Raw genomic sequence first — 72,089 nt, forward strand, 5'->3', positions numbered from 1 at the left:
TTTTTGTTTGTGTAGAAATATAAAACTGTGGAATACAGAGGCAATTAAAGCACACATTATAGAGTTCACTGTGCCTTAACCCATAAGAACCCAGACCCCTTTCTCCTTCAGGGAAAATGATGGGGGAATAACACAGACTAAATAGATGCCAAATAACACATTTATAAGACAAACTAAGATGCACATCACATTTCTCACAGAGGGTGGTGGTTGCATTGATTTTGCAGAATTTGCAACGACCACACTTCACAGGCCAGTGTGCAACCTGGTCCACATGAACATCATCTGGAACTCCAACATGAACTTTCTTGGGAGGTGGTGGTGGAGTTGGTGTTGAGTGACAGGCGGCCCCTTTGTGAATGCAGGAGAATAAGGCTAGTTGCAACCTCAGCCTGGAAGCTCCTTTGTTTCAGTGGCTTGTGGACACCAAGTAGTTTACAGTCACGGCGGGAGATCAGCCATGCATTGACATAGGCAAGCATTATGGTTTGCCAGAATAGGTAGAGGAACCACCTCCGTGACCTCATGTGGTACTTGTACCTTGTGACGCATGCATCTTGGAGGTCAACCCCCCCCCCCAACCCCATGAATGTGTTGTACTCCTTCACAATGCCTGTTAACAAATTATTATTATGAATGTGTTAATAAATTATTATAATAAATAATAATGACAAATAATAATAAATTGATAATAAATGTAACAATAATGTAAAAATATTAATTAAATATCACTGAATCAGCTAAATTAAATGAGCAATCTTAAAAGTTAAAAAAAAAAAAGCCAACTAATGTGTCATATATGTCACATCAGTTTTTCTGTGACAATTTTAATGTTAAAGGGCCGTTGTGACATATATGAATTTGTATAATATACTGATTTGTTTTATATGAAATTGTTCAAGAAATGTGTTCACATCAGGTTAAGTGTAATAAAGGACATGTTATGTAAGCATTAGAATTCTTAAATGGTCAAATCTTACCTTTTAGCTAGAAGAAAGAACCTTTTTAAAATGAGCTAGTACCATCACATTTGTTAGCCTGGCATGCAGACATCTGGGAAATGTTGTTGTGGGAACACAAAATCACATGACCTATCACATGACCCACCAGGATGTTCAGTAGGTGTCACTTTAAGACTTCATGAGTTAAAATCAAGGATAAAGCTATAAAAGGAACTTCCCAGGACATTTAAAGGGCTTGTGACACCTTTGTCACCGTGGGTTGTAAAGGGGAACATTCTGGATTATGGCATGAGATATACCAGACTGACCACTTTAAAAAACAGAAATGGCACAGGATGGTTTTGTTGGTGTAATTAGTGCCAGATATAAAGAGTTAAACAGCATTAAAACAAGATGCAATGGTACATGAACCTGAATGACCTTATAAATCAGCTTTCATCCTCTGGAAAAAAATCATATCAATCTCTACATATCTGTTGACTCTTAAACTCTTCCAGTAATCAGTTCTGCTGTTTGTAACACCTCAGATTATGGACAGACTGAGATGGACAGACAGATACCATAAGCACAGACACAGCTCACACAGCTTATTTTATATGTCATCATTAGCTCTTAAAAGACTTGTCTCATTTGTTTTAAACTGGATTTGAGTGGGCTTGCTGTTTTTATTTTTTTGCCATAAATATGAAATGACATGATTAGAAATATTACCTTTGTGTGCTATTTAAATAAAACTGCAATTTAAACAATTTAATCCAAGCTGCTGCTGCTGGACCCTTGTGCAAAGCCCTTTACCCCTTAACTGCTCAGCTGTGGAAATGTGAGTTGCTCTGGATAAGAGAGTCTGATAAATCTTGTAAATGTAGATGGTACTGTTTGTTTGTACGCTGATAAAAATATCCAGACTGATCTAATTTAAACAATGAAGGTAACTTTTTGCATCAGATTATTATGTAGATTAAGACTAGTCTTTGTATTTATTACTTAATTTTCTCTATGCAAGAAATACTTTTTGCTAGTAAAGTCTACTTAATTTAAGCATTTCCTTAGTCATTGTTTTGTGTTTTCTCTACTAAACTTTGCGAGTCCCTTCTACAGAGGGACCATTGAGAGCGTCCTGAGCAGCTGCATCACTGCCTGGTTTGGGAACTGCACCGTCTCGGACCTCAAGACCCTTCAGCGGATAGTGAGGACAGCTGAGAAGATCATCGGAGTCTCTCTTCCCTCTATCACAGACATTTACTCCACACACTGCATCTGCAAAGCTAACAGCATTGTGAATGATCCCACACACCCCTCACACACACTCTTCACCCTTCTGCCATCCGGAAAGAGGTACCGAAGCATTCGGACCCGCACAACCAGACTGTTGAACAGTTTCTTCCCTCAGGCAATCAGGTATCTCAACAGAGAATTCAGCTGAACTGGACAATGATTAATTGTCAACAGTCATTAATTAATGACTGCAATAACTGCATCACTGTATACACTGTTCTTTCATTGTCTAACATTATCTTGGTCTTTGCACAAAGTCAGCCTATATGTTGTTTGTCTTGTCTTGTCTGGTCTTCCTGTGCACTTCTGTTGTATGTCTTAAAGATTGCACCTTAAGTATAGTTTAAGTATAGTTTAATTTTTTTAGTTTAATTTTAATTTTTAAATTATAGTTTAATTTTTTATCTCTATGTTTAGTACTATGTTTGTCTGCATCACTGTACTTTGTGTTATGTGTAGCACCTCTGGTCTAGGAGGAACGTTGTTTCACTTCACTGTGTACTGCATCTGCTATATATGGTTGAAGTGACAATAAACCTTCTTTGACTTTGACTTTGACTTGAAGTGGATTTTTAATTGAAATATACACACCTGATCCTGGTAGTCAGCAGCAGGTAGAGCAATGATAGTTGGAAATCAAGAAGGGCAGTGGTCTTTGAGGACCAGGATTGAGAACCCCCTGTCTCAGCACCTGGACCTTAATTTATAGCTAAAACCAACATTATAAAATAGAGCACAACCTGAGAAAGTGCAGTATAAAACCAACAACTGCCAAGAGCTAGCTCATTATAATCGTCTACCATCAATGGCATCTGTATAGCTTTTAGACATGCAAGATCACCTTGAGATCACATTTCTTGGAGGACATTTTTGGTCCACTTCCTCATGCTGGCAGTTGGACCTTACTTCTCATTGCACAACAAAATATTGCAAATATCAACATTACACAAACACATCATGAACCACGTCTAACATCCATGTTTCTAGCAAATTCGAGAAAGGAAAGCAGGTCAGAAAGGTCAATCGGGACTAATCATAACATCTGAACTTTTATAACATGAAAGTAAGGTTAATAAAATAACTTAGAGAACAAAATTTTCAGTTTTAATCAAATTAGGGTGATGCAAAAATGAGTACACCCCACTGAAAGTCTCTGGAGCAAAGCTAAATTTTAGACTACAAATGTCTAATATTTTTTGTTATATTTTTGTATATTTTTTGTTATATTTTTGTACCCTTAAATTGGGGTATTTTAGTATTTTATGTTATATTCCTTCTTATTTTATTTATTACCTGTGCTTGTAGATACTGCTGGTGCCAGATTCCACAGCATACTTCAAAGCTCTTGTAGACTCCAAGCTTTGAAAGGTCTGAGCTGTTTTTGTATCGATAGGGCCTTACACAGTATTAGGCAAGTGGTTTTAATGTTATGGCTGATCGGTGTACATCATATCATCTGAGACAGTTATTTGTCATCATGCCCAAACTTAGCAATACATTAAACACCACAAATTGGATGGCAAAATAGACACATCCAATATGCGACCCTATGTCAATGCTTGTATGCGTTATTCTAAGATGCGGTCCCTTATGCAGAATAACGTGTGAGGTCCTTTGTGACTTCTCATTTGCTTTGGGTACGATCAGTCTTGAAGTGAGTTGGCACCATTCTCCAGTCCCTCATCTGGCCAAAAGTGTTACCTTTTGTTAAGGGAATGCAGCTGATGTCTTGCCCAAACTGGAGTATAAGAAAATAAATATAAAGTATATTAGAGCTTCCAGATACAGTGAAATGGCAATAAGTACACAAAGATTCTGCAAAAAATGTGAAAATTTACAATCTATATAATGTTTAATTTATATCTTATATCTATTATATCTTGTGTTTAATACTCAAAATGTGAATAACCTGCAGGATGCTGCGCTACTCCCAAAAGATGACTGGAAATTGTGGATAGTTTCCTGCAGTATCTGTCTTTCTCTTCCCTGAAATTCATATGATATTATAACAAAACCGTCTATAAACATGGGACCAGATTAGACAACGCTGACTAGCAGTTTTTAAAAAAAACACACCTTTCCAGCATTAAGTTCAGAAATGGCTGCCAGAATCTGTTGTCTGGGCCCGTCTGTTTTAATCCCCAGCTCCTGCAGATCTCCATCAGTCAGAGTCAAAAAGGCCTCCATGTCTACCTGTAAATAAAACAATACAGGTAATTTACAGAGATGAAAAAATCACATATGATTTGTGCACAATTTACTGAGTACAGCTCTAAGTCTACTTTGACAAGACTCTACAGGCTACAGGTGTAACTGCCATCTTCATGTTGCTTCACTGAAGTCCTATGTGGTCTGGGATTTGGTTGGGCCATTTAAGGACATTTAGAAAGTTGTTCCAAAGCCACTCCAGGGTTGTCTTGGATATATTCATGTTGTCGTGCTGAAAGGTTAAACCTTGTCTTAAAATCTGAGGCTGTGTCCACTGTGGAGCAAGTTTTCTTTAAGAACCTCTCTGTATTTCGGCTGCATTCATCCTTCCCTTAATTCTGACCCGTCTTTCCCCTCCTGCCACTGAGAAGTACTCCTGCCAACACCATGCTTCACAATAACAGTGGTATGGCCCAAATATTGAGCAGTGCTTATATTCAGCAGCAGTTTTCATTTAGCTATTCCAACATAAAGCTCTTACTGATGGAGAACTTCTGAGATGGCTGTACTTCCAGCAAGTTCTCCCTTTTCTGCAGAGGACTTCTAAAGCTGTTAAAGTTGTCAGTGGGCTTTTGTTTTCTCTCTGATCAAAGCCATTCTAACCTGGTTACTGAGTTTGGCTGCATATCCTGTTGATTCCAAACATTTTTCCACAATGATAGAACCCACTGTGCTCCTTGGAACATTCAACACCTTAGATATGGTTTATACCTTTACCCTGCTCTATGTCTTGACACAATTTGCTCAGGGTGGTCTATGTATTTTGTAGATAGATGTGTTCATTTCTGAATACCGTGTCTACGTTCATGGTCCACAACCATGTTGGCTTTTGTATGTTAGAGACTGGTAAACTGCAATAGTGTGAATGAGAGTACATTCCTACACACCATAAAGTCTGATCATCTTTATTTGCACTGACCTTCATCAGTGATGCTGCCACTGCTGGAGCCACCACTACTTTTAGAACATGGTTGGGAAGAAGCAGAAGAGAGGGTTTCACCAATTAGAGGCTTAGGAGTTGGGGATGGCGATGGAGTCAGGGTAGGGGATGTACTCTTAGATGTGGAGGAATTCCCAGACTGAGGTCTCTTTTTCAGATCAACCTTCTGTGGAGATTGTAGGCTAGTGTTAGGTTAGATTGATGGAAATGAACAATACTCATAAAACACACTGACTTGGTACAGTTAATATATAGTAGTTTCTATCAGAGATACACACTCGCTCACTTATTAAGACTATTTGTACAGTCCCCTCTGAAAATACTCAAATGTTTTTTTTATACTTTGAAGACAATTTGGCTTTAAGTTCCAAAAAAGTATATAAGGCTAAAGACCAGAATTCTCACATTTCATTTCCAGATATTTACATCTAGATGTGTAAACAACAACCGTTAAAGATAAATACAAACCTACTAAAATAAAGGTTAAACAAAGTTATTAAAATACAAAGGTAAATCCCACACTGAAAAAAACATGAAAAAACAAAAAACCTGACGCAGTAATTTGTTTGTAATCCGCTTCTGTGCCACACTGTAATTATGCGAATACATTTGACTTGAATGACACGTCATTAGCGCGCACGATCCATCGATTGTTGTGGGCGGGCCATTGTTGCGATTAGCGGAGAACGATAAAATTGTGAGAGATTCGATTGGCTCGCTATGGGCGATTGTCTGTCCATCTTTTCAGCGCAGGGATTGGAGAAGAAAGATGTAACGGGCCGATGTGATTGGGCGAGAAAGATTTCCCGGGTGAGCTGTGATTGGCCGGCTGACCCAGACTATCGTTCTTCAGGTAGCACCACTGGCCCATGGGAGCCTTAGGGGGAGCCTACAAATAAATAAGTGATGACAAATCAGTTATGTAACGTTTTGCGCAGTGAATCGAAATGAACACAACACCAACATGCTGCTGGCTGCAATCGGGGATCGTTTTTGGTTTCTGTTGAGGAAGCGTTCCCGGCTGTTATTAACTGAGCGATTTGGTGAACTCCTTGCCAGCTCTGCAATCCAATAAAGTCACGTTCCCATACCGGGAGTCGAACCCGGGCCACCTGTGTGAAAACCAGGAATCCTGACCGCTGGACCATAGGGGAGGGCAATTCGGCAGCTGGAGTTTGGGGCACACCTCTGGGCTCTTAAAAGGCAGCCGAGCCAGCCAGGAGTTGAACATAGAATCTTCTGATCCGTAGTCAGATGCGTTATCCATTGCGCCACTGGCCCACGTGGGCCTTAATGGGAGCGGGGTCCTACCTGCTTATGCTTTTCAAGTGAAAAACGGCCAGAGGTCAACAGGCGTGCCTAGCGTTCAACAGTGATGTGGAAAAGCCAATGCCGTGACCCGGATTCGAACCGGGGTTGCTGCGGCCACAACGCAGAGTACTAACCACTATACGATCACGGCACCCCACGCACCTGGGCCAGCGGGTAAAAGGAGCTGCTACATGTTGTGATATGTGTTCTGGCGCCCCCTCTGGCCTGGTGCAGTGGCTTTTGATTTAGACATGATTGGAATAGTTGTAGTCTTTTTTGACACTATATCAAGAGACGATCTGATTCATACCCAAATGATACCTTCTGTGCTTTTTAAATAAAAAAACAAACAAACAAATAAATGAAAAAATCCTGCAACCCGGATACACTACATGATTAGTTCTACTGACACTGGGACTGACACTCACAGACACCGAGAGAGAAAATAAGCCAAAAGAGAGTTCTCCTCAGTTCATCAAGAAGCTTAAGAATGATTTAAGTTGAAGAGTTCAATGGTATTGTAGCTTTGGTTATATAGAGAAATATATAACTTTAAATATATAACTTTAAATATATAACTTAAATATATAACTTTCTGTTATATACAGAAACACAGATGAGGCTTTGCACCCACACATAAACCTGATTAACATGTTTTAATGGTTTTCTTTTGTTTTATTTAAATTGTTGTTTTTAACTTATATAATAGTAAATACACTAGCTGTTCACTTTTGTATCTGTAAAAAGCTATAAGCTACTCCGAGAGACTTACATATTGGATCCAATTCCACAAAACCCTCCAGCAGAGTTCTGCTCATGAATGATGTACTGGGGGTTTCCAAAAAGCCAAGCTGTTGAACAAAATTGAGATAAGTGATTAAAAACCATGAACATTTTAATGCACATAAAACATTTGCACCTCAGTTCTGTTTAGGGTGTTAGTAGAATGCAAAAGTAATTTCCTACTGTATCTTACCTGCCGCACCAAGGACTGCATAGCCAGTCACAGCCGCAATGAATATAATGCAGCACAAGACATCAGTAAATGCCCTAAAAGAAAAAAAAGAATAAATTACATTTCCTGAAGAAAATGTGAGTGGTGCTTGCCCTGGCAAAACTCGTCCCCAAGCAGACAGACAGCATCCCAATACTTTTGGAGGTGGGTGGTCAGACAGGGCACCAAAAATGTTGTATACGAGGGGGTAGATAGGGTGCCTATACTTTTGGAGGCATGTGTACAGAGAGGGTGCCAATATTTTTGAAGGCAAATGGATAAGTGCAAGTGATGTCTTCAAAATGCACATCATGGAGTTCTGCTACACCGATCAGCCATAACATTATGACCACCTGCCTAATATAGTCCCCCTTTTGCTATCACAGGGTGGCAGTTTAAAATAAAATATTATTATTTACTTGAAAGACTACAAACACATAAAATGACCTTCTCTCTAACAATGAATGTTGAATGGAATGTTGGAAGTAATTCAGTAAAATAAAGAAAATGACAAAAATAAAATGTCTGTCCTTTGCAAATTTGTTGAGATACCGAGCCTGTAGAAAAGTCTGATTATAGACTGAAATTCTAACACCATTTTACATGGAGTAGTGGATTCATCTCCATGGAATAGTAATGACAAATGCAGAAAATCCATCATCATAATAAAATATCATCATGTCACGTCACAACACCAGGATACACGCCATGCACTTCCCTTCATTGCACTGAATGTTTTGATATGTCACATGTGTATGTTGCAGAAATTTTGTGATTCTGCATAATTTTGTGGTTGGCACGCACGTGACATCACGTGTTGTCATCAGTGTACATGTAACCTTGTTCACCTTATTGTGCTGAGCGTTTGGAAATATCACATGTCTATATTGCAGATAGATGTTAATGTGTATAGATAGATAGATAGATAGATAGATAGATAGATAGATAGATAGATAGATAGATAGATAGATAGATAGATAGATAGATAGATAGATAGAGGTAAGCTGAGTGTATACACTGGGTACATGTCACATGCCTTACTGTTAGAAGTGTTAGAACAGCAGAGCTGTTAGTGTCAGTCTGATTGGTCAAACTGTACAGATGATTAAAGTGATTTCTATTGTTTTAACTTAACATTTCTACACAGGTCTAATAGATCCTGTGTCTCACTCCAAACAACTGGACTGATGGATTTCATTTTCTTTCATTTCATTAAACAGGCAGGGGCCTTTCTGTGTGGCGTTTGCATGTTTACTCAGGGTTCTCCAGTTTCCTCCCACAGTCCAAAAACATGGTTGTTTGGTAATTCTAAATTGCCTGTGTGTGTGTGGTTGTCTGTCTATATGTGATGGACTGGTGACATGTCCAGGGTGTACCCCTGCCTTTTGCCCAATGTGTGCTGGGATAGGCTCCAGCAGATCCCTGTGACCCTAATTAGTTCCTAATAATTAAAGTACTAACAAGGCATATACAAAATACAGAAAAAAGTATTTTTGTCCAGATTTTGAGACAACTGACCGTCACATCCACATCCGTTTGATGAACATCCTATTACAGATTTAGTCTCACTCTGACTCCTATGATTGGATGACACAGATAATCTTTTAGCCCTCTGAGCATTTCATTGCAGTTAAAATTCAGATTTTTTTTTTATTGCTCTGTAAATTTAACATTCTGTTTGGGATAGATAGATAGATAGATAGATAGATAGATAGATAGATAGATAGATAGATAGATAGATAGATAGATAGATAGATAATTATTATTATAACTGGAATATATCCAAATTTTGCCTGTTACACACACATATATATATATATATACACACACACACATACATACACAATCAGCCATAACATTACGACCACCTGCCTAATATTGGGTTGGTCCCCCTTTTGCTATTACAGAGTGGCAGTTTAAAATAAAATATTATTATTATTTACTTGAAAGCCTACAAACTCACATAAAATGACCTTCTCACTAACAAACATAAAAAAATCGGTTTTGAAAGTTGGAAGTAATTCAGTAAAATAAAGAAAATGAGAAAAATAAAATGTCTGTCCCTTGCAAATTTGTTGAGAGACCAGGCCTGTAGAAAGGCTGACCATGTAAGTCCAAAACGATTTCCCATTGAAGACTTAAGGTCATTAACTTCACTGGAAAGTGACTGAAACTAGAATAAAAGTTTTAGGTAACAATTTTATCACGTACTTGAAATGGGTGGAGTGGACGTGAAGGACACTGGCAAATTGAGGTTATTGTTATTGAAGGAGGGTGTACTTTCTTTCCCCTCCATGTTTGTATACATAAATATTGTTTTGTGTAAGTACATTAAGGCAGGTTTATAACACATCCAGGTGTGTTGGTGTAGAGGTGTGGTTTCCCAGCTGGTTGTGAGCAGTGCAGTAGTACAGTCCACTGTGCTGGGAGCTGATGTAGCTGATGCTGTAATTCTGGCCTGTTCTGGCCTCAGCAGTGTGTCTGCAGCTGGACTCTGCTTAAACCAGGAGTAGGTGAGAACAGGAGGGTTTGTGTGGTGAAATGGAGTTCACTGTATATATATATATGTATACACACACCGATCAGCCATAACATTATGACCACCTGCCTAATATTGTGTTGGTCCCCCTTTTGCTGCCAAAACAGCCCTGACCCATCAAGGCATGGACTCCACTAAATCCCTGAAGGTGTGCTGTGGTATCTGGCACCAAGATGTTAGCAGCAGTTCCTTTAAGTCCTGTAAGCTCCATGGATCAGACTTGTTTGTCCAGCACATCCCACAGATGCTCGAGTGGATTGAGATTTGGGGAATTTGGAGGTCAAGTCAACATCTCAAACTGGTTGTTGTGGTCATCAAACCATTCCTGAACCATTACTGCTTTGTGTCACAGTGCATTATCCTGCTGAAAGAGGCCACAGACATCAGGAAATACTGTTACCATGAAAGAGTGTACATGGTCTGCAACAATGCTTAGGTAGGGGGTACGTTTCAAAGTAACATCCACATGGATGGCAGGACCCAAGGTTTCCCAGCAGTACACTGCCCAAAGCATGACACTGCCTTCTCCGGCTTGCCTTCTTCCCATAGTGCATCCTGGTTCCATGTATTCCTCAGGTAAGCAACACACACACACACACACACACACACACACACACACACCCAGCCATCCACATGATGTAAAAGAAAACGTGATTCATCAGATCAGGCCAACTTCTTCCATTGCTCCCTGGTCCAGTTCTGATGCCCACGTGCTCATTGTTGGCGCTTTTGGCAGTGCACAGAGGTCAGCAAGGACAAAATGTTCACTAACAGGTGCCATGATGAGGAGATAATCAGTCTTATTCACGTCACCTGTCAGTGTTCATAATGTTATGGCTGACTGGTGTATATAAAACTCTTTACTTTGTATGAATCTTCCTTCCATCCATTTTCTGAACTGTTTATCCTACACAGGGTCAATGGGAGCCTGATCCTATCCAAGGGGACCAGGGGACACCCTAAACAGGGTGCCAACCCAACACAGGGAACAGTCACACACTCACACACACATGCACACACTTTGGACAATTTATAGATGCCAATCAACCTACCACACATCACTGGACTGTGAGAGATAATCAGAATACTAAGAGGAAAACTCCACACACATGAACACTAAAAAAATGTAGATTTAGTTTAAATATCTAATAAAAGCTTAAATATCTAATAAAAGTTAAAATATCTAATAGCAAATAATAGATTTGTGTCCTGATCACTCTTTAAGACAAATGGGATAGAGAAGTGTGCGTGTGTGTGTTAAAGGGGTGTGAATGTTGCTCAGACTCTCTCTATGGTCTTCATCATCTCCTGTACACGCTGCTTCACGATGCTCAGCACTGCAGAGGCTAAAGCTGCTGGATCTCTGTAAAGCTCCAGAGGCTGATAGAAAAGGTCCTCAAGCAGCACTGTCAGCATATTCTGTACAAACACAAACACACACACATTTCCAGCATGATACTGAAGAGATTGATCAGAGAATTTAAAGCAGGTTCTTTAGAACGTGTCTCATGGCATTAGAAAAAGTTCCTCCCTTACAGAAAGCCTTAAAAAGAGCCGCTCTGCCTCAGGCTCCCTGATGTCCACGTCCCACTGGCTGATGGCTAGAAACAGAGGCTGCAAAAATCCATGTACAACTTGGTACACACTTAGAGCTCATTGACCTGAACAACTTTCACACTGCATGTCATTAAGTCTAATCCACAGGAAGTCAGTTATTTTGAGTTGTTTGCAAAACGCACCCAATAGATTTTGATATACTCCTCCTAGAGAATTGATACAACCGCCACCAAACCCAGGCTAATATGATCTCAAGACATTGATACAACCGCCACCAAACCCAGGCTAATATGATCTCAAGACATTGATACAACCGCCACCAAACCCAGGCTAATATGATCTCAAGACATTGATACAACCGCCACCAAACCCAGGCTAATATGATCTCAAGACATTGATACAACCGCCACCAAACCCAGGCTAATATGATCTCAAGACATTGATACAACCGCCACCAAACCCAGGCTAATATGATCTCAAGACATTGATAATGCAAAGTTAATGAGTGATTTTTGATCTCAAACGGTTCAGCCGTGAGAAGCCCTTAAACTTATGGAGAATAAAACAAAACAGGAAGTGGCTAATAACTTCTGTGTACATTAAGTGATCTACATGAAACATTAGGATTATGTTAAGCATAGAAAGCTGATCACAGAGATATGACAACTGTGAGTCTCGGTCATAGCGCCACCAACTGGCAGCAGGAAGTGTGTCACTTTTTGAAATCTCTAATATTTTCTCCCTTACTTTCACCTGATTTGGTTCAAAATCAGTCAGAATAATGACAAGACATGGCTGATGTGAAACTGTGAAAGAATTTTTGATACCTTGAATCGTGTTACTATGACGACGATTTACATAAGAACATACAGTAGGACTTTTTACACTATGTTTTTGTTACACAATGTTCATTGTTAAAAGCGCTATACAAATAAAAATGAATTGAATTGAATAGAATATGAATGGAGTGGTTTGTACCACTCAAACGACACATTCATGAAGATTATGAAGAAGGGAAGCATCTTCCCTTCTAGCTGGTCACCAGATTTCCATGTAAGCCAGTCGTTTGCATGCAATATTTTGACTTTGGCTCCCAGACAGTGTGGTGTAAATATATCATGGCCTTTTTTCTAGTCAAATAAGGATGTGGAGACACACTGGTGGATCAGAGAAATATAATATCTGCATTGTATTATTTATTTATTTGATCTGATTTGAAGTAGTATTATAACAAGTGATTAATTATAGAGCCATTATTTGAAATAATTATTCATCCGTTACTTGTGAATCAAGCATGTGACTTAAATACACAAACCTAAACAAAGCACAGGAGACACCTATTAGACATAATGACAGAGACTGGACACCAACAAAAAGGCAGTGGGGGCCTCTAGTGACCAGAAAACAGTCCCCAACCCTGACAGGAAACCAGTAGATATCAGTTTATATCTTGCTCTGTTCATGTTACAATTAGTTGCATATCTTACCTGTATATTTCAGTCTAGTTGTGTTGATATTTAACATGATCAGAAAATGACAGATGATTTTCAAAGTCTTTTCCTGTTTCATCATAAAATGGACATAATAAAGCATCCAAGAGTCAGAATGGACAAACCCATGTGTATAAATCACACCAAAATATGGATTTGAATTAAAACACTTAAGAGAAACATTATTTCAGACTTTTGGATAACAGCTTGATAGACTTTTATTTGATAATTATGTGCAGTATTGAGATTAAAATTTATACTTGATTTGGATTGGTCAGAAGGTGTTCAGCATGGACCTGATAGCAGTTCAGGTTTCAAATCAAATCTCTCTTTTTTAAAGAATGTCCTCTTTCTGATTATCGTCTACTAAAAACAGTTAAATCAAAGTATATGGCAAACTCCAATCATTTTAGCCTCACCTTAAACATTTTAAATGCAGTGATGTAATATAATGTAATGTAATGTAATGTTTAAATGCAGTGATGTAATGTAATGTAATGTAATGTAATGTAATGTTTAAATGCAGTGATGTAAAGAAATACTGAATCTATAGAACTACTGTAATGCTGAAGCTTTCTGTAAGGAGAATGTTTACCATATAGGGAGGGAGACTCCAATAACACTATGAAACTTTCATTTATTTCAGTCATTTTCATTCTTTCTTTCTTTTTTGCTTAATCTGTTCATTGAACTTTTATAATAATAAAAGGATAAAGATAGAGGAGAATAGAAACGACATTTTTTCCCCACACTCAGAGTTATACAAACCAAAAAAAAACCTCAGTACATAATTATAAAGTGCGTCAATTATGTACAGAAGAAAGTTTGAATCAGAGTTTAGAAACTAACTAACTAACTAACTAACTAACTAACTAACTAACTAACTAACTAACATCACAATCGTTTATATCAGCAAACAAAACATTAATATAAATTATGTATACACAGTGCACATACTTGTAGTCAATACACTTTTGATCAAGATCAAGCCACAATTATAAGGACATCCTAATGATTAGACTGACCAACTATAGAAGAAGAATTCACATAATCAGAAAAAAATAATAATTAATGGATCCAGGGGGATATAGGACTACAATTAATAGATGAAACCAGTGGCAAACTTTGGAGGCTAAAATGGTTTCGAAACTGGGAGCAAATTTGTAATAATTGGACAATCAGACAATGGAATTACTTTTAGGAAAACGTGAGACGGCAGTAAGAGGACCACACAGTAGTGTAGAGTTAGAGAGTGGAAAGGAAACAGTACTGCAAGTGGAACTGTGCACAGATTAAAAGAGAGAAAAGGTGGAAATAGGAAACTGTAAGTGATGACATCATGAATTATGATCTGTCTACCAAGAAAGTTTTAATGATGATTTAATATTTTATATAATTATTATAAGTGCCCACTTCTTTCAGATTAGGTTGTAGGGAGTTGGAGGTTCATATTCATACGGTAACTACATGGAGCATCAAATGGGCTGAGAATAAACAAGTCTTCATTCCAAACAAGTACTACATTACCAGAGATTATTGTTTACTTTATCCTCTCTGGTGCGCTCATCAATAAATCCAGACTATGAATTTTTTTGGTTTGAAAGTAAATCTACTTCCTGTTGGACATCCATACCATCCCTAAGCACAACACATAAAGAACATTATTGCCAGAAGTGAACTATGAATTTATCCTTTGAAGACTGCATGTCCTTTTTTTATCAGTTTAATTTTAAGCTATTTGTAGCGTATTAAAGATCATTTAAAAAGTATGTAAAAAAAATATAAAGACAAATATCTTGACATAATCTTTGATGCGTGTTGGAACCCAGAGCCCCTCTCCGGGTGGATACTTCAGGGTGGTTCTAGAGCCACCAATATTATCAAAAAGTCTTATAGTCCAGATCAAAAATGCATGACAGAAACAAAGAAATAAAGTACTCCTCCAGGCTTGGATGAGTACCGGTTTTAGTACTTGGACCGGTTTTATTAAAAAATATCACCGGAAATGGCACTCAAATACACAGATTCATGAACCGATGCAGTCAAGCACACTGCCCTTCACAAATCCCCCATTATATATACTTTCTAGCCCATCTGCCTAAACTTGCTGGGCTCTACTTTTCTATGGATTGTTTTGACATTCACTAATTTTTCCCCTGAAAAACAGCCCCACCTTTCTGTGGCCTTCATACAGCTTATGAGTCACAAGTTTTTTAAGTAATTTTAATACGTATTAGTTGTTGATCTGTCTAAACTTCAGAACTTATTTAGACCAAAACCACATTTATTTCATTACCCCTATAATTTATCACTTATACTTTAACCTACATAACCCACATGTTCCATATGTTTGTGTACTTGTTTGTTGTTCCTGTGTGGTTCATGGTGACTGCCTGGCAATTACTTAGAATCCTGAGGATTTTTATTTAAGGATTATTATTATTTAAGGAATAAATACTTCAGTTTTCACTCATTGCCTATGTAGTAGTAAAGGTAAAAGGGGTAAAATGGCTCTGTGATGTTAGTCTAGTTTTTTAACTTAGGTTAACTAACCTAGTTTACATTTAAATTATGTATTTAGTCATTTACTTTATTTTATTTTATTATTTATGTATTTAGGCTAGGATTCCAGTTTATTTTAATCTAGTTTAATTTAATTCTCTAAATCTTCCATTGCTTCATGTTTTTAAGTCTGTATATTTCCATTACACCTATTTTCTCCCTATGTTTACATTAACATCAGCCACTACAATACACAGCCAACTCCATGATATGGTACGATGTGCTAGCCTATGTCCTTGTGATGTTTACACCAAAGCCAGAAAGTTCGAGAATAATAACCCACTAACGATGATTCAGCCAGTTTTGCTCATCTCTATTTTTGTGATTTTATATATATATTTTTGTCCTCTATAACGAACCAACTGGTACCCTACTCAGATTCTATGTCTACATTTGTGCTAATTTTTATCTATTTATCATAAGCTTACCTGTTGACTAATGATTATGGCAGGTGCTTAATAGTGAAAGAATTATTAGATGACCAAGTAATCAAATAATTATGGTTATTATCAAATAATCAATAAATTAAAGACGCTAATTAGATAGGCAACATGTCAGTGATTAACAATGAGAGTAAGTACTGATTACCAAAATGAAAATCATCATATGATTAAACATAACTGAATGAATCTAATGATTAACCAATTAATCCTTAATCATTATTATGATTAAACGATTTATCTAGTCTCTTTGTTCATGTCTTAACGATTAAACCTGACTCGGATCTATCTTAAGGATTAAACGAAAGTATTCAAAGTTATTAGAATTAGAATTAGAATTAGCATTAACCTTCCCTTACTGATTAAAATCAAATGTATTTAATGATTAGGTGCATGGAAAGCAAATGTTTCAAAAAATTTTCCCACAAACTCCACTGATCAAAATGTTTGCCTCCAGTTCCCTTTTAGTCCTACTGCCAACACCATTTTTCCATTTTCAGACAGATCACATTTATCTATGACAAGAAGCAAGATATGCCACAAATGATCTAAAACCGCACCATCAGACTGAGCTTTGTCCAGCAACTTCCATGTACATTAGTGTCTTAAAAATCAATTTCAGCCACAGCAGTATGTCAGAGCTTGAGATGCATTTCCTCAAAACACCTGGAATCAGTTATAAATGTTGCCTGCACAGACAAAACAAGGACATTTTAAGACACATTGAGGCCATTTCTGTCATAAATGAACACACTTAAATTAATACACTAGCCTTCAAAATAAGGAATGTACAAAACAGAAAAGAAATATATAAAAGCTGGACACTTTATAGCCTTGCAAAGGCCATAATAAAATATATAGTGGGGTCCAAATGTCTGAGACCACTAGTAAAAATGCTTCTTTTTGGCATTTTTTTCTAATTTAATACATTAATTTGTTATAGAGATTATATTATTTGACAACAACTTGAAGTAAAATCTTTGAAATGTATGCAAGATGCCTTTCTGAGCTTCTAGCATTTAGCATGTTGCCTTTTTTGCTTTAAATGAGTGTGTGCATTTGAGCTGCATGGACACCACAAGTTTATGTAAAACCTTACAAGCCATTTTAGATCAAATGCATCAGTGTGTCACTTGAACACATGCTTCAGTAAAAAAGATCAGACATGAGGAAAATCTGACCTTTAAATAGACACCTAGAAAGAGTACAGAATCTTAAATGAACTATTGTTTACTTTCTATATTTTAAATAGGAAAAAATGCAGTTGAAGAAAAATCCCTGATTATTAATGTGGTCACAGAATTTTGGACTTTTTTTCAGTGGACATAATCAATACATTTATCACATTACAATTATTTATGTGAGTAATAAACCATATAAACATACTGTGATAACACTTTACATTAAGGCTCTGTTAACTTACTTTATTTACTGCATTAGTTAACATTAAAGAAATGCTTATATGAAAGCTGATACCTTCTTTATAACAGATCACCTTAGACCCTGAATCTCTTCTTGGAGCTGGATTTGATTTGTATTGTGAAATGTGAACTGACAGAAACTTCTTAACAATTACTGGTATACTTATGAAGAACAATTTACTTTAAAATAAATAACAGAACTGTAGGATGGGAATAATGAGGATTTAAGTGTTTTAAACCTAAGTGCCAGAATCTCTTCACAGAGCTTTAACTATGTGGTATTTCAAGATAATCACAGCCACATACAGTGTGATGAGATGAAATAACAATTCTCTTGGACTCAAGGTCTAAGACACATGTATGACATTCACAGTGCTGACGAGACTAAGCATGCAGGGAGGGGCTATGGGTAACAGTGGGGGTAAGTACACACATGGGTAGAGTGTAAGTATAAGAGTATAGGGTATAAATACTGAAATCACAAAAAAGTACATTCAAAATGAAAATTATACATTATAGAAAACACAGGGTCCAAAACTTTAAAGTGCAGTAATGCTTCTAAAAGTAACCTGAGATGAATGAAATTTAAAGTGACACAGTGTGTAGTAAGGTGTTAAGTCAGTAGCCTGTGTTATTCCTGCTGCCACCTCTGTATGATGGCCTTCTGCCTCTTTAAACAGCTGAGCACACAGACCGTCAGCCAAATATGGCAATTCTGTAAACTTTTACATTCATCCTGAAGGAAATTTCAGAGTGCTTTAAGTGAAGGAAAGTGCAGGGACAGGCCTTGTTTTCTTTCCACATCCTCCAGCTGAAATTAATCACCAGACCTAACTTATAAACACTGATTCAGATGTCTGAAACTGAAGTGTTTAACAAAGAAAAGAAAAGAAAAGAAAAGCTATTTATTATATCAAGAAGTACAAGTATAAAAACAAATTTCATTCAAGTCATTTAATTCATTTATTATTTTTATTTCATTAAGTGGTTACAGGCTGGTCTTCTTGTGAAAGTATATAAAGAGACTTAATGCATTACTTCTATACTCTGTGGTACCTGATAGTAAGTCTCCTGTATTAGGTCAATTCTCAATCTCACCACAGGATGGCAGTATCGGATACAGCTTATATAAAACAAGGCGAAACCTAGAACTACCTCATCATCATTAGATTACATATCCAACAGTGAGATTGATTTGTTGTGAGAAAGCCTAGTGCGTAAATTGATTGAAATAATAAGTTGCTGAATTTTCTCAGGAACAGTCATCTAGTTCAATTCAGTGAATGTCAGATGATGTTTGTGTGTTGCCAGGTGTGTGGTTTTTAGACCAAACAATTATTTCAGGTCTTGTGTGTGGCACATGTTCCATAATACTTCGTGCCAAGTAAGAATGTCACTTTTGAGAGATACAAATTTTTCTCTGCTGACCAAACACAAGGAGTGAGTTTTGACCAGTACCTTGCGGAACTGCACACACTAAGTAAGACTTGTGAATTTGAAGATTTTAGAGACTCAATAGTGAGGGACAAAATAGTCTGTGGGATTCCTGATAATGGTCTCAGGGAAAAACCCTGACCCTGACACTGGAGAAATCAGTCAATATGTGTAGACCTGCTGAAATAACTTGTGCACAAGCCAAGGAACTACATAGAGAAGATGCTGCAGTGCAGGCCATTAAAAAAGAGGAGCAAAACACATTTTGCAAAGCAAAAGCAGCAAAGAATGAAAACCCCAAAAAGTAAATGTTGAAGATGTGGAAGCGAAATCTGCAAAAATAATGTCTCTCCTGCGATGTCTTGCAGACCAAGATGACCTGTTAGACCTCCTGAAAGGCTTATTGAAATTTGTTAAATATTTCAAGGACTGGGGTAATTGAAAAAGAAAAAGGTTGATTGTAATATCTCACAGTTAAACTGCAACTATTGTGTTACTGTTAGATAAAAGAAAAAAAAGGTTGTTTTTTGCATAAAAGTTAGTAATAGAAGTAAAGAATCCCAAAGATAGTGCTTTAAAAGTAAAGTGGGGAAGATGTGATGTTATGAATGATTACATGTGATTTTGGTTCCGGGTGTGTGTGTGTGTGCGTCTGGACAGTTTAGAGGGGAACCGCAAGTTGTGCTATAAGAAATGTTGTGCAAAATGCTAAGTAAAGTGAAGTGGCTAAAAAGACATTGCAGCTCTCCAGCATGTTGATTAAAACATAAAAGAGGGCATCACATTTAGTGCTACATCACATACACACATATGGTCCACAGTGTCAGTGTGAAATGCCACAGAAATCACATTGTTTGTTTCTGGAATTAGCCTGAATTAGCATATTTATGTTTACATTTTTTATATATATATAAAAATATATAAAAATAAAAGTCCTCACAAATCACCATTAACCAGTGTACGGTATACAGTGAGGGAAAAAATTATTTGATCCCCTGCTGATTTTGTACATTTGCTCCCTGACAAAGAAATGATCAGTCTGTAATTTTAATGGTAGGTTTATCTGAACAGTGAGAGACAGAATAACAAGAAAAAAAATCCAGAAAAACACATTTCAAAAAAAGTTATACATTGATTTGAATTTTATTGAGTGAAATAAGTATTTGACCCCTTTGCAAAACATGACTTAGTACTTGGTGGCAAATCCTTGTTGGCAATCACAGACATCAGACATTTCTTGTAGTTGGCCACCAGGTTTGCACACATCTCAAGGAATTTGCGCCCACTCCTCTTTGCATCCACGACCCATTTTTAATGCCCTGGCTGAGGGAAGGAGGTTCTCACTCAAGATTTGACGGTACGTGGCTCCATCCATCGTCCCTTTGATGCGGTGCGGTTGTCCTGTCCCCTTACCAGAAAAACACCCCCAAAGCATAATGTTTCCACCTCCATGTTTGACAGTGGGGATGGTCTTCTTGGAGTCATAGGCAGCATTCCTCCTCCTCCAAACACGACGAGTTGAGTTGATGCCAAAGAGCTGGATTTTGGTCTCATTTGACCACATGACCTCTGAATCATTCAGATGTTCACTGGCAAACTTCAGATGAGCCTGTACATGTGCTTTCTTTAGCAGGGGGACCTTGCGGGCGCTACTGGATTTCAGTCTTTCACGGCATAATGTGTTACCAATTGTTTTCTTGGTGACTATGGTCCCAGCTGCCTTGAGATCATTGACAAAATCCTCCAGTGTAATTCTGGGCTGATTCCTCGCCGTTCTCATGATCATTGAAAAACTCCATGAGGGGAGATCTTGCATGGAGCCCCAGAGGAAGATTGACAGTCCTTTTGTGTTTCTTCCATTTGGGAATAATCGCACCAACTGCTGTCACCTTCTCACCAAGCTGCTTGGCAATGGTCTTGTAGCTCATTCCAGCCTTGTGTAGGTCTACAATCTTGTCCCTGACATCCATGGACAGCTCTTTGGTCTTGACCATGATGGAGAGTTTGGAATCTGATTGATTGCTTCCTTCTGTGGACAGGTGTCTTTCATACACTTAACAAGCTGAGATTAAGAGCACTCCCTGAGAGTGCTCCTACTGTAATCTCAGCTCCTTACCTGTATAAGACACCTGGGAGCCAGAAATCTGACTGATAGGGGATCAAATACTTGTTTCACTCATTAAAATGCAAATCAATGTAGAACTTTTCTGAAATGCATTTTTCTGGATTTTTTTTCTTGTTATTCTGCCTCTCACTGTTCAAATACACCTACCATTAAAATTACAGACTGATCATTTCTTTGTCAGTGGGGAAACGTACAAAATCAGCAGGGGATCAAATAATTTTCCCCTCACTGTATATTTTAGTTACTTTATGTCTTGTGCAGGTGAAACGTTCAGTTCCCTCAGTTTCCAATACAGGGTTGGGGTAAGCACTATTTCTAACAGTCATGGACACCTGTCTCAATGCTTTCAAAGTACACCCAAGTTGTATAGTCTGAAGATACAGTATATACATAGTATTTTATGCATAAAAGGCTAACATCAATAACAGAAGCACCATGCTTTAAGAAAGACACTTTTCCTTCTTCTACAAAATACACACTGGCGTAGACGAACTTGTAATTGGCATCCACAACAGCCATCATTATTACAGAGAAGCTGGACTTGTAATTATGGTAAAGACTGCCACCTTTAACTGGAGGCTGTGTACGGATGTGTTTACCATCAAGCGCAATAAGCAATGTGGGAATTGCCATTTAGATTGAAAATCATGCGCTATTTTACGCCATTCTGCCTCTGTTGTGGGTCTAGCAAAAGAACAGAAGAACAGATTTGAACATTATTTCTTTGTCACAGAGCATAAAAATAAAACATTTCTGAAGCATTGCAAATATGGATTCATTACTTAAGGCTTCATTGACTATTACAGAATAAACATTAAAATACAAAAAGCAGTGACCTTGAAAATACAAATACTCTGGGACGTTATAGCTATATTGATCACCACAGCATACTACTGTTTTTTGTACATTACTGGTAATCAGTGGTGGAAGATGCATTCAGATCATTTATAAACTATACATATGTATACTTTTATTAAAATTACTTTTAGTTATGAGTTATACATGACTGAAAACCCAGATAGTCATTTTATTGGTGACTGTTTTGTACATAAAATAATCATAATGTAAAGAACATTCTGTAAAATCATCAACTTGATATCTGGAATATTGAGTAAGGCCATGTTGAAGATTGAAATCATTACAAAATGATTGGAACAAAAAATTTGATGGTCCTAACCTCATAGTAAAATTGACACTGTAGGCTGGAATTCACAGACCATCACAAATAACTGATGCATTTTACTGAAACTGATGTTCATTTTTAAGCTAATTTTACTAAAAGTTATTTTTTACCAATGTACTAAATGTGTCCCTTTAAGTACAGCATTTGAGTAAATGTTGGGAATCAGTGAGTACCTACAGGAGCAGCACAGGTCTCCATGACTATGTTAGAAATGGTGCTTACCCCAACCCCGTATTGGAAACTGAGGGAACTGAACGTTTCGCCTGCACAAGAAATAAAGTAACTATAAAATATAGCAATACACACTTAAAAGTAATACTTGTTGAATCAAATATTGTTCTGCCAGACCCACCTGTTGCCAAAAACCGCATGGTCACAGCTAGACGCTCTTTTGGGGGATATGGCCCGTCTCATTTGTGTGTGCTGCTTGGTTATGAGAGGTCCAACCATCCCCAGCAAGATATCACACTCCTCTGCTGTCATCTGCAGAAGCTTCCTGAATCCAGTATTATCGTACATCTATTTGTATGGTGAGCACATTATAGTTTATAGGTTTTTACCAGAAAAAATGGGCAAGCCTACAGTATGGACAAGGACCAAAGTGTGATGGCATCAGAGCATCTCCAAAACTGCAGCTCTTCGTGGCGTGTTCCCGGTCTGCAGTAGTCAGTATCTATCAAAAGTGGTCCAATGAAGGAACAGTAGGTTATGGCAGCGACTGAGGGCAAGACTAGTGAGAAAACTTGAACACAATCAAAGGGGGCTGAACACAAATGCAGATAACCAGATCACAGTTCTGGAGAAATGTTTACTTATCTTTAATTAGATAATAATGCAAGTCAAATAATCCACAAAACAAATCCAACAAGTCAGCTCAAAAGACTTGACAGTAGTTCCAAAGAATAAATCCCCAAAATCCACAAGGTTAATCCAAAAGCATACAAAAGGTTCACAGGAGTCTAATCAAAAAACAAAGTCAATACTTCCAAAAAGTCATTCTAATTAGTCCACAAAATAAATCCATAAGGCGTTCAAAAGAGCACTTGTCAATCAATCAAAACAAAGAACTATACCAGATGCACAAAGTCTTTTAAGGACAAGGCCATAAACCAGAGCACCACGGCTGACGTAGACTTAATCAAGGTACAGGAAACACTAAGCAAAGTATTTGTGGAGGAAAAGGGTGAGTTAAATACACAAACCTAAACAAAGCACAGGAGACACCTATTAGACATAATGACAGAGACTGGACACCAACAAAAAGGCAGTGGGGGCCTCTAGTGACCAGAAAACAGTCCACAGCCCTGACAGGAAACCAGTAGATATCAGTTTATATCTTGCTCTGTTCATGTTACAATTAGTTGCATATGTTACCTGTATATTTCAGTCTAGTTGTGTTGATATTTAACATGATCAGAAAATGACAGATGATTTCCAAAGTCTTTTTCCTGTTTCATCATAAAATGGACATAATAAAGCATCCAAAAATGGACAAACCCATGTGTATAAATCACACCTAAATATGGATTTGAATTAAAACACTTAAGAGAAACATTATTTCAGACTTTTGGATAACAGCTGGATAGACTTTTATTTGATAATTATGTGCAGTATTGAGATTAAAATTTATACTTGATTTGGATTGGTCAGAAGGTGTTCAGCATGGACCTGATAGCAGTTCAGGTTTCAAATCAAATCTCTCTTTTTTAAAGAATGTCCTCTTTCTGATTATATATATACAGTTATACAAACCAAAAAATAGTGTATGTCAAATATGTACAGAAGAAACTGAATCTGAGTTTAGAGACTAACTAACTAACTAACTAAATATAATCACAATCGTTTACATCAGCAAACAAAACATTAATATAAATTATGTATACACAGTGCACATACTTGATCAAGCCACAATTATAAGGACATCCTAATGATTAGACTGACCAACTATAGAAGAAGAATTCACATAATCAGAAAAAAATAAAAATTAATGGCCCCAAGTTTCAGAAAATATGCCAGTATTGCCCTTTATTGTGTACCTAATTTTATCCAAATGAATGAAGCTCATAACATCTTACTGCCAGTCATCAAAAGATGGAGGGAGAATTTGTTTCCATAGCAGAAGAATATGCCATCTAGCTAATAATGTTACCGTTAAACGTGACTTTATTGGATTACCCGCAGAACTGGCGAGGAGTTCACCAAATCGCTCAGTTAATAACGGCCGGGAACGCTTCCTCAACGGAATCCGAAAACGATCACTGATTGCAGCCAGCAGCATGTTGGTGTTGTGTTCATTTCGATTCACTGCGCAAAACGTTACATAACCAAAGCCACAGTACCATTGACCTCTTCAACTTAAATCATTCTTAAGCTTCTTGATGAACTGAGGAGAACTCTCTTTTGGCTTATTTTCTCTCTCGGTGTCTGTGAGTGTCAGTCCCAGTGTCAATAGAACTAATCATGTAGTGTATCCGGGTTGCAGGATTTTTTAATTTATTTGTTTGTTTTTTTATTTAAAAAGCACAGAAGGTATCATTTGGGTATGAATCTGTTCGTCTCTCGATATAGTGTCAAAAAAGACTACAACTATTCCAATCATATCTAAATCAAAAGCCACTGCACCAGGCCAGAGGGGCACCAGAACGCATATCACAACATGTAGCAGCTCCTTTTACCAGCCGGCCCAGGTGTGTGGGGTGCCGTGATCGTATAGTGGTTAGTACTCTGTGTTGTGGTCGCAGAAACCCCGGTTCGAATCCGGGTCATGGCATTGGCTTTTCCACATCACCGTTGAATGCTAGGCAAGGCTTTTGGCCATTTGTCACTTGAAAAGCATAAGCAGGTAGGACCCCGCTCCCCTTAAGATTCTAGGTTCGACTCCTGGCTGGCTCGGCTGCCTTTTAAGAGCCCAGAGGTGTGCCACAGACTCCAGCTGCCGAATTGCTGGCAGAGTAACACCTCCCACAATCCCTGAAATGCGGAGAGTCCTGTACTAGGAGGTATGCTGGCTTTCTGCACCAGGAACACCAGCCCACGCTCTGTCTAGCGGCTGATCTTCCGCTGGAGTGACAGCTCGAGTAGCTGAATGCTCGGTCAGCGCTGGCCGATTTTGTGCTCTGCAATGCAAGGTTCCCATGCAAAGCTCTGGATGATACCGCGCTGGAGCTCAAACTGCTTGGTGGTCGAGTAAAACGCCGATCTCAACTCTCCTGGGGAGCCCTCCCATATGGTCTAGCGGTCAGGATTCCTGGTTGTGGCCCAGGTTCGACTCCCGGTATGGGAACGTGACTTTATTAGATTGTCCGCAGAACTGGCGAGGAGTTCACCAAATCGCTCAGTTAATAACGGCTGGGAACCTGGTGGTGAACTGAAATCTAGCTTTTGTTGTTCAGCAGTAGTTGTTATCATGTGGGTGTGTGTGAAAGCTAGAGAAAGACCTTTGCACACTAACCTTGATGTGTCTGAGAAAATCAAAATATGTACCTCAGCCCTCACAACTACATGGAGTACACAAAAACAAAGTGTATTTCTGCACCTGTGGCCTTTGGATGGTGAGAAGTACAGACTAAACCTATGTATGGCCTGTGTATGAAATGCTTGTCTTTTCTTGATGGTAAAGCCAGTTTGAAACTACCTTAAAATCCTTCAGCGATACACTTTTCCATTTTTTCTGTAAAAAATCTACTCTGCATCAGATTTATGAACATTGTCACCACTGCCTCACGGTGCCTTGTGCTGATGAGGATCACATTCCTCCCCCATTTCGGAATATAACTCACAACCATGGTGTTCTGCACCAGGGTGGGTGGTCTCTCTCACTTTCACACACACACACACACACACACACACACACACACACACAAAAGCCAGAAACTAAGCTTTCTTTGCTCAGGCCTATCTAAAGGGTTAATGGTGCCACTTGGTCATCAACAGTAAAAATCACAAATTTTACCTCTTCCCAACAGGGAAAACCAGCAACAATCAAGAATGCATGATTATATAGTGTCATGGCTGTGCAGACAAAAAATGTGGTTATAATGGAAGTCTATGGGGCAAAAACAGCCACCAACAGTAAATTAGGGAGAAAAAATTTAATCTGATGCTGCAAAAAAAACCAAAAATGCATCAGAGCTAATGTTGTTACTAATCTTTGACATGTCCAAGACTGTGATAAAAAGTAAAAAAAATATCCAGTCCACAATTACTTTATATATTGTTTTTTCCCCAAATCAGTGACATCATTTATGAACTTGGCAATTAAAGTTAAAATCCTGGATGTTTTTGAACATTTAGTAGTTTTGATCAGAACTGAGGTTGATTAACAGATTTATGCAAACAAAAGTTGAAAAAAAAAATCATCTGATATATTTTTACAGCAGTTTATTTTAGTGCATGTTTTCATCCCCAAACATAACATTAGAGTAGTGAATTTGAACTATTTCTATTTTTTTGCAGATATATGCAGAATTCTACAGAGTTACTCGACTTGATCTCAGGCAGATCTTTCTTAGTTACTTGGACTCACTTGCACCACGATTGATCAAGCTCTATAGATCAAGAAGTGGAGCCTTGGGAGGAGAAATTCAAATACTCCTAGACAGACTTGATGAACGGGTAACAACATCAGTTTACTTCAAATTGTGAGGTTTTAAAAAACATAACTGCATACTACAAATGTTAGCTGTAGTAAAAGCCATTTACTTTGTCCATGTTTTTCCTGCTTCCTATTTGTGTTTTAGACCACTGCTATCCTGACACACAGGAAATCTGCAGCACTTTGTGGCCTTCCCTTGTTTCTGAGAGAAAAGGAGGACAATCTACTGAGAACGTATCTGCTAATATTTTTTATCTTATCCGTCATGTCTAACATGGCTGGCCTGTGGAGAAGTTTGTGAGAATGCTATCCTTTCTCAAATTGCATTTTAAGGGCATTCAGAATGTGCTATTGGGAGTGTATAGACTACAACCCAAACGACTCGCCTTAAAACAAAAATGTAAGTGTATTAAATATTTTAATGATTAGTGAACATAAGAAACCAAAACGCTCTAAATTTTACAGCAGTTGACTGACAATTTGGGTCGTCAGTAAAGTGCTGTAATATCTTAATGTTGCATAAAATGACACATAACCCAGCACACTTGCTCATTTGACTGATGTAGGATACAACTAAGCTGAAAGATAAGGGTCTTACTCAACCAATGCTGCTTGGAAGTGTGCTGGAATTTGAACACAACCTTCTGATCAAGCCTTCTGTCACTGAGCCATTACAACCATGCCAGAGCAACACCATAACTAGTTTGCATTGATTCAGCTATTTCTCCCACTGAATTAATGGCACTTAAAGATTCCAGTGAAGCAGTGCAAGCTAGCTGTAGTGATGGCTTTGAGTCTCTGATAAGAAGGTTGTGTGTTCAAGCCCCAGCACAAAACATAACTTCCTTGATTGTACCCTTGAACAAGACACTTCTTCTTTTTCTTATCTTTGTCCTGTATTGATTTTGACCCATAGTTTGTTGTCTCTGTAGGACACAGTCCAGAAGGAAACCTGCACTAAGGGACTCAAAGTAGATATCCTCAGTTTTGTTGAAGATGTGGCAATAACCAACCCAAACACAAGAAGTATAGCTGTGGTGCTGGAAGAGAAAATTGTGCTTGATGATGTTGATGACCTGCCAAATGCATTTGCTTTACTTTTTGGTATCATTTATGCACTTAACATTGAGCACCTGAAGAAGTATACCTTCGAGGTGACCCAGACATTATTTCTGCACCTTGGCTCTCAGTGTACTGCAAGAGTGCAGTCATTGAAGAATAAGCTTCTGAAGCTGGATGTTTAATCTTGGCTGCTGTTTATAAAAAAGTTAACAGTTATCTATACACTTTCATAGTTTTGTTATTGGAGCTGAGTTTGTTGGACTTGTTTGTTGAAGTGTTCAAGCTGCAGCTGTGAAGCCATAGCAAAGTCATTTTTGGTCTTTTTCCATTGTTTTACCCAAATCTGATTACTTAGAAATATACAGAATACTTGCTGACTCAAAAGGTTCAGACTGTAGTTTCATGGCCATAGCAGTGAATCCAGAAAAAGTCGTCGTTGTATATTTCTCAATATTTCATCTAGTTGTGTTTTGTATTCAGTGATTATTTGTTCTTTTTATTTGTTTTGGTCTCAAAATCTCTAACACTGCTTTTTTCACTCCTTGGACTCAGATTGTTTATGTACCATTGTTTAATTCAGGCTTACTCTTTTATAATTGGTGCAAAATTTTATATCGTTTTTTATTCCTATTTGCAAACTTTCTTTCATGTTTGTATTGATTTATTACATTATAATTGATATTTTATTTAAGATAAATGATATTAATATTGAAAAGAGAGCTTTTTGTAAAATGTATATTCAGTACCATGAGTAATGTCTGGATTTTTGGTTGTGGTCATTTGTTTCTGTTTACTGGAGAGTTATTGAGACTCAATGCCTTGGTTTTATTAAATGTTATTCAATAAATAATAGCATTTATTCAAGTTGGATTGACTCATATTCTGTCTTGGAAAAGTCTCTAAATATCTGTTCATTCTTAAACTTCCAGTAATCAGTTCTGCTGTTTGTAACACCTCAGCTTATGGACAGACTGAGATGCAGACAGATACCATAAGCACAGACACAGCTCTTATTTTATATGCCACCATTTGCTCTTTAAAGACTTGTCTCATTTGTTTTAAAATGGATTTGAATGGGCTTGAACACGCGTATGAAAACAAACAAAACGTTACACGTCTCATTACTTCTTTGGAACATTTATTAATAAACTTGAACAAGCATCGGCTCTGTACATCCGACATTAACACTATAAACGTTTTACATAGAGTGCATTGTATAACGTAATGACATCACACCCAAATGAACCGTAATACATTCAATAAAACAAGAGTAGTTCGGCTGATGCCGTAATCTAACGAGTAAGAGTGCAATACTTAACACCCACACTTGCTCTTAGCTTATTAAGTTACCTGAAAACAAAATAACAAATAAGTCTTCTCTTTCACATAAACGATGTAAACATAAACCTTTTTCTCTTTTAAGTACCAAACACGTCTCGAGCAAACCTCTTTAACTTTAGCTTAGTGGCTGGCTTTGTCATAATGTCAGCAACCATTTGCTCTGTAGGTATTCCAAGATTACCTTGCCATCATTCACAGTTTCCTTTATAAAGTGCTACTTGATGTCAATGTGCTTGCACCTTTGCCTGTAAACTGGGTTTCTGGCTATTGCTATTGTACCTTGGTTGTCTTCATACAGTTTTGTTTGTTGCGTATTGGTATGTATCCATACCTTTGAGTAGCTGCTCTAAGTAGATACATTCCTGAATGGCTGATGATAAGGACATGTATTCTGCATCACAAGTAGATAATGCTACTGTTGGCTGTTTTCTGGTTTTCCATGAGATCAGAGTAGTAGAGTAGTAGAGGTCACAGTATTTATTTCCACAATGAAATATTGAAATTTGGAGATTTTAGAGACTCAATGGTGAGGGACAAAATAGTCTGTGGGATTCCTGATAATGGTCTCAGGGAAAGACTGTTATGTGAAGCAGCTCTGACACTGGAGAAATCAGTCAATATGTGTAGACCTGCTGAAATAACTTGTGCAGAAGCCAAGAACTACATAGAGAAGATGCTGCAGTGCAGGCCATTAAAAAAGAGGAGCAAAACACATTTTGCAAAGCAAAAGCAGCAAAGAATGAAAACCCCAAAGAGTAAATGCTGAAGATGTGGAGGCAAAATCTGCAACAATAATGTCTCTCCTGCGATGTCTTGCAGACCAAGATGACCTGTTAGACCTCCTGAAAGGCTTATTGAAATTTGTTAAATATTTCAAGGACTGGGGCTATATTCATGTGTTTTACCTCTTTTCTCTCTCTTATGTTAGTCAGCATGACTATGGTGGCAGATTTGTGCTCCCAAACCATTCTCCAGAAATCAGCCACTGTCTCCGGTTTCGGACCTGCAAACAGACCTTTTTAAAGCTTTCCAGCAGAAAGTCATGACATTCAGTAAATTCATTCTGACATTCACTCTTCTGATCTGTATGCTGTGTAACGTGTGGGTGACTGCTTCTGTGTTAGAATCTTGAAAACTGATGAAACCCTCAGATGAAAGGTCACTTACACTAACTACTAGCTGTAGTTAACTTTAGGTCTACACATATTGACTGCTTTCTCCAGTGTCAGAGCTGCTTCACATAACAGTCTTTCCCTGAGACCATTATCAGGAATCCCACAGACTATTTTGTCCCTCACCATTGAGTCTCTAAAATCTTCAAATTCACAAGTCTTACTTAGTGTGTGCAGTTCCGCAAGGTACTGGTCAAAACTCACTCCTTGTGTCTGGTCAGCAGAGAAAAACTTCTCAAAAGTGACATTCTTACTTGGCACGAAGTATTATGGAACATGTGCCACACACAAGACCTGAAATAATTGTTTGGTCTAAAAACCACACACCTGGCAACACACAAACATCATCTGACATTCACTGAATTGAACTAGATGACTGTTCCTGAGAAAATTCAGCAACTTATTATTTCAATCAATTTACGCACTAGGCTTTCTCACAACAAATCAATCTCACTGTTGGATATGTAATCTAATGATGATGAGGTAGTTCTAGGTTTCGCCTTGTTTTATATAAGCTGTATCCGATACTGCCATCCTGTGGTGAGATTGAGAATTGACCTAATACAGGAGACTTACTATCAGGTACCACAGAGTATAGAAGTAATGCATTAAGTCTCTTTATATACTTTCACAAGAAGACCAGCCTGTAACCACTTAATGAAATAGAAATAATAAATGAATTAAATGACTTGAATGAAATTTGTTTTTATACTTGTACTTCTTGATATAATAAATAGCTTTTCTTTTCTTTTCTTTTTTAAACACCAGTTTCAGACATCTGAATCAGTGTTTATAAGTTAGGTCTGGTGATTAATTTCAGCTGGAGGATGTAGAAAGAAAACAAGGCCTGTCCCTGCACTTTCCTTCACTTAAAGCACTCTGAAATTTCCTTCAGGATGAATGTAAAAGTTTACAGAATTGCCATATTTGGCTGACGGTCTGTGTGCTCAGCTGTTTAAAGAGGCAGAAGGCCATCATACAGAGGTGGCAGCAGGAATAACACAGGCTACTGACTTAACACCTTACTACACACTGTGTCACTTTAAATTTCATTCATCTCAGGTTACTTTTAGAAGCATTACTGCACTTACTGTCCACAAGTTTTGGACCCTGTGTTTTCTATAATGTATAATTTTCATTTTGAATGTACTTTTTTGTGATTTCAGTATTTATACCCTATACTCTTATACTTACACTCTACCCATGTGTGTACTTACCCCCACTGTTACCCATAGCCCCTCCCTGCATGCTTAGTCTCGTCAGCATTGTGAATGTCATACATGTGTCTCAGACCTTGAGTTCAAGAGAATTATTATTTCATCTCATCACACTGTATGTGGCTGTGATTATCTTGAAATACCACATAGTTAAAGCTCTGTGAAGAGATTCTGGCACTTAGGTTTAAAACACTTAAATCCTCATTATTCCCATCCTACAGTTCTGTTATTTATTTTAAAGTAAATTGTTCTTCATAAGTATACCAGTAATTGTTAAGAAGTTTCTGTCAGTTCACATTTCACAATACAAATCAAATCCAGCTCCAAGAAGAGATTCAGGGTCTAAGGTAATCTGTTATAAAGAAGGTATCAGCTTTCATATAAGCATTTCTTTAATGTTAACTAATGCAGTAAATAAAGTAAGTTAACAGAGCCTTAATGTAAAGTGTTATCACAGTATGTTTATATGGTTTATTACTCACATAAATAATTGTAATGTGATAAATGTATTTATTATATCCACTGAAAAAAAGTCCAAATTTCTGTGACCACATTAATAATCTGGGATTTTTCTTCAACTGCATTTTTTCCTATTTAAAATATAGAAAGTAAACAATAGTTCATTTAAGATTCTGTACTCTTTCTAGGTGTCTATTTAAAGGTCAGATTTTCCTCATGTCTGATCTTTTTTACTGAAGCATGTGTTCAAGTGACACACTGATGCATTTGATCTAAAATGGCTTGTAAGGTTTTACATAAACTTGTGGTGTCCATGCAGCTCAAATGCACACACTCATTTAAAGCAAAAAAGGCAACATGCTAAATGCTAGAAGCTCAGAAAGGCATCTTGCATAAATTTCAAAGATTTGCAGAAAGAAAGAAAGTTGTTGTCAAATAATATAATCTGTAAAACAAACTGATGTATTAAATTAGAAAAAAATGCCAAAAAGAAGCATTTTTACTAGTGGTCTCAGACATTTGGACCCCACTATATATTTTATTGTGGCCTTAGCAAGGCTATAAAGTGTCCAGCTTTTATATATTTCTTTTCTGTTTTGTACATTCCTTATTTTGAAGGCTAGTGTATTAATTTAAGTGTGTTCATTTATGACAGAAATGGCCTCAATGTGTCTTAAAATGTCCTTGTTTTGTCTGTGCAGGCAACATTTATAACTGATTCCAGGTGTTTTGAGGAAATGCATCTCAAGCTCTGACATACTGCTGTGGCTGAAATTGATTTTTAAGACACTAATGTACATGGAAGTTGCTGGACAAAGCTCAGTCTGATGGTGTGCTTTTAGATCATTTGTGGCATATCTTGCTTCTTGTCATAGATAAATGTGAACTGTCTGAAAATGGAAAAATGGTGTTGGCAGTAGGACTAAAAGGGAACTGGAAGCAAACATTTTGATCAGTGGAGTTAATAAAGCTTATCTAACAGTTAGAACAGCTGTCCTGTGTTGTAATTATTTTATCGTTCATATTCTTCTTATTAACATGAGTTAATCATAATGGACTTTATACAATGGCAGCACACTGAGCGCTTACTCTAAATAAATGATGTTTATTATTATTTTTGTGGGAAATGGTGATGGAGTTCTAACTGAAAGACTACAAACTAAAATATATCATCCTATCATCACATACTCTCCCATCCAGCATGTCTAGACAAACATGCGTACACATGCACACGTGCACACAATCTTGGTATTTCCAATGACCCTCGTATTGGTGTAGATATTTAATGGAACATGCCATTTCAGAGGCTTGTACCAATCACTGTAGTTCCATAAAGTTCAGTCTTTACAATATGAATAGGTAAAAATCATCTTCTGTTGTGACCTAAATCTTTATAAACTACTGTGTTGAGACAGTGTGTAGAATTCATGCACTTGTCAGCCGTAAGAGTGTTTAATATTCTGACTCACATGTCAACAGAAACAGAAGCTGAATAGATTCTGGATGAAGCCTTAAAAAATAATCAGACATGATCTTCCACGAGAGCATTCTCTGGACATCAAATAAACCCAATAAATAATAAAATACTAATAAAATAATAAAGTAGTAATAAAATAAAGGACAAATAATAAGAAACGCGGAAAATGTATGCTGATTTATTTTGTTAGTTCAGATTCATTCTGGTTTAAATGTTATCATTATTTACAGTAACTTTAGGAGATAAAACTCATTCATAATGGTTAATAAAGGTGTCATGAAGACGCTGTGATTTCTATTTCACCAGCAGAGGGCGCGCTGAGACTGTCAAATATTCCCTAACAAGAACCTGAAACATCTCAATGGCGCCATCTAGAGGGAATCGTGCAGAAAATTATTTCTGTATCTTTGAGAAGTTTTTAAAAGCATCAAATTTTTTTGGTAAACGGAAATGAAATACGTTGTGGAAGTGCAATTTTCATACGTTTTCATTAAGATTAAAATGGATTAGAATATAGCTCATATCTGTATATATGATTATATCTACATATATGATACAGTATAAACAACTCAATTCAATTCAGTTCAAAGTGTTTATTGTCTTGTGCACAGTGAGGAAAACAAGTTTCCCTGTACAATGAAATTCTTTCTTTGCTTTTCACAGTTAATGCCAAGACAAGTCACACACACAAAAATATAACTCAGTGTTCTAGTATTCAGTAGCATATGGTGAGATGCTGTTGTTTAACTGTTTAATTGTTTCATCTCAGTACACACACACACACACACACACACACACTCTCTCTCTCTCTCTCTCTCTCTCTCTCTCTCTCTCACAGCATTTCACACAGTAACATGACTGTTGTTTTAGAAAAATACTGATATGTAATACAGCAATACTCTACTCTTTTTACTGTGTAATTATATGAGAAACAAATGAGAAATGTTTATGATGTGTTATAAAAAAAGACACTTGAGACACGTGTGTAATGAACCAAAAAATAATGTATTAACTATTTACAAGCAATGACAAACTGTACACTTATTACAGATATTAATATTTTATATAATATTTTAACATTTTATACCACAACACATTTGTATAATTTAATAGTAAAAGTCTTAAAAAAGTAATATTTACATATTTACAACAATGCATAATTCAACAACAATACAATTATATTTATTTATTTATTAATATAAATGACAATAATACACATAACATAAATAAACAACATTAATATATTATAATTTTATAATTATAAAAATCCTATACATTTAATACAAATTAAATGGAAATGCAAAAAAAACAAGACTCACATTTTTAACTAGATGCCATAATTACTTTAATCATACCACAATTATATCATTAAAATGATTTACATTTAGAGATTATGCTGGAGATGGTGGTAAGAATCCTCTGGATGCCTGCGCAATCACACCGAGATTCATAAAGTGACCGAATGATGTAGCTATGAACTATGGGCTATGAGCTCATAAGAGGTGTTCTTAAAAAAACTACAGAAGAGGCCTGAGCATGAACACTGGGCTCTTGGGTCTACTGAAAATTTTGGGAACAGGTTACATAGTTAGCTCCAAAATGTTTTTTTAATTTTTTTTCCAACACAACAGACGAGAAGGTATCAAGCGGATTCTCACCACCCCACGTGTTTAAAAGGCTGAAATACTTACATAATTATTAAAAAAGACTAATGCTGAAATCTAGGGGTGAAATAATTATCACACATACTTACCACAGATACTTACCATACATCATGGATATGAGGTGATGAACATGAGGTGATGACTGAGCTTCTGAACTTTTGAACAGCTCTCCCATGGAAATAGAAACCAAGTTAACGGGGGAAACGGATGATCCATACAGGTGGTGGGATCCATACAGGAGAGAGACCTCTCATAGGTGGGGATGAGCTCCTCACAGGTGGTGGGATCCATACAGGAGAGAGACCTCTCATAGGTGGGGATGGGCTCCTCACAGGTGGTGGGATCCATACAGGAGAGAGACCTCTCATACACTATATTGCCAAAAGTATTCGCTCACCTGCCTTGACTCGCATATGAACTTAAGTGACATCCCATTCCTAATCCATAGGGTTCAATATGACGTCGGTCCACCCTTTGCAGCTATAACAGCTTCAACTCTTCTGGGAAGGCTGTCCACAAGGTTTAGGAGTGTGTTTATGGGAATTTTTGACCATTCTTCCAGAAGCGCATTTGTGAGGTCACACACTGATGTTGGACGAGAAGGCCTGGCTCTCAGTCTCCGCTCTAATTCATCCCAAAGTTGTTCTATCGGGTTGAGGTCAGTACTCTGTGCAGGCCAGTCCAGTTCATCCACACCAGACTCTGTCATCCATGTCTTTATGGACCTTGCTTTGTGCACTGGTGCACAGTCATGTTGGAAGAGGAAGGGGCCAGCTCCAAACTGTTCCCACAAACTTGGGAGCATGGAATTGTCCAAAATGTCTTGGTATGCTGAAGCAAGGTTTTTTTAAAAACTGCTAGTCAGCGTTGTCTAATCTGGTCCCATGTTTATAGACGGTTTTGTTATAATATCATATGAATTTCAGGGAAGAGAAAGACAGATACTGCAGGAAACTATCCACAATTTCCAGTCATCTTTTGGCAGTAGCTTTCAGGTATACTAAGAAAACTTTCCCTGGAGAAGTACCAGCCCATCTTTGAAGAACAGGAGGTATAGACATGGCCATCTCTAAAGTCTGCAACCTTTTCTTGTACTTACATGTTATTAAAATAATGGATTTAACACAATAGTTAATAGTTTGATTTTCTCTTCAACCAAATTCCTATTTCCAAACACTACAATTGCATGCTTGCATTTTTCATCTCTGTAAATTACCTGTATTGTTTTATTTACAGGTAGACATGGAGGCCTTTTTGACTCTGACTGATGGAGATCTGCAGGAGCTGGGGATTAAAACAGACGGGCCCAGACAACAGATTCTGGCAGCCATTTCTGAAAGTAATGCTGGAAAGGTGTGTTTTTTAAAAACTGCTAGTCAGCGTTGTCTAATCTGGTCCCATGTTTATAGACGGTTCTGTTAAATCATATGAATTTTATTATTTTACTATCCACAGTTTCCAGTCATCTTTTGGGAGTAGCGCAGCATCCTGCAGGTTATTTTAGGTCACATTTTGAGTATTAAACACAAGATATAATAGATATAAGATATAACTTAAACATTATATAGATTGTAAATTTTCACATTTTTTGCAGAATCTTTGTGTACTTATTGCCATTTCACTGTATCTGGAAGCTCTAATATACTTTATATTTATTTTCTTATACTCCAGTTTGGGCAAGACATCAGCTGCATTCCCTTAACAAAAGGTAACACTTTTGGCCAGATGAGGGACTGGAGATTGGTGCCAACTCACTTCAAGACTGATCGTACCCAAAGCAAATGAGAAGTCACAAAGGACCTCACACGTTATACTGCATAAGGGACCGCATCTTAGAATAACGCATACAAGCACTGACATAGGGTCGCATATTGGATGTGTCTATTTTGCCATCCAATTTGTGGTGTTTAATGTATTGCTAAGTTTGGGCATGATGACAAATAACTGTCTCAGATGATATGATGTACACCGATCAGCCATAACATTAAAACCACTTGCCTAATACTGTGTAAGACCCTATCGATACAAAAACAGCTCAGACCTTTCAAAGCTTGGAGTCTACAAGAGCTTTGAAGTATGCTGTGGAATCTGGCACCAGCAGTATCTACAAGCACAGGTAATAAATAAAATAAGAAGGAATATAACAAAAAATACTAAAATACCCCAATTTAAGGGTACAAAAATATAACAAAAAATATACAAAAATATAACAAAAAATATTAGACATTTGTAGTCTAAAATTTAGCTTTGCTACAGAGACTTTCAGTGGGGTGTACTCATTTTTGCATCACCCTAATTTGAGTAAAACTGAAAATTTTGTTCTCTAAGTTATATTATTAACCTTACTTTCATGTTATAAAAGTTCAGATGTTATGATTAGTCCCGACTGACCTTTCTGACCTGCTTTCCTTTCTTGAATTTGCTAGAAACATGGACGTTAGACGTGGTTCAAGATGTTTTTATGTGTAATGTTGGTATTTGCAATATTTTGTTGTGCAATGAGAAGTAAGGTCCAACTGCCAGCATGAGGAAGTGGACCAAAAATATCCTCCAAGAAATGTGATCTCAAGGTGATCTTGCATGTCTAAAAGCTATACAGATGCCATTGATGGTAGACGATTATAATGAGCTAGCTCTTGACAGTTGTTGGTTTTATACTGCACTTTCTCAGGTTGTGCTCTATTTTGGTTTATAATGTTAATTTCCAACTATCATTGCCCTACCTGCTGCTGACTACCAGGATCAGGTGTGTATATTTCAATTAAAAATACACTTCTGAAACTCTCAAAGTTTAGTAGAGAAAACACAAAACAATGACTAAGGAAATGCTTAAATTAAGTAGACTTTACTAGCAAAAAGTATTTCTTGCATAGAGAAAATTAAGTAATAAATACAAAGACTAGTCTTAAACTACATAATAATCTGATGCAAAAAGTTACCTTCATTTTTTAAATTAGATCAGGCTGGATATTTTTATCAGCGTACAAACAAACAGTACCATCTACATTTACAAGATTTATCAGACTCTCTTATCCAGAGCAACTCACATTTCCACAGCTGAGCAGTTAAGGGGTAAAGGGCTTTGCACAAGGGTCCAGCAGCAGCAGCTTGGATTAAATTGTTTAAATTGCAGTTTTATTTAAATAGCACACAAAGGTAATATTTCTAATCATGTCATTTCATATTTATGGCAAAAAAATAAAAACAGCAAGCCCACTCAAATCCAGTTTAAAACAAATGAGACAAGTCTTTTAAGAGCAAATGATGACATAAAATAAGCTGTGTGAGCTGTGTCTGTGCTTATGGTATCTGTCTGTCCATCTCAGTCTGTCCATAATCTGAGGTGTTACAAACAGCAGAACTGATTACTGGAAGAGTTTAAGAGTGAACAGATATGTAGAGATTGATATGATTTTTTTCCAGAGGATGAAAGCTGATTTATAAGGTCATTCAGGTTCATGTACCATTGCATCTTGTTTTAATGCTGTTTAACTCTTTATATCTGGCACTAATTACACCAACAAAACCATCCTGTGCCATTTCTGTTGTTTAAAGTGGTCAGTCTGGTATATCTCATGCCATAATCCAGAATGTTCCCCTTTACAACCCACGGTGACAAAGGTGTCACAAGCCCTTTAAATGTCCTGGGAAGTTCCTTTTATAGCTTTATCCTTGATTTTAACTCATGAAGTCCTAAAGTGACACCTACTGAACATCCTGGTGGGTCATGTGATAGGTCATGTGATTTTGTGTTCCCACAACAACATTTGTTGACCTCCAAGATGCATGCGTCACAAGGTACAAGTACCACATGAGGTCACGGAGGTGGTTCCTCTACCTGTTCTGGCAAACCATAATGCTTGCCTATGTCAATGCATGGCTGATCTTCCGCCATGACTGTAAACTACTTGGTGTCCACAAGCCACTGAAACAAAGGAGCTTCCAGGCTGAGGTTGCAACTAGCCTTATTCTCCTGCATTCACAAAGGGGCCGCCTATCACTCAACACCACAACTCCACCACCACCTCCCAAGAAAGTTCATGTTGGAGTTCCAGATGATTGATAGATGACTGGCCAGTGAAGTGTGGTCGTTGCAAATTCTGCAAAATCAATGCAACCACCACCCTCTGTGAGAAATGTGATGTGCGTCTTAGTTTCACTGAGGAAAGAAATTGCTTCAAATGTTTCCATTTGGCCTAGGTTATTGCCACATAAACAAATTTCATGGGGTTTCATGAGAAATGGGTCCGGCTGCTTAATGCCCATTGTGACATATATGTAACATCACAGATCCCTGACAGTAGGGGGTGGTATTTTGAAGAAAAAAAAGTTGAGAAATGTGTTATTTGGCATCTATTTAGTCTGTGTTATGTCCCCCATCATTTTCCCTGAAAGAGAAAGGGGTCTGGGTTCTTATGGGTTAAGGCACAGTGAACTCTATAATGTGTGCTTTAATTGTCTCTGTATTCCACAGTTTTACATTTCTACACAAACAAAAAGTTTAAGTCCACATTCTCAGATACAAAATACTGCAAAATGTAAAATAATAGTTACCCACAAAAACAGGATCAAAATGTGGAGGTGAAAAGAAACTGCGCAAGATCTAAGCATGCTATCATATCTGTAAAACATGAGCCTGATGATGGAACTGCTGATTGCAGAAGCAAAATGAATTCTGAGGAGTATAGAAACATCAACTAAAGTTCAGGAAAAATGCCTCCAAACTAAAAACTTCAAAACTAAAAACTGGGAAATTCTTGTGAGAAAAAGTCAGTCACTTGATCTGAAACCTTAAGAAAAAAAGGGGGACTAGCAATAAATGCATGATATGGAGAAAATTGTGGACATGGCTGTAAATCATGAGCATCCCCTTCTAAATAATAAAACTGCTTGAAGCCCAAACTGGAGAAAGAAACAGAGTTCAATTTTAGTTTTTTATTTAATTTACTGTACTTTAATGTACTTTTGTTAAGAAACTAGAAAGTACTAAAAACACACAAATTAAATCACTCTAGTGTTTCACTAACAGTGTTTTGGAATGACTGAAAGACAATAAGCATTCCTTTCCATTTTAAACATCTAACCAACCTTCATTTTCATGAACAGGACTTTTATTTATTTATTTATTTATTTATTTATTTAGGAAAACACCTTAAAGACTACTGATATAAACTATTTCTTCTTAAAGAGTAACCTTGAGAGTTCAGAGTAACTGCATTATAAATGATGTGCTACAGTGGTGTGATTTGGTGTAAACTGTAAATCCACATTTTTAGTCCTCTACAATTTAGATTTTCAGATTTTTATCTCAAGATTTCAGACTTTTTATACACAACTGTGCTCTGGATGCTTAAATGTAAATGTGCAATTCCCCAAATGTTACAGATTTTTCTACATTTTGGAAACAAACCTTCCAAGACTATAAATATCTGAATTTTGTTGGATGTTATTTGTCATTTTTCACATTTTAGTAAACCTTACAAAGTTTCTGAAGTTCTTTAAAAAGGATTTGTATATGAGTGAAAAGTTCATTTAGTGTTGTGTTGCTTTTTAAAGGAAAATTATATAGACATACTGATGACTAAAAATAATCAGAATGAGACGGTAATAGGAGCAAATGAAAACATTTATTAAAGTAAACTATATAAACACTATACAACTATAAGTTTATTTACAACAATATTATTTGCAGCTACTATTTATACTAATTACTATTAGCAGTTATCTATATAGACAAGGATAGAGGGATAGATTGATAACGGACGCTCTATGAGGGATGAGGGATATTAAAACTACTCCTTGGGTGCTGGGTTCACTGTACAGACCTGTAGGGAAGAAAAGAGTATACTTTAATATTAAGTTCATCAAAAATAAGAATAAAATTAATTTGTACTTACGTGTGGAGAGCTTGAGCAATGTATAGAAAAGAAGTGAGGGAAAAGAAATGGAACAGAAGGAAGAAAAGAGGAATTTGGTAGAAGGAAGGACATTGCTCAGAGCTTCCACAAAATGTCCATCATCTTCTGGACACTCTGTCTGAGGAAAGGTCTCAGTTTGTTGGCTAAGGCTGCTGGGTCTTGGTAGAACTCCGGGGGCTGAGTAAACAGCACTTCAGCGAGATCTGTAAGCTGATCCTATAAACAAATTACATCATCACTGTCACAATCCAACATAGTGTCACTGAGTTTAGGATACAATACTGAGAATTTGTGGATCACAGCATCAGAAGATATTAGACACTTACAATAAGCACTTTAAAGGAGGTCCTTGCTGCAGGCTTCCACACGTCTACCTCCCACATGCTGATGAGAGCAAACAGGCGCTCCAAGAATCCTCCCTTAAGCTTTAGGAAAGAAAGACGACAAGCTCCATTAATATCATGTCATATCAGGGTTAACAACATGGAAAAATAAAATGAGATAAAATAAACCATGTTCTGAAACTACATTCAAGCATGGCTTTTAAATCTCCTGATAAGACTCTTACTGTCTCAGGTATTGAGCTGTTTGTAAAATAGCCGAATAGAAGCAGCTCGAAAAAGATGTCCACGAAGTTGTAGTGGTAGACCTGCACAGAAGAGAAAAGTTACAAGAAGAAATTAGCTTTACATAATGGAGTCCTGTTTTCTATCACATCAAAATCTTTTCGATTTAAACATTTGTCATGTTACACAAGCATTTATAAGCTTACATAGGACCCGGAGAGCTCTGCTGCAATCGAGTCCTGATAAGAAGGAGTCTTCAGGAAACGAATCAGAGCCTCGTAGGCCAGCTGTACACGACCTGCATCCTGTTAAAACAAACAAACAAAATAATCACTTTGGCTTCAGTTTTTTTAACGTGGAAACTCATTTTAAACCCTAAAATGAAGCAGTATGTAAGCCTCAGCATGTCCAGTACTTTACTAAAGATACACAGATGATGTATGACATGGGCCAAATGTCCAACTACTGCATATCCCAGAGCCCTCTTCATTATGTACATTTTATTTTAATATTTATCCTAAGAATGTCCTTTTTTTAGCAGGCTGTGATTGTTATAAAATTAGCTTTTGATGCTTGTTATTTTAATTATTATTCCTTAATTACTCATATTACTCATGAATCTGAATATAAGACAGCACATAATATAAGCTAAAGCAGAGTGAACTTCCCCTGAGCAAAAACAGCAGCTAAACAAAGGTTTTACTCACAGCGAACGCCTCACGGAGAGCATGCAGCTTCAGGCCGATATCAGTTACCCCTCTCTCTGTAAGATGGTCCCTAAGAAACAAAAGATTTACATGCTTAGTGTATTAAACATACATTACTCCTTTATACCATTAAACTGTGAAGAGAAGCGTACCAAGTAAAGGGCACCTCCATCTCCTCTTGGCTAAGGCTCTCCTCACTCTCCTGCAAGACACATTAGCAATAAATCATTAAAACTCACACAGTAAATGTTACAGCCTCCCATTCAGGGGAATAGCAGCATCTGTAGATACACATCAGGTCTGAAACACAGAATTACCTCAGAGTCGTACTGTTCCTCTGAATCACTGTGGGGAGAGTCAACCTGCTCCTGCTCCCAGGTGGAGGTGTTCACCTGACCATCTTTAGCCACATGCAGGAACGTGCGGGACACCTTTTTAAAGGTTTGCTGTTAAATTAAAAAAATATATATAAATGAACACTGCAGACCCATATGTGTACAAAATTCCAAGAGTTACTATCTACAATAAAGACTTCATGATACTGCAATAAATTTACCACATAATCCTCAAGTGGCTCCATGATGGTTTCCACCCAGTTACAGGAAAGGAGCTCTGTAACCTTCCCATATTCAGCCTTAAGAGAACAATTTGAAGTGAACACAATTAGTCACTGCAACTAACAAAAGTTTTGTGACGCCACAACAGATAATCCCTCACCTGTATGGCAGTGAAATGGTCCTCGATGGTGGTCTGATAAGGGAATCCCTGCAAATGACAATTAGCTGAAACTCAAGATCTACTTCTCAAAAGTGTTCATCTAATAATCATTAATATCAATTCTCTTCATCAGAGTAACAAAGATGGTGATTACCAGCTGGTCAAAGTAGCGCATCTTGGTGGTTTTAAACCAGCAAATCCACTCTCAGGACCCCTTATCATCCCGAGGAAGTATCCCTTAACGTCCACTGCCTAGAAATAGAGAAACTAAAACATTAGAACTTGTAAAGAAGGATGCGTGTGTGTTTGTATCTCAGCTGCAGCACTGTACAATACCCCAGACAGGAAGGTAAAGGTGCGTGCAGAGAGGAACTGGATATTTCGGCAGGCGCTGATCAGCTCACCAGCATCGAGCGTCTGTGAAATGAAGAGCATGATGAACATAACGGCTTCCTATCACAGCGATTTTATAATAACACAAGTAACATTCTCTCACTTTCTTTACAGTCAAAACAACCCTGTGAAATACAGTGATCAGCTTTAGTAAATAAAGGAAAGGTTTGGTTACCAGAACAACAGCTGAAGATGTGGAGTGAGTTTCTGTGGGTAGCTGCGGCAGGATTGGCTCAACAACCTTAAGACACAGACACACACACACACACACACACTTAGACAAAAGCAGCCTACACGTTTCAAATGTAGTTAAAATATTTTACTGACACATACCTGGAGGACTGAGGGAGTATCTGACGATTCTCCCAGGAAATCCACAGCTTCTCCAATAAATTAGTTTCATGTAAGTTTAATTACAACTAATATTTTCTGTTAAATGTAAAACATTAAAATGGCCAAATTTATAAGGTAGTAGAGAGAGAGAGAGAGAGAGAGAGAGAGAGAGACCTTGTAAAATTTTCTCTCCTTTCTTTCTAATGCTTAAAAGTTAATAAACCTGTGAGTTAGTTAGCTAGTTAATTTGTGAAGAAACAGACTAATTGTAGCATTAGTAGCTTGTGTAAATTCACTGTACATGTGACTGATTAAACTCTCTAAATCCTCAAGTCCAGGCATCCTGATGAACTCCATCTCCCCATCAGGATCCACATGCTGCCGTCTACTCAGAGGGGCTTCTTGATTGCCATCCTCTTCGTCCCGCCTCCTCCTTATGCCCTGGCGTGGGACAGGAGTTATCATTGTGGCAGGAGCATAGTACATACCAGCCACAATGTTGTGGATGTCGTTATTGAAATAAGGCTGGGGCAAAGGAACTGTTGAAGGCTGTGGACTCCCTGAAGGTGGTGGACTCCTCAAAGGGGATGGGGTCCTGAAAGGGGATGGACTCCTCACAGGGGGTGGGATCCAGAGAGGGGATGGACTGCTCACAGGGGATGGGGTCCTGAGAGGAGAGAGGCCTCTCACAGGTGGGGGTGGGCTTCTATCAGGGGACAGGTTCCTCGTTGACACCTCATGTTCACCACCATCTCCAGCTTCATTTTGCTGAGCAGGTCGGCTGTTGTCGTCCTCGTTAGTGCTGAGCTCTCTGTTGTAGTTGAGCTCATCTTGTGGAAACACAAACGTCTCCCTCCGTCTCCCTGTGTCAAAGAAGATGAACAGACAATGAAACATCTAATAACATCTCATAAAAGGAAGCAGAAAACCTTATTTTAATAGCACTGTGTATGGTTTGTAAAGCAGGAAAGCCTCACTATCAAAACAAGAAGTATTTACACAAGTTATATTACTGTAATCTTCCTATAACAGTGCATTAAAAACTCAGTATTTACATTTTAGCTGCATTTATAGGTGTTATACAGGGCTCTTCCAGTATCACGGCTTCACTGTTAGTCACACTGTGCACTTATTTCAATGCTTAAAAATATCTTCCCCAAAAAATGCAGATTAAAATACATTTCTATTACAGTCTATTACTTTAGCACTTTCTTACTCCAGTGGTTCACATCCCCTTTGAGTCCAATTGTGTCTCCTCTCAAAAATTCGCCCTTTATCGTAAATTACACTACTCCTAACTATTTTATTCACGACAGCTAGAAACAAAACCTTGCTGAACAGAATTGAAGCAAACAGCTTGATATTTTTGCCTAAGCTGCACTCTACATTGCCACACTAGCTCCATTTATTTGTACCGATTGGTTTTGTTCAGCTAGCTGCCTTTCCTCACAGCCCCTTTCTCTCTCCGCTTTAACAACTCGACAAACACGGACAATGAAAAATCCTTAAAATAATAAGTTACTTCATGTTATTGTAAGTATTTTAACTTATTCTATTCACCTCCATCAAAAAAAAAAACTATGAACACTGAAAAACAATTACTTAGCTACATGCTAACTAGCCGTCTAGCTAATCTTTGCTAATACTCCTCGGCTTGACTTAGTAAACTTTAACAAACGTTAAGTAAACATTGGGACTTTTATGAAAAGCTGATGTTAACATATCTGAAAACATGAACACTGTTTTCTTCTTCCCTGCTCGTTTCACTGGAGTCTGCCATTTTGTCCGCTAGCTTTAGCATACTGATCGGGTACGTAAAGCGATTAGCCGAATAAAGATTAGCCGAACAGAATTTCTCAAAACCATCTAATCATATAAAACGATATTCCTGATTGCGGTTTTTGTAATAACGCGGTGTTTAAAAGACTTTATACTTAAGTGAAAAAGAGGAAACTCAGTAACTCACCGTTCCAGGGGTCGTACAGTCCGCTCCATCCGGGCTCGGGATCCACATCCGGGTGCTGAGGCTCGGCTCCTCCCCCGAAGTTCATCATCGCTGCGCTGTAGAGTCGGTGTAGGAGTCAAATCCAGTAGTGGAGTACAGAGAAATCCCAAACAGGGGTGTAGCAAAAATGCCAAAAGATAATCCAAATCTTGCGACCTTCAGAACCAGTATAAACAAGCACTAACTAGTATAAAACAGCACTAACTAGTATAAACCAACACTAACTAGTATAAACCAACACTAACTAGTATAAACCAATATAAACCAGCACTAACTAGTATAAACCAGCACTAACTAGTATAAACCAGCACTAACTAGTAACAAGAGTCAATAATGAATAAATAATAACAATAATCATAATAATAAGCTGAAATGTCCGGGAAGCCCAGGGAGTGAAGCATAGCTGAAGTTTAAGGCAGCATGTAGCTGTACAGTTAGAATTCAAGCTGTAGGACCAGTTTAAAGACGATACGACCTTAAAAAAAAAAAAAAACTCCTGTTTACGGCATCTACCGAAAACCTCCGAGAAAAACCGAACTGTACGGAAACCAGGAAGTGAAGTCCGTAAAAAATGCATTTACAAATTATATATTTTACATTTTATAATTTGCTCCTGCTGAACACACTCAGTGTCCTCAAGGTAGGATGATCTTTATCCTTTAATGCCACACTGTTTCTACAATAAATCATGTTAAAGTGACAGTGTTACAGTCTAATGTTATGTAGCACACAAGACACCTCATCTTGCCGTGAATTAGCCTAATGCTAGTTACCGTGCTAGCGAACCTGGCTACTGGTTTAAACTACACAATAAAATCATAAAGCTCGGTTTAAGAATTTATTTTATTTCCACAATGAAATATTTACCCCATTAGAAGTCCATTCTTAACAACCCCTTCTCCTGGTTTTAATAAAATAAATCGTGCTTAGCTTTGTGGTTCAGCAGCTAGCGCGCTAACGGACTTTAGCCGATTTTTAGCGATTTCAATGACAGTGTAATATTTGGACTAATCATATCTACCGAGAGAACTTGTATATTTGTTGTAATTATTTAACACTTTATTGGTTATATTAATGTGAATATGATATTTCTCCTAATAATAGTTCACCTGTTAGTGAACATGCTGCTGCTTTAAATTACACACTAAAATCCTGAACGAGTTGATGAGCTCGGGTAACGAGAATTTAGTTTATTTCCATAATATAATATTTACCCATTTAAAAGGTGACTTTTCACACCCCTGAGTACTGGTTTTGCACTAAATCATGACTAGACTAGTGATTTAGTCAGGTCTAAAGGACTTAGTTACAGATGTATGTTATCTACCTAGAGAACTTCGCTAATCATTTCATTTACACAGTTAGCATCATGCTAGTTATCGTGCTAGCGAACTCGGCTACTGGTTTAAATAACACAATAAAATCCTTAAGCTTGGTCAAGAATTTATTTTATTTCCACAATGAAATATTGACCCTGTTAGTAGGTCACTTTTAACAACCCTGACTACTGGTTTTACACTAAATCATGATTAGCCTTGTGATCCGCTAGCTAGCGCGCTAGCGGACTTTAGCCGATTTTTACCGATTTAAATTACACTGTAATAGTTGGACTAATTATATCTACATGTCTATTTGTTGTAATTAGTACACATTTTATCGGTAAATATAATATAAATATAATGTTTAGCCTAATGTTAGTTAAGCTGCTAGTGAACTTGGCTGTTGTTTTACATTACACACTAAAATCCTGAACGAGTTGATGAGCTTGACCAACGAGAATTTCATTTATTTCCACAATATAATACTCATCCCCATTAAAAAGTCACCTGTTAGTGTGTGGGATATATTAGGCAGCAGGTGAACATTTTGTCCTCATAGTTGATGTGTTAAAAGCAGGAAAATGGGAAAGTGTAAGGATTTGAGCGAGTTTGACAAATGGTGATGGCTGCACGACTGGATCAGAGCATCTCCAAAACTGCAGCTCTTGTGGGATGTTCCCGGTCTGCAGTGGTCAGTATCTATCAAACGTGGTCCAAAGCAGGAACGGTGGTGAACCGGTGACAGGGTCATGGGCGGCCAAGGCTCACTGATGCACGTGGAGAGTGTCGGAGAAAAATAACAAACCCAGCTTTGACTTATATACCTAGCTTTAAAAGGTAGCTTAAAAAATAATGTACTTAATGCTCTAAGTTCTGACTTAGCAATATTCTGCCTAAAAGTAGTGTATATCTATCAAGAGTTATTTAGCCATTGATTAAGTAGTTGGCCTTGATTAATACAAGTAATAAATATAAGTATAATAATTACGTATAACCTATATGATAATCATAGTCTTTATAATAATCATGCAGAATTATTAATAGTAGCGTGCTAGCGTAATAACCACACTGAGACTGGAAATAGAAAAGAGAAATTTATTGGAACATTAGGAGTTACAGCTCAGTCAGTCAGCCTATCCAGTGGGATCAGTGGGACCGGAGGGTCAGTTGTAGAAGACGGGACCTCAGGTTCCTGAGGAGAAGTTGGAGAGTAATCATTGGGAGAAACTGGAGGCGAATAGACAGGAGAAGACTGGGGAATATCGTGAATACTGTAAGGCAAAGGCGCAAATCCAGGAGAACATTGGGGAACGTCAGGGGAACTAGGAGATGAAGAAGAGTCAGAGGAGATCTCAACAGGGACATTCTCAGTCTGGACGCCTTGAGAGGTGGTGCGTGTCCAATGCCAGTAGAAGGTCTGAGTAGACTGATCACAGGTTGTGGGGTGAAATTGGGTGCTCTGATCAAGACAGACGGTATCTCTCACGATGTGGTGAGTGAGGTGAGGAGACTCAGGAATAGAGGATTCAGATAGGTGTTCCAGGAAACCAGTAAGCTCAATGGCCAGGCAAGACAGCTGATACTGGCGATAGCGGCGCAGAGCACTCCTGGGACCTCTCCGGAAGATAGCGCGGCGGGCTGACTGAGCTAGAAGGAAGAATGGGAAATGGAAAGAGATGAGTGAAGATGAGTGAAGTGCATATTGTGTGACTGTGTAATCAACAAGAGAGAGCATGCACTAAGGCAAGAGGAAAACAGTGTGGGGAGTAGGCCAGGTTACTGTGACACAACAGTGGTAGGTGGCTAGGGGAGACAATAGCATTGGAATACCAATAACCAACAGCGATTAAAAGAGGGAAGGATATGAGGCAGCATAATGGCAAGGCTTATTTTAAAAAATAAAAATAAAACTTAGATCAAGCAGGTAGAGAAAAGTCAGAATGACATAGAGGAAGAGATCAGGATACTTACATATTGTTGTGGAGGGCAACGTGCGAGGTCAGGATGATCTGAGGAAGCAACTTGGGAGGTGGCGGTCAAATGAAGTCGATGAGGAAGTGGCGCTTATAAGTAAGCACTATTTTTTTCTAAAAATTGTTGACTTAGCCTAAAAATAAGGGGAACTGGAGAGGAGGAAAATTGACGTCATCGAGGGGAGGATGGTATTAAATTAGGGGCGTTATCGGGACAAATAAGAAAATAATGGGAAATGGTAAAACGTATGTAAATTAAGGAAGGAGGGATTAAAGTAGCCATACACTGAATATAATGGGAAATTGCTGGAAATATTTAAATTAGAGAAAAGGAGGCGCCATGGGGCACCTGGGGTATAAGTAGAGGGGAACTTTTCGGGGTTTTGAGACCAGCTGCTCTCTTCAGTAATGCATGTTATTGACTGCATGGCTGAATAAAGAAACCTGCTTCTTCTCATCTGCTGACTGAGATCTCCTTTATTTTGGCTGTTTTTATGGTTTGTTGAGTTAATTAGGTAAGATTATGGAAAGCTAAGAGAAATTGACACAATCTAAAAATTCCACCCTGTGATATGTCCACTCGGAGGGGGCTCTGAGTTCCGACAACACACTGCTTGACTCGCGAGGTAATCACAGTCTTTATTACTCTGATGAAGAGAATGGACATTTTTCAACTGACATGATTTTTAGAAGAGCACTTTTGTGAAATGTGGTTGTAGATCTTGAGTTTCATCTAATTGTCTTTTACAGGGATTCCCTTATTATACCAGTGATAAGGAGAGTTTCACTGGCATTCAGGTAAGGGATTATTCATTGTTCATTGAAATAGATCTTGAGTTTCAGCTTTTTGTCATTTGCAGGGATTCCCTTATGAGTCCTCCATAGAGAACTGTTTCACTGGCATACAGGTAAGGGATTAATCGTTGTGGCATCACAAAACTTTTGTTAATAGCAGTGACTAATTGTGTTCACTTTAATTTGTTCTCTTAAGGCTGAATCTGGGAGGGTTACAGATAGGGCTGGGTATTGTTCAAAAATGTCCGATATCGATACCGATGCTGATACCTTGACTTTGATACCGGTTCCTGAACGATACTTTTTTCGATACCAATTTTATGAAATCCATTTTAACAAAAGTACATTACACATTACCTCAGAGAAACTTGGTTTTATTTTTTTTATACAGATTCAAAGACTCTCCTGAGCCACTCCACAAGGAAACAAAAAAGCATAAATGAACAAAATGTAACCAACACAATACACAACCCTAACCCCAATACACAGTTTTAAGTCAATAGATGTTGCTTACTACTGCTTAAGATCTTTAAATAACTCATCAGTCCTTCAAAAAAAATTAGCATGTCTGCTTTTTCAGGAGACAGACAAGCTCGCTCCTGACTAATAATGTCCCCAGCAGTAGAAAATTTACCTTTAACAATAAAGTTTGTGAATGCTCTGTGGCATTCATCTTGCTTTTCTTCTTCATTTTTCCTTTTTCTGCCAGTGTGAACGGATTAACACTTAATGGTCTCCTAATTCCAGGGTCAGCAGGAGCAGCTATAACATTAATGTAAGGGGAGAGAGAGAAAATAAAACTGTTAATGCAGTCAACCTTAAGGATAAGCACGCTTTAACAACATAAATACTTTAATGTGAGTTAAACGTGATCAGTTTCTATTAACCTTAACAGTTTTAGCATAGATTTAGCTATCTATCTATAGCCATCCAAACAAAATCTAACGTTACGTTGGTCACTATATAATGTTAGTACAAAGTCGCCGCGCACAGAAAGAAACATAAATAGATGCATGTCGCACTACAAGTTAGCCAACTGTGTTTGCTTGTTTGCTAAAAGTTAAGCTTACCTGTCGGAGTCCCAGTCATAACGCCGCTGTCTTCATCGGTAGTTGTGGAGAAGAGCCCATGTGGTGGGCATGTCGAAGAAGGCTCTGGGGCAGAAAAACACAGAGAGGATGACCGCATCAGCTCGGCCTTCTTGCAGTCGAAGATGGAGCAACTTTCTGCTCTTATGTTTATTCCGTGCACGATTAAGTGCTTCATCAGATTTGACATGTCTGTCTTGGCAGCAATTATTTTGTTGCAAATGTTGCATCGCACGCTTTTGTCATCGAGCTTGGTGAAATGCAGCCATACTTTCGACCTTTTCCACGTTTGAAACACGTCGGGGTTAGGATGATCACACACAACAGCCTCACGTGTGAACCGCGTCTCTGGGCGTAATCGGTGGCCTCGCTACAGCCAATCACCAGCGTTTGATTTAGGCATGTCAAGCATGCTGCATGCTTATTGGCTCACTGACAGGATTAAACTGACAAGATTGAACCCTTAGGTATCGAAATTTGGTACCGAACGAAAAGACATTTTTCGATACTCTATAGTATCGAGGCAATTCGGTCGCTGCTTAAAAAGTATCGAATTCGATACCCAGCCCTAGTTACAGAGTTCATCTCCTGTAACCGAATGGAGACATCATTCGTCGTGCCACATTATTTTGTGGTAAATTTATTGCACTGTCATGAAGTGTATCTTGTAGTTAGTAACTTTTAGAATTTTGTCAGTTGTGCTTTTATTTGTCTTCAGTGTGGATATTTTTTTTATTCAACAGCAAACCATTACAACGGTAACCTGCACTTTGCTGTATGTGGCTGAAGATGGACAGATGTTCACCTCCACTTGGGACTATGATCACAACGACTGTGAGGTAATTCAGACTTTCAGACCTGATGTGTATCTACATATGCTGCTATTCCCCTGATTCGGATACTGTAAAATTTACTGTGTGAGTTTTAATGATTTAATGATTTGGCTTGCAGGAGAGTGAGGAGCGCCTTAACCCAGAGGAGTTGGAGGTGCCCTTTATTTGGTACGATCCTCTTCACTCTTTAATGATGTAACAGTGTATTGTATGTTTAATATACACTAAACATTTACATCTCTTGTTTCTTAGCTGCCATCTTTCAGACAGAGGGGTGACTGAAATCGGCCTGAAGGTGCCCGCGCTTCGTGAGGCGTTTGCTGTGAGTAAAACCTTTATTCAGCTGCTGTTACTGCGCAGGTAAAGTCCACTCTGCTTTAACTTTTATATTGTGTGCTGTCTTATATTCAGACTCTGCTTGCCAGCATCCACAAGCAGAACTTCTTGTTCATGGCTGGAAAGAAGATGGTCATGCGACTGGCAGCAGCTAACAACCAGGTGACTTCAGAATGATGAAAGACTGTATCATTTTTGTGATGGAAATAATTTCAGTTTCTCAGCCATAGCCAAAGTGAGTTACAGAGATTTTTTCGTTTGCTTTAACAGGATGCAGTTGGTGTGCAGTTGGCCTACGAGGCCCTGATTCGATTCCTGAGGACGCCTTCCAATCAGGAATCGATTAAAGCAGAGCTCAGCTCCTGTGTAAGCTAATAAACGCCTGTGTGAAATGACAGATGTTTAAAGATAAAAGATTTTGCTAATATAGAAAACAGGACTCCAATATGTAAAGCTAATTTATTTTTGTATCTTTTTACTCTGTGCAGGACCACCACTACAACTTCCTGGATGTTTTTTTTTGAGCTGATTTTCTTCAGCTACTTTATAAATGGCTTCAAAACCTCAGCCAGTAAGTGTCTTATCAGGAGATTTCTAAGTAATGTTTGAGTTTCAGAACATGGTCTATTTGATCTGGTTTTCTTTTTCCATATTTTTTAAACCTGATAAGACATGGCATTAATGAAGCTTGTCTTTCTTTCCAAAAGTTTAAGGGAGGTTTCTTGGAGCGCCTGCTTGCGCTCTTCAGCATGTGGGACGTGGACGTGTGGGAGCCTGCAGCAGAGCTGTACTTCACAGTGCTTATTGTAAGTGTTGAATATCTTCTGATGCCACGATCCACAAATTCTCAGGATTGTATCTTAAACTCAGTGACACTATGTTGGATGTGTGTGGAATTTGTCAATAGGATTACCTTACAGAGCTTGCTGAAGTACTCTTCACTCAGCCTCTGGAGCTCTACAGTGACCCAGCAGCCTTAGCCACCACAGTTCAGCGACTCCTCAAGCTGCACGTCCAGCTGATGATGGACATTTTGGAGGAGCTCTGAGCAATGTCTTTCCCCTTACCCACTTCATCTTTTCTTCCTCTGTTTCATTTCATCTTCTTTTCTCTCACTTCTTTTTCCTACATTGCTCAGGCTCCACACGTAAGTATGAAATCATTTTATTTCTATTTTTGATCAACTTAATATTTAAAAAATCTCTTTTCTTTCCTACAGGTTTGTACAGTGAACCCCAGGACCTGAAGAAGGGCTTAACCTTAGCATTTAAGATCCCTCATCCCTTAATAATCATCCCTTATTAATCTATCCCTCTGTTCCTATCCCACTCCCCCTATTCCCATCAATAGCCTATAGATTGTAAATACATGTATAGAATTGTTTAGAAATAAACTTATTTGTATACTTCGTATAGACTTTGCTTAAATAAATGTTTATATTTGTTCCTATTGCGGTCTCATTCTGATTATTTTTAGCCATCAGTATATGTATAAAAGTTTCCTTTAAACGCAACACAAACTGAATTTTTCACTCATATACAGATCATTTTTACAGAATTTCACAACCTTTAAATGGTTTACTAAAATGTGAAAAATAACAAATATATTATATATTTGTTATTATATTATATTCAGTGTTGGGGAAAGTTACTTTTAAAAGTAATGCGTTACAATATTGTGTTACTCCCTAAAAAAGTAACTAATTGCATTACTTAGTTATTTCTTATAAAAAGTAATGCGTTACGTCACTTTTGCGATACTTTTTCTTAAATTTGACCAGTAGACTCGTTCTCTTTTCATTTTATACACATAGAAACCTATATGTGTTACATTACAAAGTAAACTCACAGTCCAAGTTAATAAAGACATTAAAGAGTGCAATATAGTCTTCCTAAAGTCATTCTAAAATTAGATCAATCTGCAAATGTTTTCTTCAGGTCTGCCTCCATTTCTATATATGCCTTGTCCAAAAAGCTTGTAAAGGTTTTGTGATCGGAGAGCACGGCCCCTGTCCATTTCCCTGATTTTGCTGATGATATTACAAAATGTCGGCGCCTTCACAGTGAAGAGTGGCTGCATCTCCTCAACAATAAATGCAGCAACCAATTTATTGAGTTCAGTCAAACTAATTGTTTTACCTGGTGGTGAACTGAAATCTAGCTTTTGTTGTTCAGCAGTAGGCGGGGTATATTAATACTGACATACATGGTTTGTTTATGTAAACTAATGTTAAATAATATCATTTAAGGGGACCATAATGTAAAGCATTATTGATTGAGACATTTCCCATATGAGTAACATAGTTATTCTACCATAATTTAAATCATATCTAAGGCTGGGTTTGATTAGAGTGGGATTATTAGATAGATGAATTCAGACCCTCGGTGTGAAACATCACCCCCTGGACACAGGTGGACACAGCGTCCCTCATTTATTCCAAGTGTAGGGTGGCTTGAGTTCAGACACCATTAGTCAGGTGTGACAGCATTAATCATACTGCAGAATTCCTCTTCACTAAACAGCTTACGAGACAGATACCCCCTGCTGAAGAAATCTGTTTGCTTCACTTTTGTTCAGTCACACAGGACAGCTGTTCTAACTGTTAGATAAGCTTTATTAACTCCACTGATCAAAATGTTTGCTTCCAGTTCCCTTTTAGTCCTACTGCCAACACCATTTTTCCATTTTCAGACAGATCACATTTATCTATGACAAGAAGCAAGATATGCCACAAATGATCTAAAACCGCACCATCAGACTGAGCTTTGTCCAGCAACTTCCATGTACATTAGTGTCTTAAAAATCAAGTTCAGCCACAGCAGTATGTCAGAGCTTGAGATGCATTTCCTCAAAACACCTGGAATCAGTTATAAATGTTGCCTGCACAGACAAAACAAGGACATTTTAAGACACATTGAGGCCATTTCTGTCATAAATGAACACAATTAAATTAATACACTAGCCTTCAAAATAAGGAATGTACAAAACAGAAAAGAAATATATAAAGCTGGACACTTTATAGCCTTGCTAAGGCCATAATAAAATATATAGTGGGGTCCAAATGTCTGAGACCACTAGTAAAAATGCTTCTTTTTGGCATTTTTTTCTAATTTAATACATTAATTTGTTATAGAGATTATATTATTTGACAACAACTTGAAGTAAAATCTTTGAAATTTATGCAAGATGCCTTTCTGAGCTTCTAGCATTTAGCATGTTGCCTTTTTTGCTTTAAATGAGTGTGTGCATTTGAGCTGCATGGACACCACAAGTTTATGTAAAACCTTACAAGCCATTTTAGATCAAATGCATCAGTGTGTCACTTGAACACATGCTTCAGTAAAAAAGATCAGACATGAGGAAAATCTGACCTTTAAATAGACACCTAGAAAGAGTACAGAATCTTAAATGAACTATTGTTTACTTTCTATATTTTAAATAGGAAAAAATGCAGTTGAAGAAAAATCCCAGATTATTAATGTGGTCACAGAATTTTGGACTCCATGCGTAGATTTGTTGTTTTACCCGAGTTGGTTTCTTCAAGTCTTTTGTTTTGCGGTGATTGAATGAATCTGACATTTGACAAATTCGGTCTTTCAGCCTGTGAAATGTTAAAAAGAAATTTAAAGAAAACCTGTGAGGGTGGACTAATGCAAATTTTGTTTGCCCAAAATTAAGAGATGACTAGAGCACAAGCCTCCATTTAAGAATATTGAGGATTAATAAGAGCTTAATCCTAGAAGGAAAACAATGTTTTCTACAAATAAAGTTTAAAAGCTTAGGTTTATTCTGATTCAGCTGATTTTCTTTTTCAGTGGACATAATCAATACATTTATCACATTACAATTATTTATGTGAGTAATAAACCATATAAACATACTGTGATAACACTTTACATTAAGGCTCTGTTAACTTTATTTACTGCATTAGAGACATTAAAGAAATGCTTATATGAAAGCTGATACCTTCTTTATAACAGATCACCTTAGACCCTGAATCTCTTCTTGGAGCTGGATTTGATTTGTATTGTGAAATGTGAACTGACAGAAACTTCTTAACAATTACTGGTATACTTATGAAGAACAATTTACTTTAAAATAAATAACAGAACTGTAGGATGGGAATAATGAGGATTTAAGTGTTTTAAACCTAAGTGCCAGAATCTCTTCACAGAGCTTTAACTATGCGGTATTTCAAGATAATCACAGCCACATACAGTGTGATGAGATGAAATAACAATTCTCTTGGACTCAAGGTCTAAGACACATGTATGACATTCACAGTGCTGACGAGACTAAGCATGCAGGGAGGGGCTATGGGTAACAGTGGGGGTAAGTACACACATGGGTAGAGTGTAAGTATAAGAGTATAGGGTATAAATACTGAAATCACAAAAAAGTACATTCAAAATGAAAATTATACATTATAGAAAACACAGGGTCCAAAGCTTTAAAGTGCAGTAATGCTTCTAAAAGTAACCTGAGATGAATGAAATTTAAAGTGACACAGTGTGTAGTAAGGTGTTAAGTCAGTAGCCTGTGTTATTCCTGCTGCCACCTCTGTATGATGGCCTTCTGTACAAGTATAAAAATAAAATTTCATTCAAGTCATTTAATTCATTTATTATTTTTATTTCATTAAGTGGTTACAGGCTGGTCTTCTTGTGAAAGTATATAAAGAGACTTAATGCATTACTTCTATACTCTGTGGTACCTGATAGTAAGTCTCCTGTATTAGGTCAATTCTCAATCTCACCACAGGATGGCAGTATCGGATACAGCTTATATAAAACAAGGCGAAACCTAGAACTACCTCATCATCATTAGATTACATATCCAACAGTGAGATTGATTTGTTGTGAGAAAGCCTAGTGCGTAAATTGATTGAAATAATAAGTTGCTGAATTTTCTCAGGAACAGTCATCTAGTTCAATTCAGTGAATGTCAGATGATGTTTGTGTGTTGCCAGGTGTGTGGTTTTTAGACCAAACAATTATTTCAGGTCTTGTGTGTGGCACATGTTCCATAATACTTCGTGCCAAGTAAGAATGTCACTTTTGAGAAGTTTTTCTCTGCTGACCAGACACAAGGAGTGAGTTTTGACCAGTACCTTGCGGAACTGCACACACTAAGTAAGACTTGTGAATTTGAAGATTTTAGAGACTCAATGGTGAGGGACAAAATAGTCTGTGGGATTCCTGATAATGGTCTCAGGGAAAGACCCTGACCCTGACCCTGGAGAAATCAGTCAATATGTGTAGACCTGCTGAAATAACTTGTGCACAAGCCAAGGAACTACATAGAGAAGATGCTGCAGTGCAGGCCATTAAAAAAGAGGAGCAAAACACATTTTGCAAAGCAAAAGCTGCAAAGAATGAAAACCCCAAAAAGTAAATGCTGAAGATGTGGAAGCGAAATCTGCAAAAATAATGTCTCTCCTGCGATGTCTTGCAGACCAAGATGACCTGTTAGATCTCCTGAAAGGCTTATTGAAATTTGTTAAATATTTCAAGGACTGGGGTAGTTGAAAAAGAAAAAGGTTGATTGTAATATCTCACAGTTAAACTGCAACTATTGTGTTACTGTTAGATAAAAGAAAAAAAAGGTTGTTTTTTGCATAAAAGTTAGTAATAGAAGTAAAGAATCCCAAAGATAGTGCTTTACTTTTAAAGTGGGGAAGATGTGATGTTATGAATGATTACATGTGATTTTGGTTCCGGGTGTGTGTGTGTGTGTGTCTGGACAGTTTAGAGGGGAACCGCAAGTTGTGCTATAAGAAATGTTGTGCAAAATGCTAAGTAAAGTGAAGTGGCTAAAAAGACATTGAAGCTCTCCAGCATGTTGATTAAAACATAAAAGAGGGCATCACATTTAGTGCTACATCACATACACACATATGGTCCACAGTGTCAGTGTGAAATGCCACAGAAATCACATTGTTTGTTTCTGGAATTAGCCTGAATTAGCATATTTATGTTTACATTTTTTATATATATATAAAAAATATATGAAAATATATAAAAATAAAAGTCCTCACAAATCACCATTAGCCAGTGTACGGTATACAGTGAGGGAAAAAATTATTTGATCCCCTGCTGATTTTGTACATTTGCTCCCTGACAAAGAAATGATCAGTCTGTAATTTTAATGGTAGGTTTATCTGAACAGTGAGAGACAGAATAAGAAAAAAAATCCAGAAAAACACATTTCAAAAAAAGTTATACATTGATTTGAATTTTATTGAGTGAAATAAGTATTTGACCCCTTTGCAAAACATGACTTAGTACTTGGTGGCAAATCCTTGTTGGCAATCACAGACGTCAGACATTTCTTGTAGTTGGCCACCAGGTTTGCACACATCTCAAGGAATTTGCGCCCACTCCTCTTTGCATCCACGACCCATTTTTAATGCCCTGGCTGAGGGAAGGAGGTTCTCACTCAAGATTTGACGGTACGTGGCTCCGTCCATCGTCCCTTTGATGCGGTGCGGTTGTCCTGTCCCCTTACCAGAAAAGCACCCCCAAAGCATAATGTTTCCACCTCCATGTTTGACAGTGGGGATGGTCTTCTTGGAGTCATAGGCAGCATTCCTCCTCCTCCAAACACGACGAGTTGAGTTGATGCCAAAGAGCTGGATTTTGGTCTCATTTGACCACATGACCTCTGAATCATTCAGATGTTCACTGGCAAACTTCAGATGAGCCTGTACATGTGCTTTCTTTAGCAGGGGGACCTTGCGGGCGCTACTGGATTTCAGTCTTTCACGGCATAATGTGTTACCAATTGTTTTCTTGGTGACTATGGTCCCAGCTGCCTTGAGATCATTGACAAAATCCTCCAGTGTAATTTTGGGCTGATTCCTCGCCGTTCTCATGATCATTGAAAAACTCCATGAGGTGAGATGTTGCATGGAGCCCCAGAGGAAGATTGACAGTCCTTTTGTGTTTCTTCCATTTGGGAATAATCGCACCAACTGTTGTCACCTTCTCACCAAGCTGCTTGGCAATGGTCTTGTAGCTCATTCCAGCCTTGTGTAGGTCTACAATCTTGTCCCTGACATCCATGGACAGCTCTTTGGTCTTGACCATGATGGAGAGTTTGGAATCTGATTGCTTCCTTCTGTGGACAGGTGTCTTTCATACACTTAACAAGCTGAGATTAAGAGCACTCCCCGAGAGTGCTCCTACTGTAATCTCAGCTCCTTACCTGTATAAGACACCTGGGAGCCAGAAATCTGACTGATAGGGGATCAAATACTTATTTCACTCATTAAAATGCAAATCAATGTAGAACTTTTCTGAAATGCATTTTTCTGGATTTTTTTCTTGTTATTCTGCCTCTCACTGTTCAAATACACCTACCATTAAAATTACAGACTGATCATTTCTTTGTCAGTGGGGAAACGTACAAAATCAGCAGGGGATCAAATAATTTTACCCTCACTGTATATTTTAGTTACTTTATGTCTTGTGCAGGTGAAACGTTCAGTTCCCTCAGTTTCCAATACAGGGTTGGGGTAAGCACTATTTCTAACAGTCATGGACACCTGTCTCAATGCTTTCAAAGTACACCCAAGTTGTATAGTCTGAAGATACAGTATATACATAGTATTCTATGCATAAAAGGCTAACATCAATAACAGAAGCACCATGCTTTAAGAAAGACACTTTTCCTTCTTCTACAAAATACACACTGGCGTAGACGAACTTGTAATTGGCATCCACAACAGCCATCATTATTACAGAGAAGCTGGACTTGTAATTATGGTAAAGACTGCCACCTTTAACTGGAGGCTGTGTACGGATGTGTTTACCATCAAGCGCAATAAGCAATGTGGGAATTGCCATTTAGATTGAAAATCATGCGCTATTTTACGCCATTCTGCCTCTGTTGTGGGTCTAGCAAAAGAACAGAAGAACAGATTTGAACATTATTTCTTTGTCACAGAGCATAAAAATAAAACATTTCTGAAGCATTGCAAATATGGATTCATTACTTAAGGCTTCATTGACTATTACAGAATAAACATTAAAATACAAAAAGCAGTGACCTTGAAAATACAAATACTCTGGGACGTTATAGCTATATTGATCATCACAGCATACTACTGTTTTTTGTACATTACTGGTAATCAGTGGTGGAAGATGCATTCAGATCATTTATAAACTATACATATGTATACTTTTATTAAAATTACTTTTAGTTATGAGTTATACATGACTGAAAACCCAGATAGTCATTTTATTGGTGACTGTTTTGTACATAAAATAATCATAATGTAAAGAACATTCTGTAAAATCATCAACTTGATATCTGGAATATTGAGTAAGGCCATGTTGAAGATTGAAATCATTACAAAATGATTGGAACAAAAAATTTGATGGTCCTAACCTCATAGTAAAATTGACACTGTAGGCTGGAATTCACAGACCATCACAAATAACTGATGCATTTTACTGAAACAGACGTTCATTTTTAAGCTAATTTTACTAAAAGTTATTTTTTACCAATGTACAAAATGTGTCCTTTAAGTACAGCATTTGAGTAAATGTTGTGAATCAGTGAGTACCTACAGGAGCAGCACAGGTCTCCATGACTGTTAGAAATGGTGCTTACCCCAACCCTGTATTGGAAACTGAGGGAACTGAACGTTTCGCCTGCACAAGAAATAAAGTAACTATAAAATATAGCAATACACACTTAAAAGTAATACTTGTTGAATCAAATATTGTTCTGCCAGACCCACCTGTTGCCAAAAACCGCATGGTCACAGCTAGACGCTCTTTTGGGGATATGGCCCGTCTCATTTGTGTGTGCTGCTTGGTTATGAGAGGTCCAACCATCCCCAGCAAGATATCAAACTCCTCTGCTGTCATCTGCAGAAGCTTCCTGAATCCAGTATTATCGTACATCTATTTGTATGGTGAGCACATTATAGTTTATAGGTTTTTACCAGAAAAAATGGGCAAGCCTACAGTATGGACAAGGACCAAATTGTGATGGCTATACGACTGGATCAGAGCATCTCCAAAACTGCAGCTCTTGTGGCGTGTTCCTGGTCTGCAGTAGTCAGTATCTATCAAAAGTGGTCCAATGAAGGAACAGTAGGTTATGGTGGCAAGTGAGGGCAAGACTAGTGAGAAAACCTGAACACAATCAAAGGGGGCTGAACACAAATACAGATAACCAGATCACAGTTCTGGAGAAATGTTTACTTATCTTTAATTAGATAATAATGCAAGTCAAATAATCCACAAAACAAATCCAACAAGTCAGCTCAAAAGACTTGACAGTAGTTCCAAAGAATAAATCCCCAAAATCCACAAGGTTAATCCAAAAGCATACAATAGGTTCACAGGAGTCTAATCAAAAAACAAAGTCAATACTTCCAAAAAGTCATTCTAATTAGTCCACAAAATAAATCCATAAGGCATTCAAAAGAGCACTTGTCAATCAATCAAAACAAAGAACTATACCAGATGCACAAAGTCTTTTAAGGACAAGGCCATAAACCAGAGCACACGGCTGACCTAGACTTAATCAAGGTACAGGAAACACTAAGCAAAGTATTTGTGGAGGAAAAGGGTGAGTTAAATACACAAACCTAAACAAAGCACAGGAGACACCTATTAGACATAATGACAGAGACTGGACACCAACAAAAAGGCAGTGGGGGTCTCTAGTGACCAGAAAACAGTCCACAACCCTGACAGGAAACCAGTAGATATCAGTTTATATCTTGCTCTGTTCATGTTACAATTAGTTGCATATCTTACCTGTATATTTCAGTCTAGTTGTGTTGATATTTAACATGATCAGAAAATGACAGATGATTTTCAAAGACTTTTCCTGTTTCATCATAAAATGGACATAATAAAGCGTCCAAAAGTCAGAATGGACAAACCCATGTGTATAAATCACACCAAAATATGGATTTGAATTAAAACACTTAAGAGAAACATTATTTCAGACTTTTGGATAACAGCTTGATAGACTTTTATTTGATAATTATGTGCAGTATTGAGATTAAAATTTATACTTGATTTGGATTGGTCAGAAGGTGTTCAGCATGGACCTGATAGCAGTTCAGGTTTCAAATCAAATCTCTCTTTTTTAAGAATGTCCTCTTTCTGATTATATATATACAGTTATACAAACCAAAAAATAGTGTATGTCAAATATGTACAGAAGAAACTGAGTTTGAGTTTAGAGACTAACTAACTAACTAACTAACTAACTAAATATAATCACAATCGTTTACATCAGCAAACAAAACATTAATATAAATTATGTATACACAGTGCACATACTTGATCAAGCCACAATTATAAGGACATCCTAATGATTAGACTGACCAACTATAGAAGAAGAATTCACATAATCAGAAATAAATAAAAATTAATGGCCCCAAGTTTCAGAAAATCTGCCAGTATTGCCCTTTATTGTGTACCTAATTTTATCCAAATGAATGAAGCTCATAACATCTTACTGCCAGTCATCAAAAGATGGAGGGAGAATTTGTTTCCATAGCAGAAGAATATGCCATCTAGCTAATAATGTTACCGTTAAACGTGACTTTATTGGATTACCCACAGAACTGGCGAGGAGTTCACCAAATCGCTCAGTTAATAACGGCCGGGAACGCTTCCTCAACGGAATCCGAAAACGATCACCGATTGCAGCCAGCAGCATGTTGGTGTTGTGTTCATTTCGATTCACTGCGCAAAACGTTACATAACCAAAGCCACAGTACCATTGACCTCTTCAACTTAAATCGTTCTTAATCTTCTTGATGAACTGAGGAGAACTCTCTTTTGGCTTATTTTCTCTCTCGGTGTCTGTGAGTGTCAGTCCCAGTGTCAATAGAACTAATCATGTAGTGTATCCGGGTTGCAGGATTTTTTAATTTATTTGTTTGTTTTTTTTTATTTAAAAAGCACAGAAGGTATCATTTGGGTATGAATCTGTTCGTCTCTCGATATAGTGTCAAAAAAGACTACAACTATTCCAATCATGTCTAAATCAAAAGCCACTGCACCAGGCCAGAGGGGCTCCAGAACGCATATCACAACATGTAGCAGCTCCTTTTTCCTGCTAGCCCAGGTGTGTGGGGTGCCGCGATCGTATAGTGGTTAGTACTCTGTGTTGTGGCCGCAGAAACCCTGGTTCGAATCTGGGTCACGGCATTGGCTTTTCCACATCACCGTTGAATGCTAGGTATAGCTTTTGGCCATTTGTCACTTGAAAAGCATAAGCAGGTAGGACCCCGCTCCCCTTAAGATTCTAGGTTCGACTCCTGGCTGACTCGGCTGCCTTTTAAGAGCCCAGAGGTGTGCCACAGACTCCAGCTGCCGAATTGCTGGCAGAGTAACACCTCCCACAATCCCTGAAATGCGGAGAGTCCTGTACTAGGAGGTATGCTGGCTTTCTGCACCAGGAACACCAGCCCACGCTCTGTCTAGTGGCTGATCTTCCGCTGGAGTGACAGCTCGAGTAGCTGAATGCTCGGTCAGCGCTGGCCGATTTTGTGCTCTGCAATGCAAGGTTCCCATGCAAAGCTCTGGATGATACCGCGCTGGAGCTCAAACTGCTTGGTGGTCGAGTAAAACGCCGATCTCAACTCTCCCAGGGAGCCCTCCCATATGGTCTAGCGGTCAGGATTCCTGGTTTTCACCCAGGCGGCCCGGGTTCGACTCCCGGTATGGGAACGTGACTTTATTGGATTGTCCACAGAACTGGCGAGGAGTTCACCAAATCGTTCAGTTAATAACGGCCGGGAACCTGGTGGTGAACTGAAATCTAGCTTTTGTTGCTCAGCAGTAGTTGTTATCATGTGGGTGTGTGTGAAAGTTAGAGAGAGACCTTTGCACACTAACCTTGATGTGTCTGAGAAAATCAAAATATGTACCTCAGCCCTCACAACTACATGGAGTACACAAAAACAAAGTGTATTTCTGCACCTGTGGCCTTTGGATGGTGAGAAGTACAGACTAAACCTATGTATGGCCTGTGTATGAAATGCTTGTCTTTTCTTGATGGTAAAGCCAGTTTGAAACTACCTTAAAATCCTTCAGCGATACACTTTTCCATTTTTTCTGTAAAATATCTACTCTGCATCAGATTTATGAACATTGTCACCACTGCCTCGCGGTGCCTTGTGCTGATGAGGATCACATTCCTCCCCCATTTCAGAATATAACTCATGACCATGGTGTTCTGCACCAGGGTGGGTGGTCTCTCTCACTTTCTCACACTCACACACACACACACAAAAGCCAGAAACTAAGCTTTCTTTGCTCAGGCCTATCTAAAGGGTTAATGGTGCCACTTGGTCATCAACAGTAAAAATCACAAACTTTACCTCTTCCCAACAGGGAAAACCAGCAACAATCAAGAATGCATGATTATATAGTGTCATGGCTGTGCAGACAAAAAATGTGGTTATAATGGAAGTCTATGGGGCAAAAACAGCCACCAACAGTAAATTAGGGAGAAAAAATTTAATCTGATGCTGCAAAAAAAACTAAAAATGCATCAGAGCTAATGTTGTTACTAATCTTTGACATGTCCAAGACTGTGATAAAAAGTAAAAAAATCTCCAGTCCACAATCACTTTATATATTGTTTTTCCCCAAATCAGTGACATCATTTATGAACTTGGCAATTAAAGAGTTAAAATCCTGGATGTTTTTGAACATTTAGTAGTTTTGATCAGAACTGAGGTTGATTAACAGATTTATGCAAACAAAAGTTGAAAAAAAAAATCATCTGATATATTTTTACAGCAGTTTATTTTAGTGCATGTTTTCATCCCCAAACATAACATTAGAGTAGTGAATTTGAACTATTTCTATTTTTTGCAGATATATGCAGAATTCTACAGAGTTACTCGAGTTGATCTCAGGCAGATCTTTCTTAGTTACTTGGACTCACTTGCACCACGATTGATCAAGCTCTATAGATCAAGAAGTGGAGCCTTGGGAGGAGAAATTCAAATACTCCTAGACAGACTTGATGAACGGGTAACAACATCAGTTTACTTCAAATTGTGAGGTTTTAAAAAACATGACTGCATACTACAAATGTTAGCTGTAGTAAAAGCCATTTACTTTGTCCATGTTTTTCCTGCTTCCTATTTGTGTTTTAGACCACTGCTATCCTGACACACAGGAAATCTGCAGCACTTTGTGGCCTTCCCTTGTTTCTGAGAGAAAAGGAGGACAATCTACTGAGAACGTATCTGCTAATATTTTTTATCTTATCCGTCATGTCTAACATGGCTGGCCTGTGGAGAAGTTTGTGAGAATGCTATCCTTTCTCAAATTGCATTTTAAGGGCATTCAGAATGTGCTATTGGGAGTGTATAGACTACAACCCAAACGACTCGCCTTAAAACAAAAATGTAAGTGTATTAAATATTTTAATGATTAGTGAACATAAGAAACCAAAACGCTCTAAATTTTACAGCAGTTGACTGACAATTGGGTCGTCAGTAAAGTGCTGTAATATCTTAATGTTGCATAAAATGACACATAACCCAGCACACTTGCTCATTTGACTGATGTAGGATACAACTAAGCTGAAAGATAAGGGTCTTACTCAACCAATGCTGCTTGGAAGTGTGCTGGAATTTGAACACAACCTTCTGATCAAGCCTTCTGTCACTGAGCCATTACAACCATGCCAGAGCAACACCATAACTAGTTTGCATTGATTCAGCTATTTCTCCCACTGAATTAATGGCACTTAAAGATTCCAGTGAAGCAGTGCAAGCTAGCTGTAGTGATGGCTTTGAGTCTCTGATAAGAAGGGTGTGTGTTCAAGCCCCAGCACAAAACATAACTTCCTTGATTGTAGCCTTGAGCAAGACACTTCTTCTTTTTCTTATTTTTGTCCTGTATTGATTTTGACCCATAGTTTGTTGTCTCTGTAGGACACAGTCCAGAAGGAAACCTGCACTAAGGGACTCGAAGTAGATATCCTCAGTTTTGTTGAAGATGTGGCAATAACCAACCCAAACACAAGAAGTATAGCTGTGGTGCTGGAAGAGAAAATTGTGCTTGATGATGTTGATGACCTGCCAAATGCATTTGCTTTACTTTTTGGTATCATTTATGCACTTAACATTGAGTACCCGAAGAAGTATACCTTCGAGGTGACCCAGACATTATTTCTGCACCTTGGCTCTCAGTGTACTGCAAGAGTGCAGTCATTGAAGAATAAGCTTCTGAAGCTGGATGTTTAATCTTGGCTGCTGTTTATAAAAAAGTTAACAGTTATCTATGCACTTTCATAGTTTTGTTATTGGAGCTGAGTTTGTTGGACTTGTTTGTTGAACTGTTCAAGCTGCAGCTGTGAAGCCATAGCAAAGTCATTTTTGGTCTTTTTCCATTGTTTTACCCAAATCTGATTACTTAGAAATATACAGAATACTTGCTGACTCAAAAGGTTCAGACTGTAGTTTCATGGCCATAGCAGTGAATCCAGAAAAAGTCGTCGTTGTATATTTCTCAATATTTCATCTAGTTGTGTTTTGTATTCAGTGATTATTTGTTCTTTTTATTTGTTTTGGTCTCAAAATCTCTAATACTGCTTTTTTCACTCCTTGGACTCAGATTGTTTATGTACCATTGTTTAATTCAGGCTTACTCTTTTATAATTGGTGCAAAATTTTATATCGTTTTTTATTCCTATTTGCAAACTCTCTTTCATGTTTGTATCGATTTATTGCTTTATAATTGATATTTTACTGAAGATAAATGATATTAATATTGAAAAGAGAGCTTTTTGTAAAATGTATATTCAGTGCCATGAATAATGTCTGGATTTTTGGTTGTGGTCATTTGGTTCTGTTTACTGGAGAGTTATTGAGGCTCAATGCCTTGGTTTTATTAAATGTTATTCAATAAATAATAGCATTTATTCAAGTTGGATTGACTCATATTCTGTCTTGGAAAAGGTCTACAAAGAATATCATTTTCTGGACACTTTCATTTCAATTCAAGTCAGTTTATCTTAAAAATTAAATCTTGTTGGTTGTTGTTAAACTTATTACTCTACAGGTTTAGGAAACTGAAAGCCTGAAGCCGGTTGCCTTAATTTTTTAATTTAGTTTTCGGTTTCTCAACTTTTGATTTTTTTTACAGTGTATAAATCAGCTTTCATCCTCTGGAAAAACTTCATATCAGTCTCTAAATATCTGTTCACTCTTAAACTCTTCCAGTAATCAGTTCTGCTGTTTGTAACACCTCAGCTTATGGACAGACTGAGATGCAGACAGATACCATAAGCACAGACACAGCTCTTATTTTATATGCCACCATTTGCTCTTTAAAGACTTGTCTCATTTGTTTTAAAATGGATTTGAATGGGCTTGAACACGCGTATGAAAACAAACAAAACTTTACACGTCTCATTATCAACTTCTTTGGAACATTTATTAATAAACTTGAACAAGCATCGGCTCTGTACATCCGACATTAACACTATAAACGTTTTACATAGAGTGCATTGTATAACGTAATGACATCACACCCAAATGAACCGTAATACATTCAATAAAACAAGAGTAGTTCGGCTGATGCCGTAATCTAACGAGTAAGAGTGCAATACTTAACACCCACACTTGCTCTTAGCTTATTAAGTTACCTGAAAACAAAATAACAAATAAGGCTTCTCTTTCACATAAACGATGTAAACATAAACCTTTTACTCTTTTAAGTACCAAACATGTCTCGAGCAAACCTCTTTAACTTTAGCTTAGTGGCTGGCTTTGTCATAATGTCAGCAACCATTTGCTCTGTAGGTATTCCAAGATTACCTTGCCATCATTCACAGTTTCCTTTATAAAGTGCTACTTGATGTCAATGTGCTTGCACCTTTGCCTGTAAACTGGGTTTCTGGCTATTGCTATTGTACCTTGGTTGTCTTCATACACTTTTGTTTGTGCGTATTGGTATGTATCCATACCTTTGAGTAGCTGCTCTAAGTAGATACATTCCTGAATGGCTGATGATAAGGACATGTATTCTGCTTCTCAAGTAGATAATGCTACTGTTGGCTGTTTTCTGGATTTCCATGAGATCAGAGTAGTAGAGTAGTAGAGGTCACAGTATTTATTTCCACAATGAAATATTGAAATTTGGAGATTTTAGAGACTCAATGGTGAGGGACAAAATAGTCTGTGGGATTCCTGATAATGGTCTCAGGGAAAGACCCTGACCCTGACACTGGAGAAATCAGTCAATATGTGTAGACCTGCTGAAATAACTTGTGCACAAGCCAAGAACTACATAGAGAAGATGCTGCAGTGCAGGCCATTAAAAAAGAGGAGCAAAACACATTTTGCAAAGCAAAAGCTGCAAAGAATGAAAATCCCAAAGAGTAAATGTTGAAGATGTGGAGGCAAAATCTGCAACAATAATGTTTCTCCTGCGATGTCTTGCAGACCAAGATGACCTGTTAGACCTCCTGAAAGGCTTATTGAAATTTGTTAAATATTTCAAGGACTGGGGTAGTTGAAAAAGAAAAAGGTTGATTGTAATATCTCACAGTTAAACTGCAACTATTGTGTTACTGTTAGATAAAAGAAAAAAAAGGTTGTTTTTTGCATAAAAGTTAGTAATAGAAGTAAAGAATCCCAAAGATAGTGCTTTACTTTTAAAGTGGGGAAGATGTGATGTTATGAATGATTACATGTGATTTTGGTTCCGGGTGTGTGTGTGTGTGTGTCTGGACAGTTTAGAGGGGAACCGCAAGTTGTGCTATAAGAAATGTTGTGCAAAATGCTAAGTAAAGTGAAGTGGCTAAAAAGACATTGAAGCTCTCCAGCATGTTGATTAAAACATAAAAGAGGGCATCACATTTAGTGCTACATCACATACACACATATGGTCCACAGTGTCAGTGTGAAATGCCACAGAAATCACATTGTTTGTTTCTGGAATTAGCCTGAATTAGCATATTTATGTTTACATTTTTTATATATATATAAAAAATATATGAAAATATATAAAAATAAAAGTCCTCACAAATCACCATTAGCCAGTGTACGGTATACAGTGAGGGAAAAAATTATTTGATCCCCTGCTGATTTTGTACATTTGCTCCCTGACAAAGAAATGATCAGTCTGTAATTTTAATGGTAGGTTTATCTGAACAGTGAGAGACAGAATAAGAAAAAAAATCCAGAAAAACACATTTCAAAAAAAGTTATACATTGATTTGAATTTTATTGAGTGAAATAAGTATTTGACCCCTTTGCAAAACATGACTTAGTACTTGGTGGCAAATCCTTGTTGGCAATCACAGACGTCAGACATTTCTTGTAGTTGGCCACCAGGTTTGCACACATCTCAAGGAATTTGCGCCCACTCCTCTTTGCATCCACGACCCATTTTTAATGCCCTGGCTGAGGGAAGGAGGTTCTCACTCAAGATTTGACGGTACGTGGCTCCGTCCATCGTCCCTTTGATGCGGTGCGGTTGTCCTGTCCCCTTACCAGAAAAGCACCCCCAAAGCATAATGTTTCCACCTCCATGTTTGACAGTGGGGATGGTCTTCTTGGAGTCATAGGCAGCATTCCTCCTCCTCCAAACACGACGAGTTGAGTTGATGCCAAAGAGCTGGATTTTGGTCTCATTTGACCACATGACCTCTGAATCATTCAGATGTTCACTGGCAAACTTCAGATGAGCCTGTACATGTGCTTTCTTTAGCAGGGGGACCTTGCGGGCGCTACTGGATTTCAGTCTTTCACGGCATAATGTGTTACCAATTGTTTTCTTGGTGACTATGGTCCCAGCTGCCTTGAGATCATTGACAAAATCCTCCAGTGTAATTTTGGGCTGATTCCTCGCCGTTCTCATGATCATTGAAAAACTCCATGAGGTGAGATGTTGCATGGAGCCCCAGAGGAAGATTGACAGTCCTTTTGTGTTTCTTCCATTTGGGAATAATCGCACCAACTGTTGTCACCTTCTCACCAAGCTGCTTGGCAATGGTCTTGTAGCTCATTCCAGCCTTGTGTAGGTCTACAATCTTGTCCCTGACATCCATGGACAGCTCTTTGGTCTTGACCATGATGGAGAGTTTGGAATCTGATTGCTTCCTTCTGTGGACAGGTGTCTTTCATACACTTAACAAGCTGAGATTAAGAGCACTCCCCGAGAGTGCTCCTACTGTAATCTCAGCTCCTTACCTGTATAAGACACCTGGGAGCCAGAAATCTGACTGATAGGGGATCAAATACTTATTTCACTCATTAAAATGCAAATCAATGTAGAACTTTTCTGAAATGCATTTTTCTGGATTTTTTTCTTGTTATTCTGCCTCTCACTGTTCAAATACACCTACCATTAAAATTACAGACTGATCATTTCTTTGTCAGTGGGGAAACGTACAAAATCAGCAGGGGATCAAATAATTTTACCCTCACTGTATATTTTAGTTACTTTATGTCTTGTGCAGGTGAAACGTTCAGTTCCCTCAGTTTCCAATACAGGGTTGGGGTAAGCACTATTTCTAACAGTCATGGACACCTGTCTCAATGCTTTCAAAGTACACCCAAGTTGTATAGTCTGAAGATACAGTATATACATAGTATTCTATGCATAAAAGGCTAACATCAATAACAGAAGCACCATGCTTTAAGAAAGACACTTTTCCTTCTTCTACAAAATACACACTGGCGTAGACGAACTTGTAATTGGCATCCACAACAGCCATCATTATTACAGAGAAGCTGGACTTGTAATTATGGTAAAGACTGCCACCTTTAACTGGAGGCTGTGTACGGATGTGTTTACCATCAAGCGCAATAAGCAATGTGGGAATTGCCATTTAGATTGAAAATCATGCGCTATTTTACGCCATTCTGCCTCTGTTGTGGGTCTAGCAAAAGAACAGAAGAACAGATTTGAACATTATTTCTTTGTCACAGAGCATAAAAATAAAACATTTCTGAAGCATTGCAAATATGGATTCATTACTTAAGGCTTCATTGACTATTACAGAATAAACATTAAAATACAAAAAGCAGTGACCTTGAAAATACAAATACTCTGGGACGTTATAGCTATATTGATCATCACAGCATACTACTGTTTTTTGTACATTACTGGTAATCAGTGGTGGAAGATGCATTCAGATCATTTATAAACTATACATATGTATACTTTTATTAAAATTACTTTTAGTTATGAGTTATACATGACTGAAAACCCAGATAGTCATTTTATTGGTGACTGTTTTGTACATAAAATAATCATAATGTAAAGAACATTCTGTAAAATCATCAACTTGATATCTGGAATATTGAGTAAGGCCATGTTGAAGATTGAAATCATTACAAAATGATTGGAACAAAAAATTTGATGGTCCTAACCTCATAGTAAAATTGACACTGTAGGCTGGAATTCACAGACCATCACAAATAACTGATGCATTTTACTGAAACAGACGTTCATTTTTAAGCTAATTTTACTAAAAGTTATTTTTTACCAATGTACAAAATGTGTCCTTTAAGTACAGCATTTGAGTAAATGTTGTGAATCAGTGAGTACCTACAGGAGCAGCACAGGTCTCCATGACTGTTAGAAATGGTGCTTACCCCAACCCTGTATTGGAAACTGAGGGAACTGAACGTTTCGCCTGCACAAGAAATAAAGTAACTATAAAAT

The 72,089-nt window shown here is 37.8% G+C and overlaps 4 non-coding genes across 4 annotated transcripts; 2 read left to right on the forward strand and 2 right to left on the reverse strand.

The window, feature by feature from the left end:
* Positions 1 to 6,467: 6,467 nt before the first annotated feature.
* Positions 6,468 to 6,539, reverse strand: trnae-uuc (transfer RNA glutamic acid (anticodon UUC)). Its single transcript has one exon. It is a non-coding gene; the product is annotated as a tRNA-Glu (tRNA).
* Positions 6,540 to 6,775: 236 nt separating this feature from the next.
* Positions 6,776 to 6,847, reverse strand: trnah-gug (transfer RNA histidin (anticodon GUG)). Its single transcript has one exon. It is a non-coding gene; the product is annotated as a tRNA-His (tRNA).
* An 18,292-nt stretch (positions 6,848 to 25,139) lies between these two features.
* On the forward strand, positions 25,140 to 25,211 carry trnah-gug (transfer RNA histidin (anticodon GUG)). The gene has a single exon. It is a non-coding gene; the product is annotated as a tRNA-His (tRNA).
* A 38,835-nt stretch (positions 25,212 to 64,046) lies between these two features.
* On the forward strand, positions 64,047 to 64,118 carry trnae-uuc (transfer RNA glutamic acid (anticodon UUC)). Its single transcript has one exon. It is a non-coding gene; the product is annotated as a tRNA-Glu (tRNA).
* Positions 64,119 to 72,089: the final 7,971 nt, after the last annotated feature.

This window comes from Hemibagrus wyckioides, unplaced genomic scaffold (assembly GCF_019097595.1).
Source record: "Hemibagrus wyckioides isolate EC202008001 unplaced genomic scaffold, SWU_Hwy_1.0 Contig19, whole genome shotgun sequence".
NCBI lineage: Eukaryota > Metazoa > Chordata > Actinopteri > Siluriformes > Bagridae > Hemibagrus > Hemibagrus wyckioides.